We start from the raw sequence: 53,927 nt of genomic DNA on the forward strand, positions 1-53,927 counted from the left end.
AGAGAAAAGCACATTATCCTTTTTTTGCATCAACAAAGGCAAAAAGAAAATAAATCTTAAAGGGAAAAAACATTTTTGATTACATGGTGTTGTATCTACCATATGTATTTATACCTCAAACCTTTGTGATTATTTGATCTAATTAATACAACAAACAATTCCTCCACCAAACTAGCTAATCTAGTTTCAGCCATAGACTGTTACAATGATTTGAATAAAATGGATAATTTGTGGAGAACATAATTGCTCTTTGTTGCTGTTTAATTTTCACAATTTTTTTCTATATTTTCTTGAATTAGGTTTGTATCAACATTAAACATTGGATTAAAAAAAACCCTGCAAATTCCATGTCGTCAAATTATCTGTTAAATGCGCTATAAACGTCACCAATTGAAAAATGTTTCACAGATCTGGGCTGCATTGGTGAAAGGATCTTTGTCCTAAAATAAATTTTGTTCCAATGTAAAGCAAAAGACGAGCAACCTCACTGTAAAGAAACAGCTGGGGAATTCAAGCTGGTGATATTTTCGCTGCTGGCCAAACAGTTGAAAATATGAATAGATTTCCAGTTTTCAGTCCTGTCACGCAACCACCGTTAGCCAACCACCCTGAGCAGTGAAGTGGCCATTTACAAGCTAAATATTTGCAAAGGAGAGTCAGGACTTCTTACTGAGGCTCTCAAAGCCAGCTATAATGTTTAACTGGCTAAACAGCACCATGGCTAAACTCCAGTTGGCTTTAAGGGTGTTTATATTCTGGCTAAAGCACAGATCCCACAGAGTAAACACCCACTACAACTACAACAAGGAGGGGACAGTTTTCTCACAGCCTGTGAGAATCACTGGTAAAACGCAAGGCAAGTTGACTGTTGAAGAATACATTTTGATTTGTGGTGGGGAGGCAACTTTTTTGAGATTTCAACACTCTTACATCGATTACATGGTAACTTCTTGACAGGTACTGTAGATAAATTAGATTGAATTCTTTTGCCCCATGTCTCACTTCAATCCCTGTTGGCAGGTTATCCTGTTCTCTGTACAACCTGATGATGTAACCGCCTGGGGAGCCAGGGTTACACACACACACACACACACACACATATATACATTCACACGGGGCAGCTGCCCAGTACAGCCACACTCTCATACTTTTGGACAGTTAAGTGCTTTGCTCAACAGCACATAGTTGTTGAGAGAGAGGAGGTGATACGCTGACAAGCTGCACACTTCTGACTGGCTGTGATGACTCAGCCTGCTGTATCCTCCTTCTACACCAGGACCTCCAGAGAAGAGGCTGATTAGCAGGTTTCAATCAATTAACTAGTAAACTCCTCTCAATTACTCTACACATTTTCTTTTGTCTGACTGGAGTACAAGATTGCAAAGCTCAGTTAGATCCCAGGCAAGATTAACCAAAGAGTGACTGAACCTAGATCTGTTGGTAAACATGTGACAAGAGTATTAATGTGTTTCACTGAGCCCAAACCGCTGGTTGAGAGAATTTGTTTTTCCTAGAGAAGAGGGCTAGAGAAGTTTAAGTAGGCCTACATCCCACATCAGAACAGGGATGCCACAACATTTAGAAAATCCCATTCCAAGACATTTCTTCTCAAACTGCACAAGGACATCATTACAATTTGCATTCCATAAAAAAATATGGTATGGTGCGGGTGAGAATATACTGTAGTTATGCTGTTGAGGGCTCGCCCAGGAGGAGATCTTTGTGAAAATAACCTAAATGCTCATTTCTGTTTTCCCATTCACCATTTTCCATAACACATGTTCATATCCTCATTTTCATTAGTTTTGCGTGACAGGGAAGCCAGTCTATGAATTTCCATGTTTTCCAGGATGTGTCAGAATCCTGTTAGACCCCGTTTTCCAGCACGCTGTCCTTTATCAACACCCCTGATCACCGCTTCATTTCGCTTGTTTAACTTCTAAAATTACTGTAAAAGGCTCTGCATGAAAGCTTCAAGTTTTAAAATCACAACAAATATATAGATACAAATGAACAAAGATAGTCAGCAGTGTTGTATATGCCATATTGGACTGTTTTTGGTTTAGTTATTAAAAAAAAACACAAGTGATGCAGTGATGCTAGACCAGTGGTTCTCAACATGGGGTCCGGGGACCACCAGGGGTCCTAGTGGGGGTTCCAGGGGGTCCCCAGCAAACTGATGAATTGTTAAACTTCACCGTTATTTCATTTATAAAGACATTAACACAATTAGAGAATGTAGAAGAATGACTGTTTTGATCATAGTTCCACTGTTATCTCTCTACCTACAATAAAGATTGTCAAGGAATTCTGGACAAAATCATATCTAACAATAAAAATATTCTCAGATTTGGGTCCAAGAGACAAAATCTCATCAAATGGGGGTCCGTGGCCCTGATGTGGACTAAATTAGGGGTCCATGATATGAAAAAGGTTGAGAATCACTGTGCTAGACTATAGTGTTCAATATAGTCCTATAGTAGAGTGAAAGAGAGAGTGTCAGTTGACTTGACACTGGTAAAGAGCACCAGACTTTTAAGAGTAGTCCACAAATCACACTCTTACTGTGGAAAGCACAGCCCATTTTCGTTTTTTAAGTTTCTGCCACATGCCTGAACTCAAAACAGGACTCAGGCTCCCCTCCCCCCCCCCCCCCCCCAAACTGTGGCAGCAACAACAATTTTAATCGCATGTTGGCCATGTGCTTCCAGTGTAAGAAGTCTCTTCTCTCATTCTGTCTCCTTTTCACTCTCAGGCTCTCAATCTTTCCAACTCCCTCAGTGCAGAATGAAGTAGTTTTCAAAATAAAGACTGTCTAGGCATTCACTGATCCATGTTTCTTGGTTCTTCAGTGTGGATTTAACCTGAATGGTTCCTTTACAAATAGCTCTTCATGTGATGCTGGTTATTTCAGCAGCTGAACAGAGACAAATGGAGAGAGAAGGATCTCAGCACGTGAGAAAATCCTTTATCCCTTCCTTCCCTTGGAAAACCTTATGTTTCTCATTGACCTCCCCACCTCCTCTCTCCTTAGTACAATGTCTGCTTCAACTCCTCTTGTAGAAAAGTCTGCTTTCCTTCAGCTTCTATCATCTCTCCCTATTCCAGACAAACTTTTGTTCCTTCACCCCTCCCTATCTCCTCTCAGCATAGGGGCCATTTCAGCCCTCTTTGGATGAAAGACAGTCCCCCCCCCCCCCCCCCCCCCAACAGTGTCGTCGTCCTCCTCCTCCTCAGCCACTCCCTTATACTCCCTCTCCTCTCAGCGTAGGGCCCGTTTCTGTTCCTCCTGCAGGAAAGCCTGTTTCTCCATCAGTTTCCGGAACAGTCCGTGCCTGTTGCCCAGCAGCTCTGTGTGCCGGCCACACTCCGCTACACGCCGCTGGTCCAGTACGGCCACAGAGTTCGCATTCTGGATGGTGGAGAGGCGGTGGGCGATGATCACAACTGTCCTGCCTTTTGATGGGCAGGGGAGGGCAGGAAATAATCTCAATTAGGAATAAACAATAGTAATAAAAAAGCAATTTGTGCCAGGAGAAGCAGTTATTTACTTGCACTGAATGTCTCTGCTTTATATATATGAATTATATGTGAGAGAGAAGGGAAGAGAGACAGACAGAGGACAGGTAGCGATAGGAGTGACAGGAACACAGAGAGAGAGAGAGAGAAAGACAGAGAGAGCTACCTTCCATCAGACGCTCCAAGGCCTCCTGGACCAGGAACTCATTCTCTGCATCCAATGCACTGAGGAGAGAGAGAGTTGGTTAGGATTGTCTTCAACAGACCAACCTCAGTGTGTCTAACCAGCACAAAAACATCACATCATCAGTGTCCGGCAGACCAATCAGACAAATTCTCAGCCATTGAGGATAAACTGGTTGAGTTTCCCCATTGACGCTCTACATTACACAAAACATTACTAATGGTTTGTCTTAGTTCCATGCTCATTAAGCATTCTCTATATGGGATGACACTGACTATCATACACTTAATATAAAATCTCAGACAAGGCCACATTAGTTCTTCTGTTAATCGATTCAAATTCTTAATAACCAATCATCGTGTCAGTGTCTCTCACCTGGTAGCCTCGTCCAAAAGCAGGATCTTAGGGTTCTGAGGAGAGTGAACACACACGTTGTGATCATTAATATACTCATTCAGATTCAGCATAAGAATGAATAGCTGAGGCTAGACAGTACAGACCCTGGTTCCACTTATCACTTCAAAGCAGTTTTTGTGGTTCAGTGGATCAGAATGATTAGAGACTGATGAGAGCACATTGTTTGTTTCGTGTCCACTCTTGGCTTGAAAATGTTCATGAGCCTGATCACCTCCAAATCAGGACTGGAAGGTCGATAAGAAATTAAAGCAAAATCCATTTTTTGGGGAATTTACACTTGTCACTTAAAGCATCCAGACTAGTGGATGACAAAAGTCACGTGCAAATGATGGGTATAACCAGGGTCATGCTTTCTCCAGGTGTGGAACAACAGTGAAACTACCATGCTGCTGTATTTACCTTGAGCAGAGCTCTAGCAATGGCTATCCTCTGTTTCTGACCACCTAGGAGACAAAGACACAAGTTAACTTGCAGACAGTTGGAAAGCAGAGAGGGAGACAGAAGGGGAGACACAGAAGAGAAAGTTCTGGTGGGATTTGATCTTAGGCCAACAGGGGCGGACTACTTAACCACTGGTCCATCTGAGGAAGCAATTTTGGTCTTTTTCACTGTAATATCTCACATGATGCCCCGCACAGAGAATGTGCTTCATGCTATACGCTATATGTTGTACACTGTCCAAAACACATGGGTGAAAACATGCAACTGAGCCAGCCATGTTTAGTTAATGGAGAGCTGACTTTTGGAGATGCAAGGTTTCAGCAAACACTGGTGTGGAAGTTCTCATGGCATCATTCGATCGTGCCTCTCCCCCCTCACTGTCCCTCACCTGACAGCAGCACTCCTTTCTCCCCCACCACGGTGTCAAAGCCTTTCGGAAAAGCCTGTATGAAATCGTAGGCGTTGGCCACTCTGGCTGCACTGTAGATGTCCTCTGTGGTCACAGCGTCTGGGTCCACTGCACCGTACGCTATGTTGTCTCTGATAGAGCAGGAGAACAACACCGGCTCCTGGTGGAGGGTTGGGGGTGGGAGAGGGAGGACGAGAAAGAAAGAGATAATGTTGTAGCTGTGTTTCTCTGCCCATTACAATATTAATTAATACTTGAGTGCTTTGTCTGACCACCAAATGAAAATGGAAATCCAAAGCACAAAGATGCCATCTAAAAAAAAAAAAATAAATTCATTTCCTTGCTATAGGTTGCTGAATGTGGTTCATTCTTGCTCCTACTGTGAAAGGTTGTAAATACTGTAAATACTAAAAAATATAAATACTCTTTTAACCCTGAACATTAACAAGTTAACTAGATATTTATTTTCTACCTGACTGACAGTTCCAATGTGACTCCTAAGCCAATAAGGATTTAGATCCCTCACGTCCTGCCCATCAATACTGATGACACCTGGAGGAGAGGAGAGGAGAAGAGAGGTTATTCTCTGAGCTAAACCACTGGACGTGGTTTTGTCTGAGAAGTTGTCATCACTGCATTCTATCAAGAAGATTTTGTCATCTAGTGTCTAGTGAGTGAACAGTAGTTGATCTAAATAGATAAAAGGAGAACAGAGAATATGTTTCCTCTCACCAGCATCGGGGTCGTAGAGCCTGAGCAGCAGCGAGACCAGAGTTGATTTTCCTGAACCGCTGGCTCCCACCACGGCCATGACAGAACCACCCGGCACCAGCAGACTGAGGTTCTGGAAGATAGGAGCCTCCTTACGGGTCGGGTAGGAGAAGGAGACGTCGCAGAACTCCAGCCGGCCCTTCAACTGGTCTGGAGGAAGGACTAGGCCCTCTAAGGAGGAGCAGAGGGAGAGGGAATATATTACATCTTTCAAGCAAGCAGTGCATCTCTGCAAGCTGTTTTTCATACAGTTCTGAATAGAATGGGAGGCATTTATGATGGTAAATATACATCTAGTTACACAGATGGCGTATGTGTGTGTGTGTGTATCTCAAAGTCGCCACCATCTGCTTTTCTGCTATTGCCAGTGATCCAAAGGAAAAAAAACTGGTGCTGTCCCTCAAAATATTTACAAATCTGTCATAAAATGTTCAATACGTTATATGTAATATGTTGTCTGGCCACGGTTATAGTTCCAAGAAGTTAACAATATGTTTACAGGAAAGGATTGGGTGCACAAATGTCTAGTGAGGCAATGCTCTCTTGTTGTGTGTGTGTGTGTGTGTGTGTGTGTGTGTGTGTGTGTGTGTGTGTGTGTGTGTGTGTGCGCTCTGACCATTTAGAGGGAACTCAGGCTTTCTGTCCAGTAGCTCCCACAGTCTGGCTCCTGCTCCAAAACCCTTCATCAGCTCAGAGTAGAATGAACTCAGACCTAGTGCATCAAACAGAGTGGACCGAGCCATTAGCAATCAGCAACTCAGACCCAAGCAAAACAGATCAGGAAATTCATATGAAAAGAAAGTGTGTGTGTGTGTGTGTGTGTGTTACCTGCGATGCTGATGCCCACCCAGAAGGTGTACATGAGGAACGATGAGAGCTCTCCCACTGTCATGTGTTGGCTAGCCATCAGCAGGCCTCCTTTATACAGCACTGACAGGATCATGATGTTACCACTGAGACCAGTCTGGAAAACACACAGACACACACACACCCTTGGTGTTACTACAACCACTGAGATTACTGCGCTCTACTGTCCCCCAACTGTCCCTCATACAGTGCTGATAATATCATGATGCGGCCCAGTCAGACATGGCAGTCAGGCATGAAACTCACTCATACTTATTCACTGACGCACACTGCCTACGTGGGTTACTTGCAAGATAAAGCTAGCTGGCAAGTCTGGCTACCAGCCTCTCCTGATACCTGTTAGCATTACAAACTACAGTCTGCTGACCATGGAGACAACAAAATATAAATATTATTTACCCAGGCAGGGAGAGCAGTGGTAGGCAGGATTACACACATTCACACACTGACACCTGGCAGCTGCCCAGCACTACCGCCATATTGTTCTGTTGGCCACTGAGTAACTCCACTGGACCAGTCAGTGGTTCAAGAGCTCTTCGACAGTACACTGATTAGTGAAGAGAGAATGCATCCATTTCCCAAATGACTTTCTGGTCATAAGCTCTGTTCTCATAACTAACAATAAGGGCAAAAATGACCCTTTACATTTGGTTCAGTGATGATCTAATAAAATATGGTTTAGATGGGAATCTCCAATTCCCGCTTAGCCCTGCCTCTCTGTGTATGTATGCATGCATAGACAGACATGAAATAAGATCATACACAAAACAATTTCCTGTCAACTGACCTGCCTGAAAAATATATAGCATTCATTTTGATATTGTAACCTATCATTTTTATTTTCCTGCTGCATATATTTCATATTTTTGGTATATTTTGATATCATACATCTTTGCCTCAGTATGTTCTGATACTGAGTATCACTGAGTTACTTTGCACTCCCTAATACATGCTGTAATTCATATATTTTACTTTTCATTCATGTACAGTATTTTTACTTGATGTGAAATTGTCAGTTCGGTAATGTTTAAATGGCCCCTCATTTGCTCGATAACAGTATCATTTACTGTATTTTCTCAGCTGTATCCTAATACTTTGAGGTAATGCAACAACCCAATTCCCCCACAGGATTGCTAAAGGTTTACCTAATCCTAAAATTCATACCAATATCCAAATGATAACAAATAAAATGAGTGGATAAACTTGTTTAAGAGCTGGTTAGCTTGCCAAATAGTGTCATTAGCCTGCTTCGGCACTTAGTACTGTTCCAACCTATGAACGTGCACGACAAGTGGGTTTAAGTATTCTTTACTGTTGTATGGTGATACTACTGTGTGCTGATACTTGGTCAAGTATGGACACGTTAGGTAAAACTGTGGTGTTGTGACAGCCTGAAAACAATGTGAGAAAAGCAGAAGCCTGTGTGTAATAGCTAATGAGTCAACTGTGGATTTGCATCAGTGACAGAAACTCACTCTGTTACAACCTGGCCACAAACTTCAAAACGGATGGTCACACTCACACACACAAGCACACACACTTACCACTCCAAAGAAGCCAGCTCTTAGCACAGCCTCCTTCCTGGCCAGGCTGAGGACTTGGTCCGTCTTCTGTGTGTATGTGTTGACTTCTGACAGTTCTTTACCAAAAGCCCTGACCGTACGCATGTTGCTGATACGCTCCTCTGCCAACTGGGACAATAACACACCCCCAAACAATTTCATTAGTCCTTTATCTTAAAAATTTGAATGTTAAATTAGAATGTTAGCTTAGCAAACTTCTAAGGTACTAGACATGGCTGATGCAGCATTTTAAGATCAGGGAGGAAAATGTTAAGCCAACTCCTTGGAAAACAACCTTCATATTTGTAACTGACAAGGGCTTTACTAACAACTAATATGGATCGTTTTTTTTTTTGTTTTTTTTTTTGTTTAAATATAGAGCATAACTAAAGCCCTCTAAAGAAACAAACTTATATATAAACCTGGTTTTCCGACCCAACTACTTTGCAATCATATTTTCGTCACAGCTTCCTTGTTTTTGATTACCACATCCTCAAATACAGACTAATCAATTCCTGCTGTTGAACAGCTGGCTAGTATTGCCACCAATGTAATGATCATGTCCTCTCTGTTCAAACCTCCTAACTCCCGCCCACATATCTTTTATATTAACCCCACACTTCATGAACAGAGCTCCCATTTCCCTCTCAGCTGGGTCTTTAACCTGTGTCTATGTGTGTACTGTACCTGTGTGGCTTGTGCTAGTGCGTCCTGTGTGCGTTTGGAGATGGAGCGTAGGTATCTGCCGTAGACTACAGCAAGGCCAGCCATAGGAGGCACAACCAGCAACACAAAGCCTGCTAGACTGGGGGAGACGTAGAACTAGAGGAAGAGAGAGGAAGAAAGAGCACAGTTGGAAAAGAAAGAGAGATGGGTGGACAGGAAGAGAGAGAGAGAGAGATATGAGGAAAGTAGAGAAAGGGAGGGGAGTTAGGGGGGAGAGAAGTGAAAGAATAAAAGTTTACATCAAATGACTGCTAATTATCTGGTTTGCTGTTACCTGACAAAGATTTGTTACTCTGTGCAGTAATTATTTCCATCTCATTCATTTCCTTTACCATTCATTGTGCCAGGAAATAGTTTTACTTCCTTGTAAGGAAAACATATTGTCTGTTGTGAGATTGCATTGTGTTTATGTCTTGCTGCACCCAGGTTTCCCATTTGTAGTTTTACAGACCATATTGTGCCTCCCGCACCTAGCAGAGTTTGGCCAGGGGAGTGGTCATTCTACACAATCTACCCATTTCCTTGTAGTAAGAGGAAGTCTTTTAAACAAACCTGTTTCTCCAACAAGCTCATAGTCTAGGAATAGTAATGTGCCGGGACATTCTGTGGTTTACACGGCAACAACACAGAATGGGATGATGACGTAGACAACAGAATAGCAACAAAAAATGTCAACAAAATTCACAACTACTTCCTTATACTCAACCAACACCACCCACACACACACACACACACACAAAGAAGTCTTTTGTTTGTTTGCAAAAGTCATAGTTATCAGAGAAAACATTATTTCAGTTGTTGTGACCAAAAAGCTGACAAAATAACATCATTTTTCAAGAAGTGATAGTTACAAAGTAGATAATAGGACATTGAGGGTGTCCCCAATTTGTGTTAACTGTATTGTAGTTCAAACGATTTCACTGACAGCAGCAGTATAATATTGTAACATTCTCTCCAAGTCATAAAATATATCATTACACGTGTCTATTGACCCCTCACCCGAACCTATCCTAACCAATCACAGCTGACCAATCTGAAGGATGCTCTCACCATCATGCTGACACCAGCAGCTGCCTGGGCCACAGCTCTCAGGCCGTCTGACAGGTTGTCTGTGATTGAGCGGCCAACCAAGGCTGTGTCGGCAGAGAGGCGGTTGATGAGCTCACCGGTCCGAGTCTGGTCAAAAAACGCCACTTCCTGTCTGAGGATGGAGGAGAAGAGGGAGGCACGAAGATTCCGAACAATCTGCTGGCCTGGAGGGAAGAAGAAGAGAGAAGTTAGAGAGAGGAAGATGGAGAAGAGTGAGGATGAAAGGTTCCTAGTTTGGGACTTTCCTGGGGAGAGAAAACAGGTCCGTTTAGAGACACCAGTGAGTTTGTGTTCAGCATCTCTCTCCGGTCTCACCTGAGGTCTGCATGAGGTAAACCCTGGCGGCGTTGGCTGCCCCGCCACAGAGGAACACTCCCGTCAGCATAATACACAGCGACGTCAGGGAGGCCGCCATGGTCTCCGTGTCGGTTCCGGTGGTGTAGATGGTGTCAATCACCTGGCCCAGGAAGAACGGAGCCGACATGGTCACCGCACTGGAGACAGCCAGGAAGCCTACCGCAGCTGGGGTCGATATAGGGAGAGACAGAAGCACAGAATAAGATCATCAAAGTGAAGACCCACTGTAAAAGCACACAAGGGCTGCAATTTATAAAAGGAAGCAATTTTAGTTAAAATGGCGAAAAGGTGTTGCACCAAAAATTTAGCTCCATGCTGCAGAAAATCTTCCCTTTTCAAATATAAAGCATTAAGAGTATATTAACAGAGGTCTCCATAAGGACAGCAAAAAGGGCTGAGAGTATCAGAGCAGCCCTTGCCTGGTAATTGAAGTATTTTGAATAACTGTTAGCTGTTAGGTTTTAGGGCAGAAAGGATAAACCAGCTGCAGTGTCAACAAATGGTCCAGTACAGTAAGGTGGCCTGATGTGACCGACAGGTGTACATCTACAGGTAGACAGTCAGAAGGACAGGTAGTCAGCTAGTCAGCAGTGAGGCTGTGAGACAGGCAGACAGACAGGTGGGTACACACTGGGGTGCTGTAGTGGAGGAATAGGGGTACTGACTACCCAGGGCCCCAGGCTGAGGGAGGGCCCCTAAAGGTGTGGACTAAAATGCTTTTTATGGCCCTCAAGTGTATATTTCCAATTATTTTACACTGCTCTGGTTTAGAAACAGTGTTTGGATGAAATCTACAAAACCTCAAACAAATAAAACTTTCTCAAAAATATGATACAGCAACTGTGTAGTTGTATTATCTGACAAAAACCAGGAATAATAGTTGGCTAGATTTTTCCCAGTGCAGACTTAAACAAAACTGTCCCCCATTAGATTTTGAACAGGCGACTACAGGTGAAAGTATGGTTGTGTCAGCCCTTTAACAATATCAGGGTACTGCTCAAAACCAATAGCTTCAATTGAGCATGTGACCGATAACTGACCAATAAATGAACCTGTGGAGGTGAGTTTGAGTTGTGGATGGGTAGACAGATTTTTGTCATAGATGAAATAATGGTGGTGTGGGGATGAGCGGAAAGTGGACGAGGTCCCAGAAGAGAGGAAAGGGGGGACCCAGACTCACCTTTCGTGTATAGGACCCATAATTCCTAGCTACAACCCTGGGTACACAGACACACACACACACACAGCTTACCTGCCAGCCCCCATCTCTCAGGGTGCGCAAGCTGCAGAATCCGTTTAACGTCTTCAAAGGGAAGGGTGGTCGGCGTCTGGTCTCTGTCCGTCTCCGTCGGTGTCTTTATCGATGTTGTCGGTGTAGGTGTGGAGTCAGTCGAAGAGCTGGAAAAGGCAACAGGTGTGTGTGTGACAGTCCGTGACCGTCTCGCCGAGAGGTGTGTGTGTAAACAGCCTGGAGAAAGTCCTCCAAATGAGCTACGGGGCAGGACCGATACGAAGGCCCGGTGTGAGGAGAGAGGAGGCGGCGGGAAAGTAGGGGTCGGCGGGGCTGAAAATTTGCCCCCGACCGCCTCTCTCTTCTTCCGCAGGGCAGCCGTGTGTGTCTGGCGGGTTTCTAGCCATAACAGTCTGTGAACACAGGAGTGTGTGAGCTTGAGTTTCGAGAAATGCACCCCACCTGTGCAGCCTGTCATGCGGGTTAACAGCCGCATCGTCCGTTACTACTGAGCAGTCAAGCGAGTAAAGACACTATATTTGTCAAATCCCATTAAAGTAAACCGATACTTAACGAAACATCTCCTCTGTGCCGAGTCAGATTCGGTGAATGTCAAAAGCATGGATGAGAAAGTCCACTTGGAGAAAACATTTTTGTCAATACTCCAGGCCAGTCGTGTCAACACACCGTATCCAAAGCCGAGCGGTACAGCTGGTTGCCGCTACATTGTCGGGTTTTGACCGTTATTGTCCATTTTATCTGCGCCTGACAGCCGCCTTCACCCAGCATATCTGTCTTATCGCCAGGCACTAGTTAGCTACCAACACCCTGCCTGTCACAATCATCTGTCGCTCAATCGATAGTTAGTTGTCAAGCGTGGAAACACACACTCACAGGCTACCGAAGACCAGCTCACGCTAAAAACACTCACAGAAATGTATCAAACTCCCCGGGCGAGAAGGGAAATAGCTCGGGAACAGAAAAGGTGACCCTGGTTTGGTTTGGATGTATGAACGATTCCTCGGGTGAATTCAATGGCTGATGATATAAGCAAACTTTCCCAGGCATGACTAACAGAACCCTGATCATCGATTCCCAGCAAGTGTTTCAGGAAAATTTCCAAGGTTTCATCACAATTTCCCTTATTAAAAGTGTAAATTATAAAAAAAATAAATAAAAAAAAAGCTTGAGGATTAAATTTTATAGCCAGTTTATGCAAATAATTGTGTATACATTGCCTCACACTCTTCAAAAAGGTCAAATAAATCCATTTAAAAACATTCTACTAAAGATACAATGCTTTATTTAGGATATGGTTTTGTCCACACTCAACACGTCTTCACTGAATATAATATCAGGCCTTATTGCATTTGGGTTTGTGATACAAAATAAGAATGAAAGAATGAAAAGTGGATAGTAGAACCGGACCGATTTGTAAGATCGATGCTCGATTGCTTCTGCCTGGCTTGGAGGGTAAAAGGTGAAAGTTGAAAGTTCGTCTGGATCTGACAACAGAAGACACGTGCAGATTGAAAAGTAGTACGTTAATATTTGCTAGATTTACGCCGCTTGAGTGTAATTATTGTTAAACAAATAAAAGGCGTTTCAGCTCAGAGCTGAATGTTTGTTTGCGATACTGGGCTTGTTAGACGTGAAGCAGCCCTCAGCATTAGCTCATGTTAACGTTAGCAATAGGCTATCTAGTTGACGTTAGCTGTACAGCATGACAAGTTCCTGCAAAACTATTCTCAGAGTAATTCTGGATAATGTCAGAAGGACTCGGGCAGTCTAATTTGTACACAGATGCTTGAAAACCATCTTTGCATTGCGCTCTTCTTTGCCTAATACTTACACATCTGACTAAGTATGTAATGTTAAATTGTGGTGGATCTTCTAAGAGCTTCATCTTTATAGGAAGTTCACTAATGATTATGAATATAAACAACGTAAGATATTTACTTATTGTTCTGTGTTCTCCTCTAGAGTTTCACCCTCTAGTATCACTGTTAAATTAATGTAATATCGATCACCACTCCAATCCATCTGAAGAATATTTGGGTGGCCTGTATGGGATTCATCTCTCTCTCTCTCTCTCTCTCTCTCATGTTCACTCACTCACTCACTCACTCACTCCCTTCCTCCTTCCCTTCTCTCCAGTCTAGTCTACCACCAGCAGCGATGGCTGCCATCTACTCAGGTATCCATCTGAAGCTGAAGAGTCCTCAGACTCCATGGGAGGACAAGCTGAAGCTGGCACGCTTCGCCTGGATCTCCTCCCAGTGCCTGCTGCCCAACAAGGAACAGGTAACACCAGCATGTCCAGCTGTGTGAAAAATGATGTTTGTGTCTTCATATGATGATAATGATGATGATAATGATGCTTTTTGTCTCTTGGATGAGGGTGTATGGGTGTGCTGATGCTGACAGTCATGTCTCTGATGTTGGGAGTGTATAAACTTCTCTCTGTATGCTTTTGTCCTGTGGATTTATTCTGTATTCTGTGTGAGAAGTGGCTATCCTAGTTTTGCCTTTGGGGGTGATTCAAGTTTATTTTATTTTATAACCTCAATCAAAAATGACTGTTATCCTTTAATCATATTTCAGAGTAATCTTAATAAGTGATCAGATAAGTTTTCAACAATATGTGTAATCTGATTCATTAACTCTAACAAAGTATTATCATACAATTTCGTAATGAGATTATTGCAATCCCATTATTGGTAATCCGTTAAGATCCAGATTACTCTCCATGCTTACATTTATCTAAATATAGATTGTAGATATCATTAATGTCCTACAGAAGTGCGTTGGTTTTTCCATTTGACACCTATGTATTTCTGACATTTTACATTGCGTTATCAAAGAGTTGGTTTAGTCCCAAAGTCATGAAACATTGTCTCTATTGTTCTCTTTGTGGAGGATGATGTTAGCCATTAAAAACAATGGGAAAATGGGTGTTTTTTTTTTGTTTTTTTTCCACATAGGGTGATCACACAGAGTATCTGTTTTAAGTGATCTGTGGTCTTTCTGTAGGTGCTGTTGGACTGGTCCGCTCACGCTCTGACAGGGTGGTACAGTCAGAAGGTGGAGTTCTCTCAGAAGGTTCTAGAAGGCCTGTGGTGTTACCTTGACGATCTGCTGCACAGCCGGAAGCTCCACTCCCTCCTTAGCCAGGGCAAGACCGTCAGCCTCAGGCTCAATATGGCACAGGTACAGTGACCACAACAATGTGATGAAAACACCAGCACAAGCCTAGGATTTTTTTCTTCTTTGAAATATGTTTATCCTATGACCAGAGCAAGTTTGTGATCATCAGTCTGCAACTGGCTATGACACTGGTGTAATGCCCACAACAATATAATAAAACATCTCATTAGCACACAGTATCATCAAAGCTACTCCCCACTGAAATAATTGTAGTGAATAGGGGCAAGATGACATTTGGGAAACCAACTGTTTTTGATTGAAGTAAAACTCTTGTGAACAGTATCATATCAGTAGATATTGGTCTTGTAGTATGGATGTGTCGCTGACATCTTGTCTTCTCTGTGTGTCTCTAGCTGCTACTCGACCGTCTCCAGGAGTGTGTGTGTGTTGGCGCTGGGCGATTGGTGTCTGTGACCACCCTACTGAGTGTGTGTCAAGGAATCCTTTCTTCTCCTGCTCTCTCATCTATCTTCACCACCAAGTACGAGCTCATGGTCAATCTGTTGGCCAAGCTCTGCTCTCTGGCCTGCCGTGAGCTACAGCAGCCATCGCTCACGGGACCACTTCCTGCCCACATGCAACCTGAACTAATGACGGAGTCTGTTGCATCTCACGATGAGCCAATGACAGAGTCTCTACAAACGAGTGATTCCAGTAATGCCCAATCTGAGCCAATCACCAGTCCCCCAGATCAGCCAATGACAGACACCAATAAATCCCAATCCCAGCCAAAGGAAAACCTCCGTTCAGGTCATTTGTTTGAGGTGCTGCTTCAGGCGTTGTCGTGTTACTTGTCAGTTCAACGGCAACAAGCCAATCCCAACAGAGTCTTTACTGTGGTAACCAATCAGCTGATACAGCCCATAATACTACTCAGACACCTGCTGACCTCTGGGGAACACACACTTTCTCACACACACCTGCGTCTGCGTCAGCAGCTGAGCAGAGACGTCCGCATTAAGATAGACTCCATCCTCCAGTTAGCTCTCTTCCCCCGCGAGCACCTGACCTCCTACAAGGAGGAACTGCTCCCGTCTAAGGAGGATTGTGGGAAACGTGGTCCTGGAGGTGCGAAGGGCTTGTTGAGGCCAGTCAGTACCATACTTAGCAAACTGGGTGCTGAGGGCTACTGTGAGCCCTCCCTGCACTACGCTGTGAAGTCAAACACCTTGACTCAGCTGTTTAAGTTCTTTTTGGAAAACTATGGAAAAAGTGGAGGAGGAGGAGGTGAGGAAGAGCAGAGGATGCTGTGTTTCTATTTTCTCACCAGATTGGTCCCTGCGTTGGACATTAGCCTGGACGGACCGTCTCTCTCAGCGGACCAGCCAGCCACTCCGTCTTCTGGGCAGAACTCCTCCCCAGCCTCCCTCTGTTCCCCAGAGAGCTGGAGCCTGGCCCTGCTGGCAGTGGAGGCCCTGCTAAGCCAGGCTCTGTCAGCTGATATCTATAACGTAGCAGCAGACCGGATCAGACATGGAGAGGTCCAACTCAACTTTTACAGAGCGCTGAGCCAAATGCTCTTCAACCAGGCCCAGCCGAGGTAACGTATACACTCGCCTCCTTTACTGTTATGTTCTTTTGTTTCCTAGGAAATTCACGTGATATGGATAAGAAAAAACTACTCCTCTTGATGTAATTTTGTTTTTTACAGAATAAAGCTATAGAATCACATTTTAATTTCAAGTTAATTTTTAACTTTTCTTAGTGTAAAAATGCCCTTGGTTGTATAGTGAAATAAAGTTTCCTGTCCTGTCCTCCAGCATCCCAGTGTGGTACCGCTGTTTAAAGGTCCTGTTGGGTCTCAACCATCTGATTCTTGAACCAGACCTGGACCAGCTGTTATGTTCAGCCTGGGTTGACGCCGAGTGCATGGAAACACGGGTCCAAAGAGCCAGACAGGTCTGGATTCAATCAGTTAATCCTAACTTACATTGCTTATATCGTACAGTAAATGCTCTAAATAAAACAATAAACATGGGCCTCAGAATTAACTACTTTTTATTTATATCAAGGGCCAAAAATAAATAAACAAAAATAAATGTTTTGACAGTTTGGTTTTGACTAAAAACAAATCTATTTTTCCCCAACAGCTAATGGTGTGTAGTCTGCTCCAGACCTACACTAAGCTCCGTCAGCTGCCTCACTTCTTCTCTGAGCTCCTGTCCATCGTCTGTCGGCCTTCCCTGGATGACCTCCGACCTCCTCTGCTATCTGAGGGGGTCTCCGCCTCCCTGAGGACCTGTCTTCTGGACACACCTCCCTCCCAGGGCCTAGAAATCTGCTCCTTGGTGTTGGGGAGCATCAGGAAGTATATACTGCCTGACCTAGTGAAGGAGGAAAGGGAGGATGAGAAGATGGAGATGGATGAGGGAGGAGGTGATAAAGAAGAGAATAGAGAGGGAAAGATGGACCAAGAGAGAGGAGACGCATCTCTGAAGCTCTTCTCCCTCAGCCAGCTCCTTCATGCTGTGTTGTTTAGTCTGAAGACTCTAGACAACGCCTCTCCTCTCCCCTTAGTCAGACAGACTCACAGCCTGATGGAGGAGATGCGGCTGGTCATCAAGGATTTACTGCAGCTGGTGTCATCAGAAAAGAAGGCTTCAAATGTAGGAGCAGAAACAGATGTAGGTTTAGTCAAAAAGACCTCAAGGAAAAGCAAAAAGAACTTGGACCACAAAGAGTCAAAGGAGGCCTCAGACTCTGAGCCGGGGGTCCTGTGGAAACAAAAGACCCAGGAAGCAACTCTACTGCTCAGGTACACCTGGGTGGAAGTGGACACGCTCTTTCATATCCACTGTGGCAAATACAAATCTCTAGAATCAGCCCAAACCCCAGCTCAAAGTGAGATTCAAGACCAAGCCCATGTCAGTGCTCCAGTCCTATCCCACATAGAGACTCTTCTCTCTGGTGAGATTTGTCCAGCCAGTCCCTCTCTCAGCCCTATGAGCAGTTTGCTGCTCAAACTCCTCACCTTGCAGCAGATGAAGAAAGCTCTGTTAGACACGCCACTGCTTGCCCAGCCCAGCACTGCAGCACTGCTGAGCAGGGCAGCCCAGTTTATTTTAGCTAGAGAGGAGCTTGAGGTCAGTCCGGAGGGAGAACAGGTATGGGATGGGCAGATAGGAAATGTGAATGCCAGCTCCTACCTTGTAGCACACTGGTATCTTGTCACATCCAATTTGCCTTTGATTGTTCCCTACCTGACCGGGGAAGATGTGGGCTGTGTAGCAGATGTTCTTGTCAGTTCACTGTTCAGCAGACAGACAGGCGGAAGCAAAGACCGGCTGCCTGGCTGCTTGTCTGTCTCTCTCATATCCTCACAGCTCCTCCAAAGCCCCATTCTTGTCGAGTTGCCTCCACTGTACTCTGCCACGGTTCGGTCCCTCACACAACGATTTATTGGAGTTCTCATGGCAACGGATGCACCCCAGGTTTGTCCAATGCTCCTTAAGTTTCGGGAAGTGGTTCAGCCAGAGAAAGGAACTGCAGTTAACCAATCAGAGAGAGATGCCAATCCGATAGTGGAGGAGATACTGAGAGCCTCTAAGACCGGTGAGGTTTCTGTATTGCTGACAGACACACAGACAAAGGAACTGTTGAAATTACTCCAAATCGCTACAAACCTAAACCCGGATGGGATGAGCTCTGAGGATCTCTCCTGCCTCTTCCTCCTCCTCTTCTTCATGCTCACCTCCACCTCCATTCAGCCAGACAGGGCGGTTAGCGGCTCTCCTAACCCAGCTGATGACGCTCTGTTCCTGGGGACACTGCTCAGACTTCTGGCCTGTCTCCTGGAGGGTAGGAACTTCCAAAGTGTTTTGAAGCTGATCCACGGCAGCAGTCTGCTACAGGCGGCTGTGTCTTCCCTCCTGTCACACAGCAACAGTGGGAGATTTCACTCCACAGGCAGCGCTGATTGGTTGGATTTAGTCAAAGCAGCGCAGGGCTTCATCAAATCCCTGGTCCAGCTGATTATAATCAGAAACAGCAGTGTTCGGCTCAACCTGGAGCAATTTGCCTCCTATCTTACCAGTAATGAAATAGCAAGCAGGCAAATGATGGCCATTACATCTCAAACAGCCCCTGATCTAGCTGGCAAACCAGAGCCAGGAGCGGCCATTTTGTCTGTTCATCTTCTGCTGGCATCACTGACCTCTTTCTCCCAGGCGATGACCTCTAACCTGGGGAGGAGTAAACCGATGGATCAAACTTTGACCCAGACGCTTGCCAGAGCCACTGCAGCGCTGGGACCAGCCATCGAGACCATGCTGAAGCCCCAGACTGTCAGTCAGCCGGTCAGCCAGCCAGCCAGTGTCCTCGGACAAGCCTTCTTAGTAGAAGTTGTCACCGTCATGCTTCAGTGTGAGCTGTCCTCCCTGTCAGTGGAGGGAGAGAACAAGCAGAGTGGCACCCGGCCCACCCTGAATCACATGACCCTCTACCAAGGCTTCTGCCAGCAGATCCTCAAAGAGATGAGCTCCGCCCCCAGACCCATGGACTTCTTGGTCTCCTCTCTCCACTTCCTGTCCGCATTCTACCGAGCGGTCGTGAGGACAGGAGAGATGGAGAAGGAAGAAGAAGAGAAGAAGAGAGGAAAGGAGTTGGATGAGCTGTACATTCAGATACTGCAGAATGTGAACAGACTGCTGGCAGGTAGATGGACACATGCTAGGAGCCAACAGATGTATCATGCACCTATACTATCAGCCGCTGTTGTCTTTTTAGATCCCATCTGCATATTGTACACATGAAATTAGCACGAGTTGATACTTGATTTTATTTACTTTTGGTTGATTCCACATTTACGCCAGCCCTTTCAAAAAATGAACAATTCTATAGACTTTATTTGTGTAGCTATGCTGATTTTATGTTAATTACAAATCAAATTTAGTGGTCAGCCATCTTTATCACTTTGTCACAGTTGGAAGCCACATTTGTGAGATTCCTTTCAAGGAGCCATGGTATTTCACATAAATAGAAAGTCTTTACTGAAAGACATATCAGATCACTAACTGTCCTCAGTGTCAGACCCAAAAATCCTACATCACTCAGGCCGTAATACACACACACACACACACACACACACACACGCACACTGTATCTGAGAGACTGCCTTGACAAGACCAGTTTTATAGTTTCATGCACTTTTACAATTAAGTTATAATTAAATTATTGATTTCCATTTTTCCTTCAGCTCCTTGGCTGTCACTGAATGATGTTGGTGAGCTGGAGCCAGCTGTGGAGGAGCTCCTACGCCACCTGGTGGAGAGGAGCACCACAGGACAGTTCAACCTGCTGCTACTGCTGATCAGAGAAGGACTGGACACTGGCAAACTGAGGGCTGGAAACTACAGGGTGAGGCCGGTATCACGCTTAATTCCTAGTGCATTTTTGTTGCTGCAAACTATGTGCAGAGTACTATACAAGGATCCCATGGCTCAAAATTATTGAGATGAAACTGAAAAATTAGGCATTACAACAAATTTTTCTTGCAATTTTGATTGACTGATTAAATGTTTTCCCTAGGTACTTACAAATGGCTTATAAAAATTGAGAAAAAACAGGAAAAAACGTTTACGCATGCATAATCCACATGTAAGTAGAATACATCCAGTGCAGGGCATCCGCAGTGGAATGATGCAGCAGTAATGGATTCTCTCATTTGAACTTGCTTCTGAGACTAATGCATTCAACACATTAAGTGAGATCCCATCCCAGCCTGAGATTTTATCACCTCAGATGATTATTGACTAAAATTATCATTTAAATCTTACTTTCTTAAACTATGGAAATTGAATGTGTGTGTGCGTGTGTGTGTGTGTGTGTGCGTGTGTGTGTGTTAAGTGTGTGTTAAGATCCCCCCTCTGTACTGCGTTGAGTACCCTGCAGGCTGCAGTTGTGGTTCATAAACTATGCAGTACATCTGGAAATCTATATATGAAAAGCTCTTATGGGAGATTTGCATCCCGGTTGCACTACAGTCCATTTGTATTTTCCCAATGAATCATATTTGTGTTTTGCAAAATGATTGCTTTCTCACTCTGTCTCCCATTTTTCTCGCTCTGTGCCCCCTTACTGTTTTCCAGGAGGTGCTATCTGCAGTAATCATCATCAAGCTGCTGTCCTGTTGTCATTTACCTGAACCCTGCTGTAAAGCACTGTGGCTCATTGCACCACAAGTCATATCTGCTATGGTGGTGAGAAAACACACACTCACACACAGTGATACACAGCAGTCAGACGAGCAAGCATGTGTTGAAGCAAAAATGCACAAACACACACAAGCTCGTACACGTGCACACACACACACACACACACATTTTTATATACATTTTTGAGGATTCTGTTTTTAGGATAATATATGCAAAGTCGTCCATGTTGATCACAATCCAGTCATTTTGGAATCAAATGGAAGCAACAGCACTAAACCAGTCATATTAGACCTCATACATGCTGACAGTTTGAAGTGGTTTTGAAAATTTCCAAATCCAAACTTCCATGAGTGGTGACTATATTTCAGTGTTTGTCTCTTAGTCACTGAGGACCTGGTTTTGGAAAGGGCTAGAAAAACCACTGACTGTTTTTTGTGGGCTTTGGGGTGGTTCTCCTCTCACATCATGTAGCCTTTCACTACATGAAAACAACTCTAAACTCAATAGTTGGAGTATGAATACATTTGGAGGGTGAGTTTATTAAGCTATAGTATCATGCCTTATCTGCCATATCTGCAAAATTTTAAGAAATGTTTAGGAAGGTTTCGACTCGGTAAGACGTGAGGAAGGGTTTGTATTTGATCCCGGCTTTCATCTCCTCTGTTGCCTGCCTACTTGACAGCATTGCACTGTGAAGTTCTAGATGATGAGCATGCCTTCGTCTTCTCTCCCTGCGTTGTGATAATCTACAGCAGTTTCTCTGTCACCAGTGAATTGTCGCAGAGTCTAAATGTTTCACCAAAAACAGCCTTCCCACCAGTTAACATGTCTGGGGGAACCATTGGTTTAAAGTCACAGGAAAAAGAGGGAGGATTGCTCAGTGTTTCTGCAACAAACCCCTCCAAAGCCACCAGTGTGTTTGAGGCCTTACTCAGAGGAAAAGAATGATCTAGCCAAAGAATTGAAGTGGGTAGAAATCTCCTTCAATACAACGAAGATGGCTGTCATTAATTTTTGATGTTCTTGTCATCGAAATCCACATTTTTGTTTTCATATTTAGGAGGAAAATGAGAAAGCCTGAATGTTCAGTATAACTTCCACTGACCTGTTTAGCCAAACAATACCATGAAACTGTACCATGCCGAGAAGCTTTTATGCTGTCATGCCCTACACCAGTAATGACTTCTATGACTGTTATGAAAATATCTGTGGCAGCCAAATGACCATCACAGACTGTTGATTTCAATTGGAGTGCCCATTCATTGTAATTCTATGAGTCATGGTCCCATAGTCAATGTGTTTCCCATCAGGCCTGCTGGCCCTCAGGGTGGAGCAGGAAGACACAACACAGCAATCTGCTTAACCATGCTGCACACACACACAGACACACACACACGGGCACACACGCACAGACCATGCTTTGCCATGCTACACACGCTGTTGTTTCCTCTGCTACCCACACTCTCATACTCAATGCTTGCTAGGTGTATCTGTCTGTCATCTCTTTGATATGTCTTTCTCGCCCTCGCCCTCTGTCTGTCTCTCTCTCTCTCTCTCTCTCGCTCCCTCCCCGCAGGGTATTCAAGGGTCCTTAAAAAGCCTAAATTTAAAGCTTTAAAAAGAGTAATTAAAATGTCTTAAATACAGTTATTAGATAATTGTTTAATAGTTATTATTTTTTCGCCATGCAATTTTAGGTTTATTTGTGCTGCATGTCCACTGTTAGATTAATACAGAACAGGATTAGTGGTACAATATGCAAAATATCTGCTCATATCTGCTTAAAGACAATTGGACTTCATGGCCCGTTATAATTTCCTGTTGCCCTTTCTCTTACACTTCCTATTTATAGTTTCAGAACTTTCATTAGTTATGTTCAAACGGAAATGGGCTGGTTTTTTCCAGCTTCATTTCTTCATTTTCGTTTTTAAATTGGTTTTAAATCACATTCCAGGTAGCATTTAAAAAAAAAAATAATAATAACAACAAAGTTTAGCTTTCTGTAACCTACAGATACCCTGCTATTCCTAGTCCAGTGTCCAGTCAGACCATCTCTCTGACTTCAACTCATGCTACCGTGACATGTCTGACGTTTATGTGTGTGTGTGTTTTTATGTGTGTGTGTATCTCACTGTCTTTCTGTGTGTGTATCTCTGTGTGTTATAGTTCTTAGTAAGATCCTCCAGCCAGGACATCTCTCTGACCCTGCCCTTTACCGTTCCTACGGTAACGTCTGTGACATCACTGCTGCGCCAGGGAGAGGGGCGGATCTCCAACCCTCATCATGTGACCCTGGTGCTTGGAGCGCTCCAGTCGGTGCCCCTCGACCACCTGACCCCACCCGTCTACCAATCGGCGTTCCTGGCTGTTCACGAGGCGCTGTTCGCTGTCATCCAGTGTCATCCGCAGGTATGAATGGGTGGATGGATGGATGGATGGATGGATGGGTGAGTGAGTGGGTGAGTGAGCAAATGAGTAGACAAGTGGAGAGGAGAAGTAGTTCTAACCAGTGTATGTCACTCCAAGTTTTGTAGGCGCAGTAGAGAGATTAATTTGATTTAAACTTTAATGATCTCTGTGGGGAAATTGGGCCATTGCAGCAGCAAGTAGTAATAAGATACACCAAAGAAAAAAAGGATATAAATAAAAATAGAGCAATAAAATAGGAAAACTGACAATTCTAGCACTCAGACACACCACGTAGAAAGACAATGTGCAATGTGTGAAAGACAGTGTGCAAAAAAGTATGGCTCCCAGCATTCACAGTAGGTGCAAGATAGCAGCAGTAGTGTCAGCAGCAGTAGAACTTGTTGAGACAGAAAGACAATGGGAAATATGTGCATTATGAAAAAAAAATACAATATATACCAATGAGAGGAGTATGAGAGAGACTATGTGAAAAAATTGTAGATACAAAAATGTGCTTGTATCCACATTAACGGGTGTATAAGGGGCCACACATATATGTACCAAAGTGTCCAGGCATGTAGGCATGTGTTGAGAAACCTAGGGATGCACTGATTTGTTTTTTTGAGGCCAATACCTATATCTGGTATTTTCATGCATTTTTGAAAGAATCTTGGTACAAATGCAGGTGCAAAACAGCTTAAAATTTTCACACATGCCTATCTTAACATAATTAAGTGTTTTTTAAACAAAGGTTGTTAGTTTTATTCTGTCACTAATTTGTTGTATTGGGTGTCAGAAAAAAAGGTCACAAAAATGCCAATTCCACAATCCGCCAAATATTGTCTGTAAAAATAATGTCAGACCGATATTGCTTCTTAAAGCTGATATCGCCCGCTACTGATATCGGTGCATCCCTAGAGAAATCCCATACACCTTCTATATATTAACTTTTGTCTTTAGTAATAAATGTACAAAGACAGATGTGTAGCCTATTAGCAGGCTGTGGTTTTTCTCAGATCATGTCTAAGGTTTTTCTGCTTTATATACAGTATACAGTAGAAAGAGACAGGAAAGGGGGATGACACGTAACTAGGGTCAGGAGCTAAGTTTGAATCCATGATTTGAAGAGATTGCGCTGTGCGCCTCGCTGAGCCCACAGGATGCCCCAGAGGAATGTAGTTTTGAACCAAAGGATATTGCAGCTCTCCAGTGTGGTGCTGCAGCTGTGTGAAAACCTCAACGCTTTTCTGTTTTTGCTTGAGCCCAGTGTTTACATCGTGCCTGATGTGTTAAGTAAATTCTCTAGGGCCCACAAAATGTTGTGCGATCTATAGAGAGGCACTTAACAAGAAGTGTAAACTTTTTAAAAGGGAATCTAGATTCTAACCCACAGAAAGTGTTTTGTTTAGTTTTCCAGCTACATTAATGTGATAGTGGTGTTAATGTGAAAATTTAGTCAGATTCTCACTTTCTGAAACACTGTGACTGTCTGGAGGTTTTTGTTGAGACGGCAGTGACAGAATAAGACTGGAGCAGAGCGGCTACACTGGATGGGACTGTAGAGCAGAGCAGGCACCGGCTAACTGACTTCAGATGTTAGCGATGACAAAAGACAGAGGCAAAGGAGAGCAGTAGAGAGGGAGGGGAGGATGGAGAGGGGGTACAAAGTGAGAGGAGGCAGGGAAGGAAAGGAGAGGGGAGTTATAGGGAAAGATGAGGAAAGGAGGACAAGAAATGGGGGGGGGGAAGAAAGAAAGGTGAGATGGGAGGGAAGGTGATACGTGAGGGGAGTGAGCCGGAGGAAGGAGGGGTGAGGGGGCGGAGAGAAAGAAAGGAGCGGAGGGGAAAGAGGTAGGGGAGCTGGCATGCAGCGTAGGTTGGCATGGAGTGGTTTGGGGTAGATGGAAACCATTACCAAGCTCCAACTAGAGCTGGTGACATCATCCTCCTCCCGTTTATGTCTCTCTTTCTCTCTCTCTCTCTCTCTCTCTCTCTCTCTCTCTCTCTCTCTCTCTCTCTCTCTCTCTCTCTCTCTCTCTCTCTCTCTCTCTCTCTCTCTCTCTCTCTCTCTCTCTCTCTCTCTCTCTCTCTCTCTCTCTCTCTCTCTCTCTCTCTCTCTCTCTCTCTCTCTCTCTCTCCCTCCATCCATCCCTCCCTCAACCCTCCTGAGGCCTTGGATAGAGAACAGAGAGGAAGGGAGAGGTAGGGACAGAAATGCAGACACAGTTATCGTGGGAAATCCAACTTTTTATTTTTTAACCCAGCGTTCTGCGTTGTAACTTTCTTGCTGGAGGGAAATTATTTGGAATCCAAATTCTGGTTCGCTCTTATCAGCCAGAAGGCGCAATAACTGGTTTGAGAACCAGTTAGTGTGCATGACTGCTTGACTTTTTACACATGAGTTTTTATGTAACATTATACATATTCATGAGTGATAGATACATGATAGATGTACTTTGCAGGACCTTTTTTGTCTGTCAGAAGAAATAAATAATATTTTCTCAGTTCAACTTTTCATATTTATTTCTTTTTAGGGTGAATTCATGAAAGTCTATAAGAGGTGTGAAATGGGCAGTCGCACATTATCAGTGGGAAATTGCGTAGTTCAAAAGCACCATTCCTCCACATAGCTGAACCGACAGGCTTGTATAGATTTGAACTAACTGAACTTTCGCCTGTTAGCATTACCAAGTTATGAGTTACAGTCTGTTGACAGTGGAGACAGCCAAGTTAAAGTCGACATTACCAACATGACAGTTCAAAAACAAGCAAAATCAATGGGTCCCACCTCCCTGTGTGTCTATGCAATGTGACGACTGTGTGACTGTATGTACCGTACACACACACACATCCCGTATGACTGTATGTTCTGTGTGTGTCCAGGTAATGTTGAATGCAGCTCCGTCGTTCTTGAATGTCTTCTATCGTCTGGTGGCATCCATCATGCAGGAAGGTCGACAGAGAGGAGACAGTGACACAGGTAACACACACACACACACACACACACACATACACATTCATACAGACACTGGGAACTAGGACACTAGGCTCATGGGAACATCGGACATGGGACCATTTATATTGCCAGAAATCAATCTGGAGAAATAGCCGATGGTTCTGAGAGCAAAATTCGAATTACATTACAAATTATTATTAGTGTTTGATTTAACCTTAGAATACTAGATGGGTATTCTAGAAAATCAGAAATGACAGGATTTCATTTCAGGAACTGGAAGGGATTCAGTATCTTACTCAAGCTCACTTCAGCAGGGTGGGTGCTGTAAAGGGTCACAGGAAGGATTCTTCTGAAAATGGGTGTTTTCCCTGAGAAAGCAGAAGTGTCTTAACCTGAGTAGTTCCCTATATCAGCAGCAGTGGCCTCGCACTTCTGGAAAAATATTAAGACAATGAACTTTCACCATCTTGTCTAAATCCTCTGTAAACTGTAAATGTCTCTTGATCAGGAAATCTGTCACTGGTCAACATGGCAAGGATTCTTTCAAGGCATTAGGAGTTCTGCATTAGCATGATGTAGACGTGTCTTTAATTTTCAATATGTTCCATTTGTTGTGTTATTATCTATAGTTATTCTTGGCTGCTGTAATGACCCAATTTCACCTTGGGGTCATTAAAGTTTCGCATTATCTACCCTTAAAAAGACAAATATATAAGTAGTAATGGTACCGTAATGCAGTTACAGCATTGTATCGCAATATCGTTATCGAAATAGGAGCTTTTCTAAACCACAGCAGGTACTGGAACAGATAATGGGAATAGGACCAGGAGGGCAGTGTGGTCACATGACTATAATTTTCCCAGTTCAGGGGAATCTCCTCACCCAAGTGTTTGATACCCAGTGTGTAATGGCCCGTGTTTATCAGGGGAGGCATATGCAAATAGACCCATTCCAGCTGCTGTATGTAAATTGACTAATGAGGTAACTTCAATGTGTGTCTCAAGGTCCAGACAGTGACGTGTATCTCCAGTGCTCCAGACTGGTGGAGAGGATGTACTCACACATTGCTGCCACAGCCGAGAGCTTCACCACACTGTCGGCCTTCATGGTGGCACAGTACGTCACAGAGCTGCAGAAGGTACACACACACACTCTCATATAACATACACACACACATTTTGATGCTTCCAGTCTCTCTTTATGCCCACATTAGCATCAGGAAATTAGTCACTTTGACCATTTTGCAATCTGGTGCAACATGCAAATAGATATATTCTCACACACACACAGAGAGTCACAGTATCATCCAGAGTCAACACAGTCCCTCGGCCAAACCCATCTCTCATCCCTCCTGATCTTCTACAGCTGTGACTGATACACACACATACACACATACACACACACACACACACGTGTGAATGAGGCAGCAGGATCTCAGTTGATCCTTTGATCCAGTCTAGTTTGTCTGTTGGTGTGTGTTGAGCTGACAAGAGTCAACCGAGCGGAGAGGGGAAGGGGAGGGGGAGGGGGGGAGAAACAGGGAGAGAGGGGAGGGGGGTCAGTGAGAGAGAGGTAGAGAAAGAGAGAGGCTGATGGGCATAAGCAGAGATGGGGAATATTTCCATTAGCCAGATTCTAAATGTTTGCAAATGTTGATGAACAGGTCCAAGATTACAGTAACTAAATGCGTTGGGATTCAGCTTTAGGGTGGATATTCCCTCAAAGCGGTGAGTCATGTCTGGTTCTTGGACGCGTCTCCTCTCTGCTACCAGACTGTGTTTAAGATGACGCCAGCCTGACTCAGCGTTTTCCACCAAAGAGTTGCACATTGAGAGGAAGACATGGAAAGACCCAGACAGACAGGCAGGCAGACAGACAGATGGATGAATGAATGAACAGACAGACAGACAGACAGACAGACAGACAGAATGAAAAACAGATGGACGGACAGAGACAGACAGGCAGACAGACACAGACAGGAAGAGAGACAGAGAGGAGCAGCCAGGAAGACAGGTGATAGGAATTCAGGGAGGTCTATGCGAGTGATCTAATAATCCTAAAATTGGATTTATATTGTGCTTTTAATGGGGCTTTTCAAAGAGCTGGAGCTCTCTGAAAGTCAGAGGTAATTCAGCTGTCAGACCTGTTTCTGATGGATCCTGGCCTGGACTGAACTTTCCATGCAGCAGGCCGCTGTTATTAGGCCAGTATGGAACAGTAGTTAGACAAATACTGTTTTATGCTGGTAGCAGATGTATTTTTGGGCACTTGCTAATACACTTGTCTTAATATTGAACAACTTGGACTTCTTTTTTTTTTTTTTTTAAATCATATGATAGGTAAATTGGTCACAAACACTAAATATGATATATCTATATGTACACACACACATATATACAGTATATACATATATAGGCATGTATATATGTCCACCAATAGCATCAGTTATCCACACCACAGAGCACAATGAAAGATATAGACATTAAATACAGATCACAAAGCTTTTGATAAGGTAAAGTCAGTGTTGTGTAATAGAAAAAAATATATTAAGGAGTTTATAAGTGTTAATCTAACCAAATGGTTTTCTCAGGTCGAGTTCAGTAATGCAGTGAACACAGTAGATAACTTTTGATTTGTCACACAGCAGTGAGCTACCACTGGGCTGTTGCTGTCTTTGTCCGTCACTGATAGCAGGTCCAGGTACAACAACAGTATCAGGTACTGTAGACAGCGGGCGCACCGCTGACTGTAATGAAAGCACTGCTCCGCAAGACATCTGATAGGCAAGCTTTGTTTGTGAAAATCCCATAATGGGCTGCTCCTGTGGTAATGTGAAGCCTGTAAGTAAATGGAATGGACTGCATTTATATAGCGCTTTTCTAGTCTACCAACTACTCAAAGCGCTTTACAACAATGCCTACATTCAGCCATTCACACACACATTCATACACCGATGGTGGCAAGCTACCACGCAGGGTGTTGGCGCAACCATCGGGAGCAATTTGGGGTTCAGTATCTTGCCCAAGGACACTTGGGAGCCGGGGATCGAACCACCGACCTTCTGATTAGTGGACGACCCGCTCTACCTCCTGAGCCACAGCTCAGCCACACCGCCCCAAGTATATGGTGTGTGAGTATTACGTATGTGAGCCAGGTTTTATTTCAACGTTTTAAAGGCAGATTCAGCAGTACAGTACAGCCATCATCTTCACACTCTTTGCAGTGATGTACTTCTAAGTCCATCCTGCTCTGCTGCAGCCCAGTCTGGTAATCGTGTTATAACGCCCTTACCTGTGGGGGTATAGTATAACAGGAACTATTGAATATTTGAGTGGCTCCTTTTGCAGGGTACACAGAGCACAAAAGGTGTTTTTGTTGGTCTATTGTGTGTGTGTGCGTGCGTGCGTGCGTGTGTGTGTGTGTGTGTGTGTGTGTGGTGTGTGTTGGGAGAGAGCGGGCCCTGGCACCTCAGTGAAGGCGAGTGTTGTTAATGGCAGTGTTGATTCTCCTGTTGGCTGTACACTCTGTTCTGCTTCTCACACAGGTAGGTAGGTGTGTAGGTGTGTGTGTGAGTGTGCGTGCGTGCATGTGCACATCGCCTTGCTCTCAGTCATTGTCTGGCAGAATCCTGACTAAGGTGTGTGGATGAGAAGCCTGTACAGTACAGTACAGTATTAGGATGAATGGATGGACTGGATCAGACTGGATCAGACCGGATGGATCTGGGTCTGGCAGGCTGGACCAGTAACTTGACTAAACTCTGGTTTTTAGTTTCTATTATCCTAGACACAGTTTCAAAAATCCTCTCAGCAGTGATGCTGACTCATTCAATTTTCAGTTCAGTATATACAGCAATAATGACAAAAACATCAATAGTAAATCATTAATGTAAATTGAACTTCAAAAATAAAGTCAAACAAAATTCAAATGGATTCCTGATCAGAAAAAAGCAAAGTGGAACAGTTACACTAATATCACTACACAGTAACGCATATCGGAGAGAGGGACAATAATAATAATGATGCAATACTTTATTCATCCCCTTTGGGAAATTCTCTTTTGCCCCGGTCAGAGGTCGGGTTCAGCTTCAGAGCAACACTGCTGCAGCTGGTAGAGATTCAGTATCTCGCTCAAGGACACTTCAGCAGGGCGGATGCTTGCCAACATGGGAGCTTGAATCCAGGCTAAAGCACGGTCACTCCAACCACTAAAACACCCTACGGTCCCAATTTGCAAATGTATATTTTGAGAGAATCGACTATTCTGTGCCTCTTTTAAACAGTGATTCAAATATTTGTTGTGTTCCAAACAAATTAATATTTTTAATGATAAAGGTATTTTTTACATGCCTCCAAAAATGTGGCTAACCCTTGGCTCTTTATAGAGCATTAGCATCAAGCTCACCGACTGAAAACACTTTTTCTGTGGTGTGTCAGAATAGACCCTGCAGTGACATTTGCCATTTGCAGTAACATACGTTTTACCTTTTCGGTTCCACCTTGCAAAAATAGTTATTAGCGTCTGTCTTTTGACGGCATTCCAACTCAAACTGACAGTTAAACAGCTGAACCTGAGACTTAAATGAGCCTGAATATTCAACTGTTCTGGCACATAATTTAAGGTTTGATACGGCTGCCACTGGCTATCCCTCAGGCTGTAGCAGGTTGCCACACATTGTGCTGGCATTAATTCACTAACGGGAGCGAAGATGATCGTGTGGTAAGTGCTTCGGGGCAATGGGGTAGTGGAGACGACTCGGAGGTCTCCGTGTGAGACGGAGGGAAAGATAATCACCGCCTGGCCTAGTTCAGCCTATTGACGGGATGTTAACCAGGAAAACAGAGAAGTCATGCTCCTGCCATGTTTAACAATGTGAAAACGATATGAACTTTGTTTGACCTCCACTTAACCTGTCTCGTTTTTTCTCCTTGTTATTTCTCCTCTCCTCTCCTCTCGTCTCTTCCACTTTCCTTTCCTCTCCTTCGCTGCCCTCTCACTCACCTCTCCAGGTAACTCTACGACCAGACGTTAAGCAGCATCTAACAGAGGGGATCTATCGGATACTGGACCTGTGTATGGAGCAGGATATCAAGTTCCTGACTGCTGGACTGCAGATGGGAGTCCGAGAGGTGTTCAACGAGCTCTACAGCAGCTACACCCACTACCACAAAACACAGAGACAAGGAGAGGACAAGTACACAGCTTGAATAGCCGCATCAAGCTTCGCCAGCCTTGGGGTTGGGCTCTCCACTGCGGTCCGGTTTAATGAAATTCGGATCCCTGATGAAATTCCTGCCTAATGAATGGCCGTGGTAATATTTAATTACGGCTCTGGAATGGGAAAACAGACACAACAGCTTTTGGACAGCACAGAATGGAAACCTTATAGTGTACACAGTGTGTATGCACAGTTGTCATTGACCAAGCTCACAGCAGTTTTATTTTTGTTCCTCAGATGCCCCTTTCCCCTGTTGTAAAGTGAATTTTGAGAGTTTTGAGGTCACAGGATTTTCTTGAACCCAGCACCTAAAAAATGTTGTAACCTCTGAGCTACATCTCCTCAAACAGCCGCATACAGCCGTTCAGAAACAAAACAAAATGGGTCGTTTACACCTGTACCATTTTGCATCTTTAAATGGATCAAGCTGAATAGTTACAGAGTTACGCAAAATTGCTTCTGCAAAATGGCCCGAGGAGGGTGGAGACGAGACCCACAGGCGATAAAAAGACAAACACACAGCCTGACAAACCTGTCTATAAATAGAGCACCTTGGTTACACCCTGTGCCATATACATGCACCCTCAAATAACTACAGACAATACTAGCTAGCTGTAACCATTATCAGCAGGCAGAGAGGCAGGGAGAGGACCTGGACAGTCTGATAGTGGTCACTCTGAAAATATAATGCAGATGATGAGGTTGAAGGTGTTTCCTCCCCCAAACCACCAACACTCACTGTAACCATAGTGATTATGATAAGAAAACTGTTGCGGTTATGTGATGATAATTTGAATGAAACTGATTTCGTTAAGATATTATCATTTTGTTGAAGTGCTGAAACATTATATGGATATTTTTCACAACAAATGTGTAAATTGTATTTGTTTCTGTTGTTTTTTTTGTCCATAACTGTATGATTCAACACAGATGGATTTAAATACGGTGTCATTCTCAAGGCTGTTTATTTGCATCATTTCATGAACAGTGTTTTGATTTGCTGAAGTGTTTCTCACGGAAGAAGGTTTAGTACAACGGGCCGTCCGTTTCAGATCAGTTTCCATCGATTACACCAGGAAGCGCCTGCTGTAGAAATCCTATATCTGTGGCGTTTGTGTTTGGTAAACACTGAAGTGAGAAGGTTCTATTCCTGTTTTCTTAGAGATATTTTAAAACTTCTAGACACTAATGAATAATAAAAGAATTGAGTGATAGCTCAAAAAATGGAAAAGTATTAAATTGGATTTGTAGAACCCAAGGGAGACTTAACGAGTTTCTGGGGTGCTGCGTTATTAAACTCAATAAGAAGTTGGCAGGACAGGTGTAGCTATTGCTACTTCCATCACAACTCTCATTTAAACATATTGATTTTTTTTAAAAGTCATCACAGTTTTGTGGATGTTTTCTGCTTTAAACAGATGATGTTACTGCAGCAGGGCAGTAAACGTTTGCTGCTCCTGTCCTTCTGCCAACCTCAATAACTTTTGGGATTTACATGCAGTGAGCGAGCCAAGGGGTTGTGGTTGAAAAAGAACACAAACCCTTGCCTTGAGTCGAAGTAGAGCCACCGTAATAGAGTATTCCTCCGATGAGGGTAAAAGGTTTACTGCTCCTATTTAGGCTACTAATGAAGGTATAAAAGCTCTAATCTGTAATTGTAGTGTAACGCCCCTGGTTGAAACTCTGTCACCCCAGTGGCAGCTTGCTTTATGTTTTGATGAATTGAACTGACAGGTTTTCTTTTTTACTTTGAATAGATCAACTGAGCTGCTGATAGAAGTGCTGGCAGTAAGTGACAGCTGAGCATTGTGAGGGTGTAAACTGATTGTTTAGATTGACATTGTTTGTAAACATTTATGGAAAACAGTCTTGTGTTTGAGTTACAATGGGGACATCAAAACAAAAAGCCTGTTTTCCCTGTACAAGAATCTAGGTAAATATACTTAACTAATACATACTGATTTGGGGCTTTCAAGTATCAAAAGTAGAAGTACACATTTTCTATTCTTGTATTTCAGTGCTTGGAAGCTTTCAGTCCTCAGTTATATTAACAGGGTTGGGGGTCCAGTTAGGCTTCATCTGATTGTTTCCTCTTAGAGTTGGCTGTCTTGAACTTATCACCTTTGTAGAATACAAAATCTTTTTTCTTCAAGCTAACTTGTAGCTGGTAGCTGTCAGATAAATGTAGTGGAGTAAAACTCTTATGTATTAGTCAGTAAAGTTGTTAAAATTGCCAGAAAGATCATAGCCAAGCAGCAGACCGTTTTTGCTCGCCATTTCCGGAGGTCTGGGTGAATTCTAGACCGCCCAAATTACCTTCTTCAGGGGGAATTTGAGACGCTGGTTCAGGATGTCCAGGGCAAAGGGCAATAGATACAAAAACTTTTTTTTAACCTGGTGCCATTACACTGCTACGTTTGGACAACATCTGTTTCTCTGTCTGCCTGTTTCCCCATCTCTCTCTCTCTCTCTCTCTCTCTCTCTCTCTCTCTCTCTCTTTCCCCCCTCGTTTCAGATTGCCTTCTCTCCATCCATGCTGTAACAGTACTGTAGGTAACATAAATACATACAGTGTCTCTGCAGACTGCCGTAGCAGGAGCGGCGATGAATAACCACTGTGTGTGCGAGTGTGTGTGGCATGTATGTGTGTAATACTTTTGGGACATACTGTGGAGGTGTAGCATAAAGTACGTATTGACAGTAATTTTCACTTGGACTGCGGGGCATTTTGCTCTCCATTCAGAAGCACATTTTGTCGCCGTTAAGATGGAAAATGTCAGAGAAATGTCAAGGCAGATTGGAGCATGTCTAATATGAACCGAGATCAATTCCGGAGAGAGTTAGGAATAATAATAGTAGGAAAGTCTATTTTAAAACTTTGTGAGGTGCACTTGATTTACAGCATCTCACGAAATATTTAAAGGTGCTCAAAAGAGGACCCATCACCTACAAGATGAGGTGAAGCCAACTCTCTTTATGCTTCTTTTTCTTTGTATCCAAAATTTACTGGACTATTGCTGCGGTCTGAAACATTCACACAGTTTAGACCACCGTGCGGTCTCACAGATGAATCCTGACAAGAGTCTTACCTGTTTTTTTTTAATACACTATTGTTTTAATACTCTATTTCAAGTGTATTAGAACAGTTTTCACAGTTCACTAAAATTCCCACCATAACTGCACACACAGTAGTTTCCAACCGTAAGCAAAAGCCTGTTTGAACCTGATTAATCACCACATCTAGCAGTTCACACACTCTGTGATGATGTATTTCTAAATCAGAGAACTGTGCTCCGTCCTGCTCTGTTAATCCATTCTCCTGCTGGCACATGGGACATGCATGTCAGTTTCTCCTGCCGCTGAAGTAGGCAGAGTGGGCCACCGTGCCTGTCAACCTGCCTACAACAATAACATTGGCACTGCTTTCAGTGGAGGTTCTTAGTGTGACATGATGTGATATAAACACTGTTTCAGAGGCTTTTCCAGCTCACCAATAAATATTTCTGAGGTAAATGCTAGTGTGCTAAGTCGAGTCTAAACTAAAGTCTAAACTAACATCTAGTCTAATAAGCCTGGGACACAAATAGTGTAAATTTGGATCATCACCCTGGCATCCAGATTCATTAAAAGGTAACGGCATCACAAACAGACCCATAACCTGTTTTGGGTCCCTGCCCATACTGTAGGAAACCCTGGTGCTGCAGTGACTGAAGGCTTGTGGAGCGATTACTAACTGAGCCTCGTCCCGCTCTGCTCCACCTGCCTGGAGTCAGCTCATAAGCCCCCCGACTAACGAGGCAAGTGCAGCCTTTAAACTGTCTCAAGTAATTACAGATCAGGATCGCCAAGCCCCGACACACACACACACACACACACACACACACACGGCCCTCAGGATCCCCCAGTCCTGTCTGTTCCCTCCTTCTACTTTACCTTTACCTTCCCATGATAGTTTATTGTACCGTGCTATTCTATTCTATTCTATTCTGCTGTGTTATTCAGTTCAATTCACTTCTGCACTTCTCTATTCTATTCTATTCTGCTCTGTTATATTCAGTTCAACTCACTTCTGCGCTTCTCTATTCTATTCTGTTGTATTCTATTCTATTCTGTTCTGTTATATTCAGTTCAATTCACTTCTGCATTTCTCTATTCTGTTCTATTCTATTCTGCTCTGTTATATTCAGTTCAGTACACTTCTACACTTCTCTATTCTATTCTGTTCTATTCTATTCTGCTCTGTTATATTCAGTTCAGTACACTTCTACACTTCTCTATTCTATTCTGTTCTATTCTATTCTGCTCTGTTATATTCAGTTCAGTACACTTCTACACTATTCTATTCTGTTCTATTCTATTCTGCTCTGTTATATTCAGTTCAGTTCACTTCTACACTTCTCTATTCTATTCTGTTCTATTCTATTCTGCTCTGTTATATTTAGTTCATTTCACTTCACTTGATTCTGTTCTATTCTGTTCATAGAGGGATGACAGACTCATGACTGGACTGACTGTGTGGTTGTTAGTAGAACTAGTTTCTCTTGGGACGGACAGTGGAGCGCCTCAGGCTGCTAACCACAGGACAGAGACACTCGCTGTCTGGCGTGTGGCTGGGAGCTGGGGTGAGTGAGTGTGTGCGTGTGTGTGTGCGTGTGTGTGTGCGTGTGGGTGGGGTGGGGTGGGGTGGGGTGGGGTAGGGGTGTCTATGCCAGGACACCGGATGTAGTGAACTGCTATTCTCAGTTTTACACCAAGCACTACATTCCAAGGTATACGTAGTTATTGATGTCCTTGTATGATCATACCAAAAGATGAATCCTGAAAAGAATCTCTCCTGTTACACCTTGGTTTCCCACTGTACATCCCGTATACTAAACACAATGGGCTGCTGAAAACGAACACAAAATAGACACTCTTTCAAAAACAATATCAGAGGCTGGGGGCTGGGTGGAAGGAGACATGTCCCTTGTTAACCCAATTTACGAGGTATTCCCCCTTATATTCTAGGGTAAAAATTAGGAAGAAAGAAAGAAAGAAAAAGCTCCCGCACACCGTCTACTGCACTTTGCCATTACAGCATCTTTATTGGGAAGCGGGAACTTGGTACTTGGTGCTGGTATAATGAGAGAAAGCAACACCATAGCTTGCTAATGATAGTAAGTAAGGCACCACTCCACATGCAGCAAACATCCACCAACCATTAATAGTTAGTTTCTTAGTGGAAGCAAAAATTTGACCATATTCACCAGCTCATACTTCAGCTGATCAACTGCACAAACACACACTTCACTCCAAGGCAAAGATGGCTTGGGAGTCTAGTGTGCATGGTCACACAGGAGCAGACAGCAGAACTCAAACACCATCTGAGAAGTGCTGGTTTACTGGGAGATTTACTGGGGGATGTGGGAAAGACTGCTGCAGGGCAGGAAGGAAGAAAGGAAAGAAGGAAGGAAGAAAGGATAAATGGATGGATGAGTGAAGGAAGGAAGGAAGGAAGGATAAATGGATGGATGGAGGGAAGGAAGGAAGGATGGGGGATGGATGGAGGGAGGGAAGGAAGGATAAATGATGGATGGAGGGAAGGAAGGAAGAAAGGAAGGAAGGAAGGATGGATGGAGGGAAAGAAAGAAGGAAGAAAGGAAGGATGGATGGATAGATGGAGAGAACAAGGAAGGGAGGAAGGAAAGGAAGGGAAAGGAAAGGAAAGTACTAACACTTTTCCAAGCATTTCAAGCTGTGTTTAGATATTTTCTAAAGATAGATTAGACCCAGATAGCAGCCCGACGTGAATCACAGAAAAATAAATCTTACATGTTTTATTTTTACTATAAAGTGTGTTTGGGGCTTCGGCTCCCCTAGCGTCGGCACAGAGCAAAGCCTTAACGGAAAGCGACAGTACAACCATGTTGCATGATCACAGATCCTCTCTCACTCCGGGAGACAAATAACTAAAATATTGCAACTACCCGTTTCCTCTGCCAGCCTATACGGTCTGTCCCCCACCCCCCCTCCGCCTGGCCTAGCACGGCTCGGCACGGCACGGCACGAATCGCTGTCAGCCGCGGCCCTCCTCCGTGGCTTCCTGAGCCGGTGTTTGATTGGATTAGAGTCGGCTAGCCTTTCCCCTCTAACCCCGGTGATGTTGGCTGGCTGCTTCCTGCTCCCTCCGCTCCGCTCCTCCTGACCGACTGACGAAGCCTCCCGAAGCCGCACGGCGAAGCGTCCTGCGCGGATACAGCCGACCGGGACGAGCCGCTAGCCAAAAGCGACAAAACCCGCACAGTATAGGCAGACAGACAGACGGAAAAAAAAAAACAAGACAGCGATGCGGAGGAAATCGAGGATGTTGTTGTGTTTTGCGGTGCTGTGGGTGCTGGGAATAGCCTACTACTTCTACTCGGGGACAACGTTGAGTCGAAAGGTAGGATTTTCTTCCCTCGACTGTCTTTTCTGGACACACTGTCCGTCTCAGGCTGGGTGCCACAAAAATACTGTGTGGGGTTTCTTCCAGGACAAAGCAAAGATGGTGCGGTCTAATTTGTCGCTGTTATTCGGAGGTGGGTATTGCGACTACAGCGGTGCTATGAGGCATGTGATAAAAAAGGGCCTGCTATTATCAGTGGGCAGGCATTGATTTAGTGGAGATGAGTGTGGACAAGGGCAGCAGGGTAGCGGGGCTGGCCGGCTCGCGTGCACAGACCTCCCGCGGTGACTGCTGATTGCCTTCCTGTGGCAGCGGGAGTGGAGCACGAGCACGGCCGCACCGGGGCAGCCCGGTGACCACTTTATCATGTCAGGACCGCTTTTACACTTGAAGCCAAATGCAGGATTTTAAAGTGAAACCATGTAGAGTGATTATTATTAGCCTGCTGGCCTGGCTCGCGGGGCCGGGGGGTTTAGCCTTTAGAGCACGTCACCACTAGCTGCTGTACTGAGACATGGGCAAGCAGGAAGTATGCTGACTAACCGGTTTAAAGCTCAGAGAGATGCTCTCTGATTTTATTTTGTAGTTTGTTTAAAACTAGGAGTTTAGTGTTGTTTTCTGGACGCACAACTCCGATGATTTTTTTCCTAGATTGTTTCCAGCTTTTCACCCATTCTCTCGTGTTTCCCCTGCTGTGTTAATCTACTCCGTGTCCTATCGCATTAAAACTATTTTCACAGCTGAGCTCATTCTCTTTTACCTGTGTGTCCTGTGGTTGGTTTACAGCAAATGCAAGCTAATAGGCCTGTAAACTCCCACTGTAGGACCGTTATCCATCTTAAAGCCACTGGGATATGTTAGTATTATTACTGTTCAGGTTGAATTGGTATGGTATGTATGGATTCCATTCATAATGGACCAGGCCCATACATGCCATCTATGACAATCTACAAGTTAAATATCATACAGGTGACCACATGCAGAGGAAGACATGTTAACATTGAGCACCTAAACTGTGTGAGTGAGAGAGAGAGGGGGAGAGAGAGAGGAAAAAAAAAACGAGACAGTGAGCACAAGCACATCCAGCTCGTGGTGTGTGTGTGTGAGAGAGAAAGAGAGAGAGAGAGAGCGAGCAAGAGAGAGCACAAGCACATCCAGCTTGTTGTGTGTGTGTGTTTCCACCCGTGTTAATGCAGCCCATCCTGCTGTGTCCATGTATGAACTGCTCTGTGTGGGCGAGTGTGTGCACAGTACACTGCCTGTATTACCCCTCCAGATCCGGTTGTGTGTGTGTGTGTTTTTTAGTGTGTGTTGTGTCTGTGTGTGAACAAGAGTGTATGTGTGTGTGTGTGTGTGTGTGTGTGTGAGAATGCCCTGTGTGTATTCCACCTGTCTCTTGTCTTGTCCTATCTGTCTCTCTGTTTGCTTTGCTCCAGTCAACCAGAGCAGCCCTTTTACTTTTCCATTAGGCTGATAGCTGTGTGTGTGTGTGTGTGTGTGTGTGTGTGTGTGTGTGTGTGTGTGTGTGTGTGTGTGTGTGTGTGTGGTGGGGAAGGGGGTCAAAGGGACACTCTGTGATGTGCACTCAAACACAGTAACTTTCTCTAGCGTTGGTGTGCGGGCAGCATTAATGTGGAGCCTGCGTGAGCGACTGTTGGCACCAGGCTGGTGTTGCCACACAGCAGCTGATTTAATCAGTTTCAACAAGGGACCTGGGAAGGTAAACTGCATTTAATTTCTCACTGCTGTCGCAGCAAAACATCGTAACTGCAATTTGGTGAATTTCATGTTTTTACCTGAGCTGAAGGCTTACACAGTCCCATGTATAGATTGAGCCCATTTCATGACCCCAGGGCCGATGAAAACCATTCAAAACCCATTGTGAAATTTCAAAAAGTGTTTGGTGATCAAAATGAAAATGAAGCTGTTTTCCTAAATTCCTGAAAGTGGACTTTTTGAAGATACAAGGTTTTCATGTGACAGCAGCCTTCTGCTACATAGCGGGACACAATCTCCTTTCATCCCCCTCTTACCGTCCCCTGATGTTGCTCGTGTGCAGCATTACATCCCACTACGCGATGTGTTAGTGTGTCATTCAGGCTAGCGAGGACTGTAGCTTATTCTTAGGGCGAGTCTCAAATCCAGCAGCTGTGTGCCTGCCAGTGTGATCGGGAGTCGCACTATCACTGGAGCTAATTCAAATGCCCACTTTTGAATAATCTGAAGGACAGTGCCTCTGCCAGAGGAATTAGTTTAACTGGCTTCTTCAGCTCTGTTACACGCACGCTCATGATACTGTGGCTCTTCGGATCAAAGCGCTCGCCAAATAGCATTTCCAGTATTATCGGCTCAAAAGTACCCTATTTGGAAGAATGTCTCTCTTGTTGGAGTCTGTATCTCAGGGGAGTTTTAATGCACTTTTTGAATTCAATAACTGCCTGTGTAACAGTGCAGTGTGCCATCACATTGTCCTGTTGGGAAGTGCATGTTGCCCTTTCTGACAAATTGCTTGCAAGCTTTGTTGGTATGGCAATAAAGTACTGAAATGTCACCATGTGCCTTTAGAACCCGGGAGCAGACCTTTTTTTACAGAACGCTCTTCTTGTCTCTTTGATCACAGATTTTGAACTAGTTCAGTGGCAAAGTTTGTCTTACTTGTAATAGTGCAACAGTGTACACAGGGATACTGAGTATACTTTGTCTTTCTCTGATTCACTTGCCACCTCATTCTGACAGTTCTAAACCTGGGGGAGACTAGATGATTTCGGGGGGTTTGCAAGATGGTTTATGGAAAATTTCTGATATAGAAATTCATTATCATGCTTTTAACCTTGGAGACAAAAGCCTTGTTCTTGTGAAGCAGTGAATATTTGCAGCCACTCAGCGTTTTTCAATAAGTAATCCATTAAAACATCCTGAAAAGGGAAAATGTTTGGTGTCACAGACTACCTGGTATTAAATGGTGCGCAGTGGAGAAGATGGACAGAAAAGATGGAAGGAGAAGACTAGATGGAAGTCATGAGTTCAGTTTGACCTTTGTCACATGTTGCCTGCTCCTCCTTGCTACCTAATGCACAGTATACAGCAGAGTGACGGCAAAACTAGAGACGTTCAACAGTTGGGTTCAAACTCACGTAGCTGCAAGTACAGTGTTGCCCTAAGAATGTCTTCCTTGTTGGACTCAGGGGGTTTTCCTGCCAGCTCTCGGGGAGATAACGTCCCATTGTTGAGTCTCTTTTCCTGCCAATCAGTGGTGTGATAGGGGAGGTAAAGGGCAGATAGGGGCGGCAGCGCTGGTGGGTGGCACTGGACCACAGGGAAAACCGACAAACACCGACTTCATTAACAAGGCTGTTATCAGCCATTTGAACAAAGATACAGAAAGTAATTGGATTTAACAAAGCTGTAATCAGAGTGAGAGATTTTTTTTCCATTAAAGGGCGTCGAGGTGATCAGTGGGATAACGTGTTTTGCATAGGTCCAATCTCACGTTACACTCTCTCTCTGTCTATCTCTCTGTCTCTCTGTCTGTCTGTCTGTCTGTTTGACTCTGTCTCTGTCTGTCTCCTCTCTCTCTCTTTCTCTCTGCCTCTCAGTCTCTCTCTCTCTCTCTCTCTCTCTCTCTCTCTCATAAATTATACTCGTTACACTGTAAAAAAAAAAAAAGCAGAAATGTAATTTTAGAATAATCTCCAAAAAGAGTATATATCTGCTAGCAACCTTATTCACATTGACAGATTCACAGCGTTGGGGCAAGGGCTAGAGTGAGTGGGCAAGGACAAATCACACAGGAACTGCTCATGCACACAGTGTCCACAGCTGATGCAGAAACAAGCTTAGCTGTCACCCAAAAGAGGATGGGACCGCTGAATTCCCAGTATTTTCGAGTGCGTTCTGAACCCCCGGAGGTTTCGATTGGCCACTTGTTGGTGGCTCCAGCAGGAAGTGATACTGCTGCCCGTGTCACAGGCCTGAAGAAGTGAGTTCAGGGCCGTCCTTCCTGCTAATTGAGCAGCACACATGAATTAGCTCAGTGGGGACCGTGGGAGTCTGTGATGCTGTCTGGAAGGTGTAGTCATCGCTATCTGAAGCTGTAGGCTTTAAGATCTCGCCTGTCTGTGCTTGTCTCAAACTGTGGCTCTATCAATATACCCATCTCTCACTGTAGACAGTATGGCTTCACTAGCTGTTTAAAACCAGTAAAATGTGAGAAAAATGAACCCAACTGCACGACACAGCCTCTCTGACTGCATGTGTTGATGCTGCATTATGGATGTAGAATGGTGTGTGCAGTTATTTAGTAGGCAGTATGCAGAGTGAGGCGTGTGCTGTGTCTCCGGCCCTCAACACAGCCAGCAGCAGCAGCCTGCACTGTCTGCCGGACTAAGGCATGACATCATTGTCAGCTCACACACACACACACACACACATGCCCATGGGGGCTCGCGTTCTTACACAACAACACACTAAATACACACTGTACGCATGGACACGTGCATGTACACTTCATCACACCTTTCCTGTACATGCACGCTTATACACACACGCACACGCACACACACACCATGTAATACTGACTATTTTACATGCTGTCTCTGCCCAACTCTGCTTCTTGGCTTTTCTGATGAACTAAGCAACTCAGCCAAGGCAGATGTTAGGGCTTCTGTGTCTGTGTGTGTGTGTGACAGAGACAGAGAGAGGGAGAGAAAATGAATCAGTATTGGACTGGAGTGATTGTCAACTATTGTTGTCATCAGCTGAGTTCCCTGTAGTTCTGTAGCTAGAGCCATCTATATAAGAGTTGTGCCATTGAAACCACTTGAGGCCCCAGTAGTTCAATAATCTTATATTGCCAGAACACAATGTAATTCCAGACAGTAAGCAGCGCTATTATTGCTAACTAACTCAATTCAGTTCCACAGAGTAAAAAAATGAATCAATGAAAGGCTTAAATAAAGCTGTAGAACCCAGAGTTTTGCAACATTCTCAGATGCAGTTTTTGTTTGAAGTATTGACTGTGTGTAGTTTTTTGGGGAGTTTTCTTCATAGGTGATGTTCAAGTACCTGTTTAAAGTGATGATCACTGCTGACAGGTGTTCCCCTTGATTCAGGGTGGAAATAGAGATGCTTAAGTAGTTGTGTCACTTGTGGCTTCTGTCTTTTTCAAATGCTTTATTTTCCTAGGGTAAGGTTAACCAAAAACACTCTTTTTTTTTTTCAGCAAGAAACTGCTTCACACTCACATTAGAGTTGCACGCCTTCATACCTGGGAGCCTCCCGGTACAGCAGTAGTCTTGCGCTGTTGGTCACTGAACAGCTCCACTGGTGCATGTTGGGGTATCGGGGGGGGGGGGGCGTGAGTGCCTTGCTCCAGGGTAACTTGACGGTAGTTGTTGTGGGAGGAGAGAAACTATTACTCCTCCACCTGGCCCACCCAGAGTTTTCCAGCTGGCTCGGGGGATTAAACCAGTGACCCTGGATCAATCCACCTAAGAGGGAAAGGAGAGAGGAAGAGACGACGGGAAAGACAGAGGGAGAATGCCGGGAAAAAAGGATTGTAGAGAAAGAGAGAGGCGAGGGTTGTGGCTGGGTTGGCAGCTTTTATTTCCATCAGTCAGGAGGTGTTAGGCCCGGTCTGCCGGCCCTGCAACACAATTACTGACTGGCTTCTGTGGACGGGCTGACAGAGAGACAGATTTATAGATACAGACAGATACAGCCAGGCGGAGAGACCGGCTCAGACGTGGGAGACTCGCAAGCAAAAAGACAAATAGTTTAGCTAATATCACCATGAATGTAGGTTTGTATAGGAGCAGTTTCCTCTCTCTTTTTCATGCTCTCTGTTTTTCTTCTGCCCTCAGGGTAGCAGAGAGAAAGCTACACTCTGCCCTGATCCGTCAGAACTCCTTGTTTCTTTCTTTATCTTTTGTTCTTTCCATCATTTCTTCACTCATCCTTGCTTTCTTTCAGCCTTTCTTTGACTATTTTGCTCTTTTGTACTTTCTCTCTTTCTGTAGTTCTTTCTTTATTCCCATCTCTTTTCTTGATTTCTCTCTCTCGTTCCTCAGGCTAGTGTCTTTGCTGCATCCATCCATCCATCCTTCTGTCCTCAGTCGTTGGCAGATTCTCTGTAGTTAAACACAGCAGCATGTTGAATATGAGAGCAGCAGGAGAGCTGCTCTAAACTAGATTAGATGGAGCATTGATGGCAAAGTTGAAAGGGATGAGGAAATCTATTGTTCTTGGGATCAACGCTGAGACCAGAATTTTTAAAAGATCTGTTTTTGTTCAAACATCAAGGAAACAAAGGAGAAAGGGAGCAACCCTCGTGAATTCAGTTCGTCACATTATTGCAACTACGTCAAAACACTGAGATTTTGACGTCCTCACAACTTAATCTTGTAACATTCAGCCTAGTTTGGTCACTTGGTGCGCAGCAGTAATCTCTATTCCTGTTATCAGGCCAAGCTATTCAAATAGGCATGGTAGGGAGAGAGGTTTTGCCTGTGCCCTTCCTCTGTGGCAAGGACACAGAAATCACTAAATAAAAATGGGCAATCTCATTACAATACCTATTCATGAATGTTAATTTAGTTGGTGCACTTCCAATCACTGCCATTGAACTTTGATAATTTGTCCATGATGTGTTGCCATGGCAAAGGCACTTCTTGGCTGAACAGTGGCAGTGGTTGTTTGAATACTCCAGCTTTGAGTTTCACGCATTGTCCATATGTGGGAAAAAAGCCAATTTCTCACCACAGTAGGTTTACTATTGGTGGTGGACAATTTGAAGTGAGTGGATCCACAACGCTGCACAGCCGTTAGTAAATATCTGTGGGTGTGTTTGTCTTAGGAGGCGTCCAGACAGAAACAGATGAAATGTATGAAGTTTGTATATGGATCTGTCACTCTTCGTTCATTGTCCCATTGGAATGTGAAACGGAGGTGTGGTGTTTTTGAAAAATGGCAGGTGGATAATTTGTAGAAAGATGAAACATAGATCTCAACAAGCGCAAGCTCCTTGCTATTGACACTCCCATATTGCTACACTTACTAGCCAACTAAAGTGTCAGGATTCACAATTTGAACACTGTGTTCTATATAACTAAACTAGAAGACCAATTGCTGCACCAATATTATGCCACACCATACTAGTTCTGTTTGCTGTCATTCAACTCTGGGAAGTTGTGTAAGTTGTGGAAGTGAAATTAGTTGCTCTTCCATTTTGAAAATCGAGAGAAAAGGCCTATCAGAGCTTTCACAGTCTCTGATAGGCTACTGAGCAGCTAATGGATAATTACGTATGCTGCAGTCCAAAGAATTTGAATGGTTTCAGCTTTTGACTTACAATAAATATGGACAGCGCTGCGTAAAAAAGACGGACAGCCTTCCGTTCTCTCCGTCAACCGTCAACTTATGGGCCCAGTAGAGAATATATTGGCTCAGTCTGTTTTTGACAGATACAAAATCTCTGTCTAGCTCACCCCCTCAGCCTTGCTCTCAACTGTTTGTGTTACTGCTGACTTACAAAACAAATGCATACAGGCCTCCCACCTTATCTTTATACTGAAACCTTCACAGTAGGTGTGCCTGGATCCCTGTGCCGACGTTCTGCACCGACCTGAACTGTGAACTGTTTTTTGGCATTTCTGCTAGGATTCGACAATATGTACAAAATTTATATCACGATAATCATAAGAAATTACTTTGATGTTGATATATATAAACCCATATATCTGCTAACATGCAAAATCGCAGGTTAAATAGCACTATTAAACTGCATGGAAATATAGAGTATGGTAAAACTCTCTATTTGCTTTTCATTATACATTTAGAAATGTATCACGATAACTCGCACAATTTCAGCACAGTATAATGTTTTTGAAAGGTGATAAATGATAATATTGAATTGTTGCCATAATATGGAATTGCCCAGCCCTAATTTCTCTTTTATTAGTCAATATACAGTGGCGAGAGAAGGAACAGATGTGAGAAAGGATGAACTAGAGCCAGATCAAACCTCGAAAATGTCCCGTATGTGGAATGGCAGTTAGAGCACTTATCCACGGGAGCGGCACCACAAAGTCGCTCCTACGTTGAAACTCAGGTGGATCCTGTCCAGTTAGTCCATTGGATAACATCAGGATAGGAATCTGACTTTCATCCTCGGGCCTCAGAGGCTGCTGGAGTCCAAAGCTTACCAGCCGCTCTCTGTACTTCACCAGCTGAGCTGATTTTTAAAATATAAAGAAACATCCAAATGATGGTTGGTCATCTGCCAAAGCGGTGGGCAGATAAAACAAATTTACCAGCCGCAGGCAAACATTTACCAACACTGGGCTGGTAGGAGGTGTGGGTTTCTTACTCTGCATCAAATCATGGCTGCTCAAACAAAAAATCCACCCTAAAGTACTTTGAAAAAGCTATTGGCGGTGTACCTGCATGGCGTTTCGGACGTTTTCAGCTATTTGAAACAGCACACGCCACAGAATCAAAGAGTAAGGGCTTCTTTCTAGACTCACCATTTTGCACCGACATTCAACAAACATACAGGGAGACATCCATTGTAGAAGAGGCAGAGATACCAGTTTCTCCACTAACAGCAGCCTCAATAGACCATTATGCAATCCACAGGCCGTTGTGTTTTGCATCAGGGACTCAACCCTCAATCCTTTTTCTCAACTGGAAAACCTCTCGCTATCGCTGTCTGAAATGCTCAGGCACGTTCTCTGGGGGTCGTCGAAAAGCATTCTGGGAAATGTAGGAAATGACTCACTGAAGTAGAAGTAGATGAGGCAGGTTCAGGGAAAGTGGGTACAACAAAAAAGTAAATTACTTCATCACAAAATAACTCCTGGAATGCATTAAACATCACAGATTGATATCTAACAGTGTAAAAAATCCAAGGTGGATTTTTCCTTTTTAAGAGCGAGTTTTTGAAATGACCTGATTGTAAACCTCTAGCGTGCTGGCAGAAACATCACAGGACTTACACACACACACACACACACACACACACACACACACACACAAGGTCCAAATTCCAGGGTTAATGTTAGTGATGTTATTGGCCAATACCAGTAAAGAAGAGCTGTGTAAACTGTCTTGATGGCCGGTAAAAGTAGCTGATGTTGAAATGGGTTTCAGGAAGCAGAGATGCTGACTCGTCAGCTCCTCTAATTGTTTGAAATATGGAAGGATTCACAGACTGAATGGCTCACTGGTTGACTGACTTGCTGACTGGCTGGCTGGCTGTGAAACTCATCACTGGAGGCTTAAAATGACCAATATCCATAGCCGGTTCAACATACTTATACACACAGCCATAGAAATGTACACAAATTGCAGACTACAATTGCTTCTGTATGTCCTGTAAATGGCACAGTGGAGGAATTAGATGAAATGCATAATTAGAGAGTTCTGGTGTGTGTGTGTGTCGTGTGTGTGTGTCTTTGACCACATGTTCTCCCATTCTGCTGTTTTTTTCTCTCGACTTGTCTCTCTTGGGGACACGTCATCAGATGTCGGACTCTGTGTTTGTGTGTGTGTTTTTTACGTGTGTGTGTCTGTGTATGTTTTGCTCGTATCTGTGTGTGCGAGACTGGCCCATGTAATATACCAAGCTATTACACAATTTTACAAGACAGAAGAGGATGAAATAAAATGCTTTTTTTCCCCAAGTCACGTCGTGTTCTGATTCCTGAGTCCTACGTTCTCTAAAATTAAGTGTCTAATCAGGACGACACAGAAAAGCAGGAAAAAAGGTAACTTGTCCGAAAGGCTGACATTCTGGGGGAAAAACTGAAAATCACATCCTTTAAAAAATGTGCTCCTGAGGCAGCAAAACTAGTCTGGTGTTAAAAACAGACTGTTACGGCTTAATCCTCTGGTGACAGAAACCTTGGATGGGGTTTATGTTAAAATAGAGGCATACATTTAATATGATTGTAAAGTATGCCTCTATTTTATCATAAGCCCTCTATATTAACATAAACCCAGTCCAAGGTTCCTATCGCCACAGGATTATGCTGTAACAGTCTGTTTTTAACACTGTTTTTAGTTTCGCTGCCTCAGGAGCCCATACAGCCTCTGCAAGTTGTAATTGTACGAGTTCATATACGATGATTTATGGTAGGAAACTCTTTGTTACTTCAAATAAGCTGCTGTGCCCATTGGTCCCAGTGAGGAATACACTGCCAGCAGGCAGTTTGTAGGGTAGCTGAGCGGCAAACATAGAAACTCATTTTATGATTACTTACTTTGCTTAAGTGTGATTATATGTTTGGATGTGGAAGTATATCGGCAGGCCTATATAATGGTCCATATGTCAAGGAACGTGCTGTGTGTGGTCTGTTTGTCATTGCTTATGTGTGTATTAAGGTAGTATTTCGGTAGTATTTCAATTACAATATTTACATGGTTTGAAATAACACAATTTCTCTAATAACTTGGTTTACATGTATTCATTTAGTCTGTCTATATGCACTGTGCTGTGTTGTTTGCTGTGTAAATACAACATCCAGGTTACTGCGTCAGTAAATCGAAAGATGTAGGTGTTTTAACCAGGAGTATGACCTTACCCCAGTTAAGATAATCAGATACATTTACATGACAGTTTTTATTGCCTTTATCAAAGTATAATATTGAATTATTAGTGTGCATGTGAACATAATCATGTAAATGTGTGGATGTGTGAGTATCTCTCAAAGACTGTGTGTGTGTAGTTACACATGTTCTCGTGACTCGAGCCATATTTCACAGAGTCTGTGATGTCATTAAGCTCTCCAGTTTCTTTCCAACAGGCCATATGGTAATATACTCATTTCCCTCTGTCTCTCCCACCTTCTCTTTCCCTTTTTTCCTTTACTTTTCTCTCTTTCCCTTCCTGCTTTCTCTCTGCTTCTATCTTGCACAAATTCACTTTCTCTGCTCTCATGCTTACTTTCTTTCTCTCATACTTAACTGCTTCCTTTTTTTTTTTTTTTTTTTGAAGTGGCCAGGAATTCAGTCTGTCATCCTGGGAGCCAATCATGAGAACACATTATTCTTGTCATGTGGAGACCCACCAGAAACAGGCCTGTGACCCATTTTGGGCCCTAACCCACAGTTTTAGAAACCGCTGGTATAAAGAAAGTAACAGAATATCCTGAGCTCTTCAGCCAGCTGCCCTGCGCCTGTTTCTGTGTCTCTGTGCATTTCTGCCTTAAAAGGTAGGTTTGATTTATCTGCGCTTGCAGCTCGGTGGGGGTGGAGCAGATGTGATTGTGTCAGACCCCATCAGGAGGGCTAAGAATAGCTAAGATATCTAACACCTTAGCTTGGGTTGGTTTGGAATAGGTTGTTTCACGCCTCCCCTGCTGCGTGTAGTTATGCTCTGGAGTCTAATGTCATGTTGGAGACGAGGCCAGTCTGCTGCTAGCTGAATATTTGATGTAGGTACAGCTAACCAAGGCTGAACTTTGGGAAGAGCTTCAAGTATTCGGAGTGCTGTAGTAGACCCACCTGAATGTGTAGCTGTGTTAGCCTCCTCTATGTGTGACGATAATATCACGATATATGGTTTCATTACTACAGTACAACCCGCCGATGGCCACTTTCACACATGCAGCTTCACCCAGAAATATTCAGAAAATTTTCTGTTTGAGTCATGTGTGAGTCAACATTCCGGTGAGTCAAGTTAATCCGGTAATTTCCCCCCTCAAGACCTTGTGAAATTCCTGGAAATCTTCCTTTGTGATGCTAGTGTGAAGAAAAGCCCCAAGATTCCCGGATCAAGCACTCTGAAGTGGCGTATTTTGTTGTCCGACTCGCTCACGGCAGCATTTGTTTTGGAGTGGGTGAGTTGAAAGTTTGAAAACCGGCAAAGTGAGCAAATTTCGTTTTCATAAAATTGTGTGGAAATTGGATGGACTCGGAAACAAGGGCGCCAATAGCGGTCCGAGTGGAGGATGAGATTAATATGCACATTAACAATAGTAGGAGAAACTGCTCTTCATCCGCCATTTTTTTTTAAACGATAACAAAATTACGTCTTCCGTCATGTGCCTTAAACGCAACATTCACCGTCAAAATTTTCTGGATAGTAGCTAATGGTGTGAATAGAGGAAACCACTAGTGCTGCCGGAAAGACGTTAATCTTCCGGGATCTGTGTGTGAAAAGGGCTAAAGTTATTTGTCCCTGTCAAACTCTTTCCCTCCTTCTCACCTCCTACACTTCCCCCCTTCTCTCCGTCTCACTCACGGCTGTCACTCTTCTTTCTGCTCCTGTCCATTAAGGTGGCAGCCGCAGAGTGTGTGATGTGTTCACAGGCCGGGGTTCACTGTCCCGGCTGGTGAATGATTGACCCAGCAGTGTGTAACTACAGCAAGACACCACTCTGGAGCTAAAAACAGCAGTCCGCCAGCAGAGACTGGTGTTGGGACATGGGGTGTGGCTCATGTCAGCTAAATGATTAAATTGAAGATAGGAACGCAGCTGAATCAAATGCCACTGCACAGTTGAGATCAATTTGTGGCATCAGAGAATCGGCATGCTGCAGATCTGGTTTCTCTTGCTGCACAGATTGGCATCTGGTTAGATAGGTTCTCATTCTTATTTCTTGAGGCATGTTGTGGGATTATGCAACATAAAGCTGTATACCTGGAGTGATTTAAATTACTGCATCTGTACTGTTGGAACTTAATTCTAATTTAGATTAATCAATGATTTGATATCATGAGGCAACCACGAAAGAAGTGTTTATCCATGTTTGGGGTTTTTTCAAAATGTAGCATTGCCAAATTAATTGAAATTAAATGTATCAATCTACAAGAAGGGACCCCTAATTTGTAAACAATTAAAACCTCTCAACAGCATATCACAGTTGGCAGAGTTCAAGAGGAAGTAGGCACCAAAATCTTGGTACCCTGTGTCCTCTGTGAGCGTTTCACAGCACATTACCAAACTCTGAGAGTGGTCGAAAAACCAAGTGAAACCAGAATGCACGTCTTCGCTCTCTGGTAAGTGTGACAAATGACCAGGATTCATAGAGGCAATGATATTCTCTACTGCGATCACCTAAATATGATAAATTGCATTCAATAAAAAGAAAGGGACTGAATTATTTTGTTGAGTTTACTCTTTTGGATGTCATTCGACTGCCCTTTCTGAAGAAACCAGTAGTTTTCCACACCCTGCTGCAGTGGCTAGCATGGATAATATGGCTCAGCATCAGCAGCCTTTGGTTTTCTGTTTAAATACTAAGCGGTTTTGTGTGCTGCTTGCATGTCACCAATGTAATGATGATGTCCCGGCCAGGCTGCATCCTTTGGAAATGGGCCAGTACCAAATATTTATGATAACTGAACCAAACTGTGAACAAAAACACAATGGAGAAAACATATGATACAGTACTGGTGCAGTGGGAATACTGTCTGAGACTCTTTAGCCTCATCACCTCTTACATATGAGCTGGTTCACCAGTGTAGAAGAGCAACCAAACACCATGACGGTACATAAAAATGGGATGATAAAGGTCACTGGCCTGGTTTCTTAAACTATAGGTCAAAACCCAAAATGAGATGCATGCCTTCCTCCGGGGAGCCGGCACATGAGAAGAGTAGCAATTTGTTTTAATGGGCCTGTCTCCCATGGCGAAAAAATACATTTCTCCTTTTGTGTGCCAAAAAAAAGTTAAAGAGCCAGTGTTTGGCTGTGTAATTAGCCATCATTGAAAGTCTCACATCTGCTCCAAGTCTGTAACTTGATGTATTACAAGCTGAGTTGGTATCTTGCTCTTGATGTGTTTATGACTGTCTCTACATGTAATCACTCACCCACACACCCACATACACACACATAAAAAGGCAAACACAGACACACACCATGTGTTCTATGTGTAACAACACACACATGTGACCAAATCACCCACCACAGGAAACTGATGGAGACCGAAGAAATGTTGGTTCTGGCTCAGCCAAAAACACACACACACACACACACACACACACACACAGCAACACACAATACAGCTACTACTGTGCTCGAATGCATGCACATGATACCCATGTACTAAAACACACCTTCCCACTCTAGCTTACAGAAGGTTTTTGTCCTTGTATGGGAAAGAAAATATTTATAGACGTACAGTTTGTTGCTGTTCCAGCCAACCTCCTATGGTATGAGGTAACATGTACTGTGCTGCGATTTCAGTGGCTATCAGTAACCTAACATTGATGACCTCAGCGTCCAGGGAATCAAACCTGCCTGTTCTACGCTGACTTTATTTAGGAAATTGACATGGGGTTTTGATTCAAACATCAATCACTCCACTCCAGTGAGTTTACGACTACAACATGTTTTCGCAAATTCAACCAAATCTTGCCAAGGTTGGCAATCTTGACCTGTTTCTGTCCTTTTTAGTGCAAAAAAAGCACTAAAACACTCCCTTCAGATTCTCTTTAAAAAACAACCGGGCCTTCAATTTTCACAAATCATTACAATTTTGCCATAGTAAACAATCTAATGAGCGCTCGACAACAAGTGGATCATTACAACTTTTTAAGTGACTTGCCTGCAGCGAACTGGAGCGTTTCTGGTCATAATAATCACAGACAACCGCTGTGGTCCGGGACGGGACGATCACTTACTGTTAGCAGGGAGGGGGAGGGGGTTCAAAGACTGCAGTTAGGAAAGGGGGTGGGGAAAAGGAGAGGAAACAAGGGCTTGATGAAAGAGTTTTGACAACTTGATTGGGGATTTTAACATCCCCACCCTCTGCACCCCCCCACCCCTCCCCAACACACACACACACACACACACACACATCCCACCTTCTCTCTTCCTCTCCACCTCCCCCTCTCCCACCCTGACCTACTTTTTCCCTCTGCTGACACACTCAGATGATTCAGCAGTCTCTCTCTCTCTCTCTCTCTCTCTCTCTCTCTCTCTCTCTCTCTCTCTCTCTCTCTCTCTCTCTCTCTCTCTCTCTCTCGCTCTCTCCTTCTCTATTCTCTCTATCTTACTCCCTTATTCATCTTTCACCCCCCCACACTTCTCTTCCTTCCTCCCTCCCTCTTTCTCTCTCTTGTCTTCCCCTTGTTTCCCATTCCATCTTTTCGGTGTCTCCGGCAGCGCTGTCACTTTTTGCTAAAATTGAATTTGAACCTGCCCCATTATCAGGAGTCATTTGCTCAAATTAGTTCCAAACTCCCACAGCCTAACAGCAGGGAATGAGCGGCTTTGGCGATGCTGAATAATCATTACCGTCAGATGAAAGTCTCACATTTGCCAAAAGTTTTCAGGAAATTGAGATTTAACATTTTTTGTTTGGCTCTATGACGCCTCTGGACGGGCTCCCTGGGTGCAACTTAGTCAGCACATAAAGGATCATCTTTTAATTCAGGTAGAAAGATGAAAAACATCACGACACAGTGATATATACGGGGAGAGAAATGTCCCGGTTCCTGTCTCCTGTCCGTTCTGCCTCTCTTGTTCTCTTCTGCCCTTCCTGCCCTCTTGTTCCCTCCTCGTCTCCTCCCTCCCTCCCCCTCTCCCTTTCACAGATAACCCTCACTGCCTCTGTCCACAACTGTGAATCGACTGTATTATTGCTCTTTCTTTTTCTTTGTCTTTCTCACTTTTTATCTCTCGCTCTTTCGTTGCTCTTTCAAGTCCTCCTGCAGTCCCAGACAGGCACACAGAAGGCCCCGTCTCTGACCCATATCACTGAACATGAAAAGACCTGTCTGTCTCTGTCTGTGTGTGTGTGTGTGTGTGTGTGTGTGTGTGTGTGTGTGTGTGTGTGTGTTCAAAGGTATGAACTTCAGCGCTACAACAATAGCTGTAACGGACACCATGAACCTGAGCTCAGTCTATTGTGTCTATTAGCTTTGCACCATCACAGACAGGCAGGGAAACAGATGAGCGGACGGTCGGTCGGTCTGAACCAGGCGGCGGGCTGACCTTAAAGGACCAAGCTTTTGGGAGATTGGCCCGTTGGTCAGCTTA

At 43.9% G+C, this 53,927-nt stretch overlaps 3 protein-coding genes across 3 annotated transcripts in view; 2 read left to right on the top strand and 1 right to left on the bottom strand.

Annotated features, from left to right (window-relative positions):
• Nucleotides 1-3,247: 3,247 nt before the first annotated feature.
• Nucleotides 3,248-12,569, bottom strand: abcb10 (ATP-binding cassette, sub-family B (MDR/TAP), member 10). The gene is made up of 14 exons (XM_071909413.2): nt 11,595-12,569; nt 10,301-10,507; nt 9,947-10,149; nt 8,858-8,992; nt 8,153-8,299; nt 6,570-6,705; nt 6,358-6,453; nt 5,703-5,912; nt 5,443-5,522; nt 4,950-5,130; nt 4,520-4,563; nt 4,079-4,113; nt 3,686-3,744; nt 3,248-3,456 (listed from the first exon to the last, which is right to left on the bottom strand). Exons 1-14 carry the CDS (start codon nt 12,067-12,069, stop codon nt 3,263-3,265), a joined length of 2,202 nt encoding a protein of 733 aa, XP_071765514.1. The 5' UTR covers nt 12,070-12,569; the 3' UTR covers nt 3,248-3,262.
• Nucleotides 12,570-13,054: 485 nt separating this feature from the next.
• urb2 (URB2 ribosome biogenesis homolog) lies at nt 13,055-32,440 on the top strand. Its single transcript, XM_071909421.2, has 12 exons — nt 13,055-13,112; nt 13,731-13,877; nt 14,607-14,783; nt 15,134-16,320; nt 16,541-16,679; nt 16,871-19,433; nt 19,975-20,135; nt 20,867-20,977; nt 23,099-23,341; nt 26,225-26,321; nt 27,302-27,435; nt 31,307-32,440. The coding sequence occupies exons 2-12, from the start codon at nt 13,752-13,754 to the stop codon at nt 31,502-31,504; spliced, it is 5,136 nt and encodes a 1,711-aa protein (XP_071765522.2). The 5' UTR covers nt 13,055-13,112; nt 13,731-13,751; the 3' UTR covers nt 31,505-32,440.
• A 5,273-nt stretch (nt 32,441-37,713) lies between these two features.
• galnt2 (UDP-N-acetyl-alpha-D-galactosamine:polypeptide N-acetylgalactosaminyltransferase 2) overlaps nt 37,714-53,927 on the top strand; it is a 57,984-nt gene continuing 41,770 nt past the window's right edge. Inside the window, exon 1 of the mRNA XM_071909414.2 lies at nt 37,714-37,936. Within this exon, the coding sequence (XP_071765515.1) occupies nt 37,841-37,936 (96 nt within the window). The 5' untranslated portion in view covers nt 37,714-37,840. The remainder of the gene's footprint in view (nt 37,937-53,927) is intronic.

Source organism: Centroberyx gerrardi, chromosome 1, assembly GCF_048128805.1.
Source record: "Centroberyx gerrardi isolate f3 chromosome 1, fCenGer3.hap1.cur.20231027, whole genome shotgun sequence".
NCBI lineage: Eukaryota > Metazoa > Chordata > Actinopteri > Beryciformes > Berycidae > Centroberyx > Centroberyx gerrardi.

Bases quoted from the DNA above. Each gene is read 5' to 3' on its own strand.
- abcb10 (XM_071909413.2), bottom strand. From the start codon at position 12,069: ATGCGGCTGTTAACCCGCATGACAGGCTGCACAGGTGGGGTGCATTTC. The intron at 5,131-5,442 runs GTAGAAAATAAA...ACCCTCCACCAG, and splicing joins ACATTGGAACTGTCAGTCAG to GAGCCGGTGTTGTTCTCCTG. The intron at 3,457-3,685 runs GTAGCTCTCTCT...GCCCATCAAAAG, and splicing joins CTTGGAGCGTCTGATGGAAG to GCAGGACAGTTGTGATCATC.
- urb2 (XM_071909421.2), top strand. From the start codon at position 13,752: ATGGCTGCCATCTACTCAGGTATCCATCTGAAGCTGAAGAGTCCTCAG. The intron at 16,321-16,540 runs GTAACGTATACA...CCTGTCCTCCAG, and splicing joins TTCAACCAGGCCCAGCCGAG to CATCCCAGTGTGGTACCGCT. The intron at 26,322-27,301 runs GTAACACACACA...GTGTGTCTCAAG, and splicing joins GAGAGGAGACAGTGACACAG to GTCCAGACAGTGACGTGTAT.